Source organism: Chrysoperla carnea, chromosome 2 (genome assembly GCF_905475395.1).
Source record: "Chrysoperla carnea chromosome 2, inChrCarn1.1, whole genome shotgun sequence".
In the NCBI taxonomy this organism is placed as follows: Eukaryota; Metazoa; Arthropoda; class Insecta; order Neuroptera; family Chrysopidae; genus Chrysoperla; species Chrysoperla carnea.
Genome location: NC_058338.1, coordinates 7,578,441 through 7,650,529, shown reverse-complemented (window position 1 = coordinate 7,650,529; position 72,089 = coordinate 7,578,441). Strand labels below are relative to the sequence as shown.

Genomic DNA, 72,089 nt, shown 5'->3' with positions numbered 1-72,089 from the left:
TATATCATCGACAATCTTATATTTTTATGGAATTATTATAAACTACAAGATTGTTTAAAAATTTTAGATAGTTTTTTATCACACTCTCTAGATTTTATGATATAGAAATATCCAATTGAAAAAGATAACCTATATGATTCATCATTTTTTCAGCCAACTTTGAACGATAAAATAATAAGAAAAAGTCCGATGAACTACGAATTTTTTGTGATTTTTGGAAACTTTGTGTAACCAAAAAATGTATTTATAAAGTTTTATTGAAATCCCAAGTATTATTCAATCCTTGCATATCTCCTTAAAATTGGCTCAAGCACGGAATCCGATCTTCAACAAAGTCTGAGCGCCAGTAAAAAAGTAATAAATTCGTGTTTTTTGTGGTATCATTTAGGTATAGTTTTGGATTGACTCGCTTGATAATATTCGTCATGTTTTGTATGGCGTGATAATTACGTGTACATAGTTATAAGTTTTCCCATTTATTACATATTAGGTATTATATTACTAAAATGAGTTGCCCATTTTGATAAAGGATACAAAATATTAATGGTAATCAAATTTCCTTAGTAATCTAAAACAAATAAAAACTGTTATTTAACATTTAAAATAAAAAGGTGTTTTTACGTCACCTATAAACCTCACCCATATCATTAAAGTATTACAACACCACGCCTTAATACCTATATCATGTATGAAGTTGGTATGATTACTATTATCAAATATATATCAAAGTTATTATAACAAAACACATTAAATTATTCTACTGGAAAACTACTTAAATTCTCTACATATTCTAATCATAATCATAACTATAATCATACAAGTATACAAAGTTTCTCCTTCTACGTCCATTTTGTTATGATATTTATACATATTAAACCGGGAGATGCAAATGAAAAATACGCCGTCCTAAACGAAGATTCAATCACGTTTAGAGATATACAGGCTGGGTCATTTTAATCTATAATGGCTAATAGCACGTTTTGTAGTTAACCAATCAAAAAAGTTCGATGGGGAATATCATGTTCTGACATCAGACTGAACCTAGTTCTTCGGGTTTCTCTAATAGTCAAGTTAGATCCTAAACGGTAAGAAATAGAAGAACACTTTAAAATAGAAAGTTGATTCTCATAAAAAAACTAACACTTTGTTGTAAATTAATTTTTCATGTAATTTTACAATTAAAAATGGTTTTTCTAAACTGTAAATTCAAATGCCAGTGACGTTAACATATCGCTTCAGTAACGCCATCGTACGAATAAATGGTAAATTAACATGCAGGATGATAAATGGTTTGTCTCTTAACTTATATTCTCTATAAAATAACATAATTTTCCATGGAAACAAGTCGAAAAATGTGAATTTAAAATGATTTTCGAACTGAAAATAATTATTTGTGTGTTTGACTGATAATATTTTTATTTCTTCATTTTCGCTAACCTAAAGTTGTTACATTTTGTACAAAATATAGTGAAATTAGATTTTTTTGAATGGTTCTAAGCTACACGTATTTAGTATATGTTGCATGTCTGATTCGTATATAAATTGCTGATATTACAAACATCTATAATAACATTTAATATTTTATTTTAACTTTAAAAATCGATATCCACTTTTATTACAAAACCTAATCTTATAACAATATTGATTTCTAGTCAAAAGCGGTTCGTTGTTGTTAATATATGCATATGATATATGCAAGTTCTTTCATACAATAGAGTCTCACTTATTTGAAAATATTAAAATCAGGGACTTTTTCTGGAGTTGTATAGAAAAATTCATACATTTATGTATTTTAATATATATCATTTTCACGTGATTGCACTGTCACTAACTTAGGGACCAATCTGGACAATGCGGTCGGTAAGTCACGGTTCACTAGACGTGTCGAACTAATGAATGTTAGGATGACTGTGACCTTTATTGTTAAAATTTGTTGAAAAACAAGCACAAAAGTTAAAACAAATTTAGCAGTTTTGTTTTTAGATTACCATGAGAAAGAATAAGTTTTCTTTGAGTGACGAAATTGATAGCTTCTAAAGTTTTGGAATGTTTTGATTAAAGCATTTTCATGTATTTTTGGCTTTATAAAATTCATAAAATTGGTCTTAGAAACAGTATGTAAGGTCGATACTCCTATCAAAGTTTTTTTCTTTGGAAAAGTGTTCATGACTATTTTTAATTAAATTAAATACTTCTGACACCAATTTCGATTAGTTAACACATCGAAAAAAATCTATCGATAGGAAAACTATGATAAGAGTGATAAAAAATCAATCAAGTTTAAAAAATATTTATCAAGATATGTCTCATCTAGTTATCAGATGAGTGAATATCAACCTTATTTTGTCGCTTTTGTAAATTTTTTGTTCTTGAAAATTAATAAACGAACAAAAAATTCTGATCTTTTGATTTATTCTCTTGTACAGGTTCGGCAATTTTAAAAATTTGCCTGTATTTGAATTTAAAAGTTATTCGTTGTCTAAAATATTTTATTAAAAAATAAATTAAATCATTTTTCAAACATCTTATAAATATTTTATTGAATTTTAAAAACAGAAGAATACCAAAACGAACAGAATAGAATTTACATAAAACTACCAAAAAAAAAAAAAATAAAACACAAAAAAACATACCGTGAATAATTTATTTAATAAATTTGAATTTTAAAAGAATGCTGCAGACGAGACACGGCGCTATTCAAAACATCGGATGTTATAGAACCAAAATATATACGTATTTTAAAATGTAAGTATATGGTTTTTATACAGAAACGAAAATATCCATCATACCCGTATACTTTTAAAAATCATGATAGATATGCATTTAAAAAAAAAAAATACATCAGACAGATTTCTGTATTGATTTATTAAGTTGCATGTTGAATGAAAAAGATACCTATATACGCTAAATTGGAAATAGAAGTTGAAAAAATAATGCAATAATATAAATACAGAGTGGCCTTCAGAGAGGTGTGACATTTTCAAAACGCTCTAAAAAGAATTTAAGCTTTTCTTCCTATTTATCTCTTTTCCACCTTAAATTAGAGCCTTGAAAAAAATTATTAATTGAGTTTACAAGCAAAAAAGTTTTGGGTGCAGCAATATCACTTATACCAAAATTTTTGCTTTTCTTAAATGCGCAGAAAAAAAGTTGATTTCGAAGATTTTTACAATTTACTTAAAAACTATGCATTTTAGAGAAAAAAATGGTCACTTCAAAATAATAATAATATAATAATAGGGTTTAACCTCCGTTTCTCTGACATATACTCCTATAACAGAGTCCATCCACATCATTATTTGTTAATCTATATTTATTTAATTACAAACATATTTACAAATTACATTTTGATGTGGGTGGAGTCAGTTACTTCATTCTTATCCAAGCGACGACAATGTGATCAATTCTGCACACCCATTAATTATAAATTGTTGACACTGTCGCTGCCTGGATTCGAACCCGCAACCTAAGTCTAAATGGACAAACAGTCGTAGACAAACGCCTTAGACCGCTCGGCCAATTAGGCTCTTATCTTTCATATTTTCGGAATAATCTACATCAATGTACAATTTTCCGTGTTTTTGATTATATTTACAAAAAACCTTTTAAAAAAAAAGTTGTTTATTTGTATATAAAGGAAATTTTTTGTTCATCTGATCACTAATCGTTTCCAATATGGATTCTATAGACCCAAATTTTCCGTGTTTTTGCTGTTTTGTTGTTAATTTTTACTAAAAACTGATTTTAAGGAAAAAATACTTCAATAACAAAGTGGATCCTATATAGACCCAAAACCCAACACAAACTCACTTTTTACGTCCTGATTACGCTCTCAAAATCTCAAATCTTTTTGTTTTTGAGTTATTGTGCTGACAAGCAGACAGACAGATAGGCGAACAAATTGCAATACCTTAATTCGATGCTTTTATGAACACTTAACCAATCAAAAAATAAATTAAACAAAAGTTGCAGAGTTTGGTGGCGAACATCATGTTCTGAAATTCTGAAATCAGATTGAACCTGGCTTTCCGTGTTGCTTTAATAGTCAATTTGGATCCTAAAAGGTAGAAGAGATAGAATAACATTTTGAGTTTGAAAGTTTTTTTATTTAAAATTTTTTTTTCGAAAATCGTTAGCTTTCGGAGGAAATGCGACTGCTATGTCATTATTGTTGTCGAAAGAAAACACGCCTCCCACGTTCCTCCCTGTATAGCGTATAAAAACGCGACAATTTATCGATATGATCAATCGATACCAAAGGAATATAGTTTATTATTGAATTAGAATCATATTTGCTGACAGTTTCGTTCTTTTGAAAACTGAAAAAAAAAAAACATACAGGGCTGGTTCCAGGCATCATAGCTTTGATTTAAAAATAGTGACACCATACTACATTTTAGCAAAGTGCGTGCTTGATTTCAAATTTAAAGCACCCAAACGGAGCAACTTGGAATGAAGATAGTTTAACTAAATCGGCTTATTTTCAATGATTTTTAAGTAGAAGATCTTTGTGAAGACCTTTTTAGAAATGCATAGTAAAATGTATTAAATTGTCGATAAATTTTGGATACCGGCTTATTTCTATCATACATGGCTGAGCCGGTTCTGCAAATATCTATCTAAATTTTTCATCGTAAATAATCAATCATTTATAGAACCATTTGGACTATATATACGCTTAATATGTAAAAAAAAAAAAGCTTTCAAAAGCTAATATCCACCTGGTGACTGGTGTAGTTGGATATTAGTGATTTTATCTAGGTATACCTATGTCACCATACATATAAAATGTCATTTTTTCATTTAATAAATAATTTGCTTTAGGCTATTTCATATCAGAAATGGGAAGGAAGCTTTTTTCAATATTTTCATATTTTAGTTTACCATCACCATTTTCCAAAAAAAAAAAAATGACAAGGAGAAGCTGTTGTAATCGAACCCAAAAAATTAATTTAAGCCACCTTCAATGTGGAACCCGCATCCCTTTGATTCATGGCGAGCGCCTTAACCAACTCATGTGCTAGACAAAAGTTATTTTATTTTTATCTGTTAACTAAATCTTGTACACAAATATTAAACGTCAAAATCTTTCGATTATTGATGTTTATTTATGATACAATGTCGTATATTATGAAAACAAGTACCTTGTCGAGTTGTCTTAATTAAAGAGGATTGGAAAAAATTGACACGTACTAGGAGTCGAACACGGGGTTCTTGGATCCAAGCCAAACGCCTTCGAAAGACTTTGACGTTTAAAATTTGTATACAAGATTTAGTAAACAAACATGAATAATAAATATTTCTGTATTGTTTATAAATCAATTAGTATAATTTAGTGACTTTTGTAAAACATTGTAAACATAGATATTTGTTATTCGCTGGTAGTAGGCAGTTAGACAACAACTCGGTCATAGTTAACGCGCCCAACCACAAAACTCTCTAATACTATTTATTTTGTTAACGGAACATTGAACTAACAAACATGACATTTGAACAATAACCAACTGAGCAACATACATAGATCGAATAGTCTAGGAAATATTGGCGCGCATGAGTGAAACCGATTATTCGACTATAATTTTCTTTTTGGATCTAATAAAAAATTCAATGAATAGTGCAAAAATTCATATAAGTCAAGTACTAATAACTTTAATCATATTTTTAACCCTCGAACCGAAAAAAGGGATGTTATAAATTTGACCGCTATGTGTGTCTGTCTGTGACCTCGTAGCGCCTAAGCGGATGAACCGATTTGGATTTTATAACAGTCATATTGAAATTGATAAATTTTCAATGAAATTGAAGTATCGGTTGTCTGGTTAGACTCTTTGACTATCTCTGCTCTAGTAGGTATTTTTGATTGCTTAATATAAATTTGATGTCAGATTAAACGGAATATGCCATGTTTGAAAAAGAAATGTTTGGATAAAAACGGGAAAATAAGTAACTCATGTAACACAACCATAATTTAAGGTGAATATCCGTACATCCCTTCTAAAATCCAATATATACTGTCGAATTTGTAACTTGACGTCCCTTTTATTCAATTTGAATGATAGATCGACCGAGCCGGTTAAATGAAGATTTTTTCTAACTTTCGCTTTCAATCGGAAGGTACTTATTTAGATTTCTTCTCAGAACTGGTAAGAAATACAGGGGCTACGGTTTTAAATTAAATTTCTGTTTGTATTGGTTTTTGGCAAAAATGTTTCTGCGCCAAACTATCATAGATTAATATAAACTATACACATATAATTGACCTCTTTCCAAAAAATTGTTACAACGAAACAAAGTTACATCAAATCTCTGCTGAATGCAATATTTGCATCATACATATAGTTGTACATGAAAACAAAAAGTCCATTAAGCTAACTGGACACCGAATGTTAAAATTTTTATAGCATTTGCCGGACTTAATATCTTTAAGTTGCGAAACATTTATGTATAAAAAAATGCATACAATAAAAATGTGCCTAGAGTAGACGCGTTCAAAAATTGAAAAAAAAAAGATTTTCTATGTTAACTTTTCAAAAAACACTGACAATTTTGTTTGTAATACGGCTTTTGTGAACCTAAAACTAAAGACCTTTCTATAAGTTCGTTCCCGGTGGGCCGACCAACGCCAGTCCGCGCCTGGCCGTTTGTAACAACTGATTTAAGTGTCTCTAAATAGAAATAGTCTCTTGACAGCTGAGAAACATTGAATGTATTTTGTTATGGCCACCTGATAGTTTTGTCTTGGTTTCCCGTCATTGATAAAGAACTTCAAGCAAAAATCAAACTCTTAATATCAGCGTATAATTGAACATTTTTCTTAATTGTTCAGCTTTCGGTATTTCGAAAACCAATGGAAAATACATCTGTAAATGTTGGAACTAAATCACTGAATCTTTAATTGGCGTCCAGACCGGGACAAAAACAACAAACAACAATTTTCGAATATATAGCAACGAAAATACTTTAATAGCTTTAAATACATGAAAACAAGCATGTCCACTGATAGTTATGTTGGCTAACCAGAATCCATTACGATTATCATCATGTAAAACTTAATATATCCAATGATGTAGAAATAATTGCTTTAAGGATTTATCATGTAATTCCCTTTAGTGCTTGGTAAATGGTCGAATAAATTTGTTATAAATTTTATACGGGATACAGGATTTTATTGTGGACTCATATCATTAATAATGCATGCAATTTATTTCGTCAGTTTCTTAATAATCTGCAGATTAATGATAGAATACTTTTTCTTTCAGAAAACTTCAAGGAAAGAAATAATTTTATGCTTTATTATTCTGCTTTTGATTTGAATTTTTTAGAATACGTTTTGTCTTCGCTTTCAAAGTTCATCGAAAATTTTGAAACATTTTTTCGCATACTTTCTAGAGATGTTACGAAAATAAGTTTCGGACGACGTTCTTCATCGCCGATTGTACGTTTTCCCTATAGTGAATTCCCGAGCCTTGAGAAATAAAAAAGGTCGAGATTAGTTGACATGATTATATATTTTTAAGGAAACACCTCCTATATAAATGAATATAATTCTGTGTTACTCCCTTGGAATTGATACTTTTGATCTTTATCCCTTGACAAATATTTTTGTATAACTACTATGTTCTAACCTTATAATGAATCTACCATCAAACTTATAAAGAAACCATCATCAAACGAACTATTCGTTCTGATAAACAGAGAATGCATCAGTCACAAGTGTAGGAGTACCTCACTCACATGTTCGTTCGTGTTCGTACAGGATAAAACTAATTTTCCAAGAAACATATTCTATAAATATGGTGACCGAGTTTGGTAAGAATGAGTTTGTTATTGATGTGTGTATGTCTCTGAATACTGTTCATCATTAGTTTCGTTAGCCAGTTTGTTGCTCCTGCTGCCACGAATGCACCCACCTAGAAGATTTTAAGTTGCTTGATATACCAAACAACGATATTATATACAACCATACCAAGTTTTAGTAAGCAGAGACGGATTTAACTCAAGCCGCTTGGTGACTAAAGTGAACTCAAAAGGGTTGTAACCTATTTTTTTCTGGTTATGCGATATAATCCTTATTTCTTTATCAAATTTCATGATTAAGCCCTCATTTTATAGCTTATCTTGCTGGCTAATGACGAAAACTGATCTCACGATCTAATAACGTACTGCTTAGAAAAAAACCGTTTAGAAAATTGATATTAAGATTTAATTTTGACCAAATTCATCACTAACAGAATAGTGATGAATTTGGTTAATGTCAAGTAGGTGAAGATATATTGGTTGGAATGAATATGGCACATACAGACACAGGAAATCTCACATGCTTACGTGACGTTTTCTATCAGTTTGCTCACCATGGCAAGCCGTCTTAAGGAATTTCATTCCAATAAAAGCTAGCAGTCTCCCATCTATTATAATAGCGTATAACGCTTTTCAAATTGCAAACTGCCAATGTTAGATACGCAAATAAAAGTTTCAGGCATAGATCTACCAAAAAATAATAGACTACATCGAATAGCCTAATTGGTAGGGCGCTTGACATGAATCCAAGAAGTCCGGGTTCGAGTCCTGGTTCGAGTGTATTTTTTTCAATTCTCTCTTTAATTAAAAATTACTAGACAAGTATTTGTCAATAATTAGTTTACGAATGTATGTAACATATTATATATCAAAATTAGTCGAACAGACCATGATGTAAATATTGTGTGCATGATTAAATGTGAACAACAATAATAAGTAATAATAATAAATAAAGTGGATAAACAAAGTAAAAATTCATTCAGTTGAAAAAATTGCATTCGTGTCTAAAACTCGAATAGCCTAATTGGTAGGGCGCTTGACATGAATCCAAGAAGTCCGGGTTCGAGTCCTGGTTCGAGTGTATTTTTTTCAATTCTCTCTTTAATTAAAATAGACTACAACTCTGCCTATATACGTTTGTGGTTTTACTACCATTTTAACTTCAAATTTATATTACATGCCACAAATATAAACCCATAACTGTGAGGACTACAAACCAGTAACTATATGTATATAAACAACTCACTATGTTCACAATGTTCACATATAGATGTAATAAGGTGAGCCTCAAACTTGTGTGTAACTTGGTACTTGCTTGTTCTATAGTCTAATGCTACGACCAGAAACGAAGACGAACTCCAAATAACAACAAAAATATTGCAAGTACCAAATAGTATACAGAATGTTCGATTTACATCTAGGCATGTAAATATCACGAGTATGACAAAGTACCTACATACGTTACACAATGCATCTAAGTGAGAGATATTATATACATGTGTTTCAGCTTCGATATGCGTTGAGATAGTTGTAAGACGCTTGGACCCCTTGGATTTCAAGCTCAATAAAAAGCTCACTTTATTCCATTCTGGTAATTGATAGAACATCTTAAATTATAAAGTTGTTATCAATTAGAAAGGTAACATTTTTTGTTCGAAAACCGTTCTGTTTAGGCAAAAAAGGACTGAAAAGTATGACCCGAAATTGTTTTTTCATTTGTCTTCTGCGAAATCTGGGCACTCTTCGACAAAAATTTTCCAATAAAAGTGGTTTATTTTTCTACAAAGCCTATTTCTATTAAAATTGAATGAAGAAAGGCGTAAAAAGCTATGATATGTCAAAGATAACTCTACTAGTCAAAGATAACTCTATATCTAGAAACCCAGTAAAAAAAAAAATGTTAAAACTGGCCGGAACTGTAACAGTTTATTTCACTAGAATTTGACAAGAGCACTGACGTTACTAAATCTGAATTCCAATAATCATGAAGTAAAAATTATTTGACGGGATGTCTATGGCCTCATTAAGGTTCACCACCGCTGACCTAGGGGTTTCGATTCTGTGATCTAAAAGAAGTACTTGAAGTTTTCTTTGATATCTCGAACTTAACTGTGTAGTCTAGTGTCACCAGCCCACAGTAATATAGTTTAATTAGAATTCTCAAATAACATAAACTATTTGTTGAGCCATAAACATTGTATGTAATGGAAGCAGAACAGAGGTACAAAAACATATGTAATTAAAATTGTTATCATTCATTTTATTAAGATGTAAGATTTTCTCGTTGTAAATATGTCTTTCAAAATTATAAATGTACAAATTGTGTATTCGATATTTAAAAAACGTTACAAAAAAATCACGTTTTCGATGGATCATCTTTAAATCGTGTATGGGAAATGAACTTTAAATCGTAATGAGAATGGATGCATTCTCATTAATTTCCTTTATAAGTACTTAAGTTTATTTAGTGCGTGGGTTTTTTTGGAGGCGTTTTCATGGTAACGATACATTACTTTAATTATAGAATTGTATGGATACATATATAATTGTATGGATTACATTTATGACTTACATTGAAAATTTAATATTATTGTCTCACAAATTTAAATAAATAATTATGATAATTTACATTTGAAAAATAATATTTGTGTAATTTGATTTCTTATTTTCATAATTTTTAATGCATTAAGTTTAATTAATTAGTGTTTTTCAACAAATTTAATTTGACATTTACTATAACATGTAAAGAATTGCTAATTAGTCATAACAGCCACCTTTAACGCCAAAATTTTTCACTGGAAGCGCTGGCATCGATTTTATTGTCCCTACCATGACTACGCACGCAACGAATAAAGAAAAAAATACGTTTAAAGTGATGAAATGATTAGCATTTGTGTTAAGAAAGTATTAATTATATTTGTTATATAAGTAATTTTCTCTAAATCTTTAGGCATCAATATTTCAATAAACTATGGTATATATAGAAAAATTTTACTTTTAATACTCATCTAATTAAGTTGTAAGAGAATTCACCCTTAAAAATTACTACTACTAAATTTTCGTTCAGTTGATATAGATATTTAGTTGCTAACTTATTTCGGTAGATTTAGATATGTAGTTGCTAATTTATTTCATTAAATTTACTAACTTATTTATTTTTTATTTTCAGGTACGTTTTAGGATAACCAATCAAAGCTCCAATATTAATTAATGTAAGTAATATATATAATGCAAGAAAATGGAAGTCTACTACCGTTAACTAAAAGATTTGAAAAACAATTCTATTTGTGCTAAGTAATATAAAACTGAAACTCATTCTGAAGCCATTATTTTCGTAATTAAATTATCTTTCTTCGGATACCAATTTCGATTGTTTAACAAGTTACCTACATTGACTTACCTGTTCGTATGGTATGAACAGAACTACACTAATCTGTTAACAAATCAAAATAGGTATCTGAAGGAAGATAATTTACTTACGAAAATAGTGATATAGACTTGGAAGCATAAATCCGATTTATTAAAAAATAGCCATGAACCCTTTTCGGTGAAATTTTCGTAAAAAAAGATATCACACCCGACGATCAGATGGGTGAAGTTCGACTTTATCGAAGATCTCCTGTACCATTGGGATCGTTGACTCAATAAATATTGGTAGAATATCAATAGCCAAAAATTTTAACTTGGCCTTTACTCCAATCCAGTCATTTATTGTAAGTTGTAAATGTTTATAATACACAGTTAGTGACATACAATATATTAATAAACTATTTCTAAAGTAAAATTCGGTTGGATTACGAACACCAAGATATAAATGTCTTCAACTACTAACAGAAATTAAAAGCTTGTATAAGGTTAAAAGGTAGAAAACATTTATTACAATTATAAATTAATTTGTACGCTACATTTTAACAATAAAAAAGGATCAAGTCATTTAAAGGAAAGTAGAATGAACTACTAGTTAATTTTCTTATACTTTTCTTGTTCTTATAGTTTCATGTCAAAAGTCAGCAAGTTTCTGTTTTACCCGTGCTATAGTATCTAAAAAATTTATTTGAACATCTCAGGAAAAGTTCAGTCATTGGATCCTTCTAGCTGGTAAGGGAGTATGTATTTAAAAAGCACGTTTCTCCGAAGCCCAGAAAATGTTTCAAATAATAAGTAAGTTTCGAAAATGAAGTTTGATTAATTTTAACTTTGTAATTTGTGGATTCCCAAAGATTCACCTACATTGTGCGCCATTTCGTCTACAACTCTAGTCCCTTCCTTCTTATCCCAGACCTCGAAATGGAAGCTTCGATATATTATTTCAACCTCAAGGACCAGGTCTGGCTGCAGTTTTTTCAGACCCAATTATCTTTTCTTTTCCAAGCTCCAATCAATTTTGGAAATTTTTACTCAAGTTTTAGCTGAGGCTAATAAATCAAATATTTATTTTGTACGTCTCAAGTCTCAACTAACGTAATAAACCCAAACTTGTTTTTTTACTTGTATGCAAGCGTAGTAAAAAAATAGTTACTCAGGCTTGGACAAAGCTCTAATATTCAGTCTCGTTCACAAACTTCATTTATTCCACAACATTGTCTTCTCAGGTTTAAACCAATATCGCGCCACTGGTTGTGTACTTTATGGGACCTACTTCATCACCCCACTTTTCTTCCGCACGACAATTTTTCATATCTTTATTTCAAAATCTAAATCCAGATAAAATATTGATATAAGCTAGCAATAATTTTAAAAGGCTTATGGTGCATCTTAATCTGTTTGCGTCCCTGATGATCAATAACGATGAAATAGAAGTGCCTATTACATTAACACGAACTAAAATACTTAGATTATATTCAAACATGGACAATTATATCGAATCTAGGTACAACAAACACAAAGATAATCACCTGCAGCATGAGGCAATAGGGCATTCGACCATTTAATGAATGGTATATAACATAACCAGTATAATTTAGTGAATAGAGTGTAAATTGTCGATTAACCAACGAAACAATATAGTTTCTCACTATTATTTATTAGACTAGGTGATAAGAATGGTATTCCCAGATTAATTTGTACAGAAATGTTTTGCTATAGATTCAGAAGATGGTGATTACAGGACAGTAGCCACCTTAAAAAAGATCTGGGTCGGGCACGTGCGCACGGAAGTGGATTTGGTGGTCAAAACCCCTCCCATTGAGAATGTGTCCACATAAATTTGAATTAAGAATATAGTTAGGTAACTCGGCACATTCTTTGACTTTATTTTTGAGTAGAGTACTTCAAACAAAAAACCTGGTTCTTGGCGAGGCTTCCGAACTGGATGATGCTGTGAAACAGATTTTGATTGAAAGAGGAAACGCTAGATAAGAGTTAAGAAAAATTTTCTAAATCCTGAACGATATCTGTGGTAAATACGGCTTAGAATTGGGGAAGCCAAGGTTCGGGTCATAATAAACTCAACGCTCGAATATACAGGCTGATTCAGTTGAAGATTATAAATCGATTTTCGAATCATTGCAATATTTTATCAAAATTTGTTTTTCTCCTTCTCAGCAAATTGTTTTCATTTTGGTGAAGAAGTCAATTTTGGTGAAAGTGAACTGCCGGTCGGAGTGTCAAAAATTCAAAATTTTGAATTCCTCGGATAATTACTGCGCACGGGCCTGATCAGGGTAATACTTAATATTTGAGAATTGTTTTTCGTGGGAGAAATTGAAGATGACGTTTCCTTAGAACTCGTTTTCTTGGAAAATTTTTTAAATAGTGTTTATGCATTTTTATTTACGGTGTTAAATTTATAGATTTGGGCTATTAAAATTTGCGTTGAGATTTTAAAAGGCTGTTTTCTTAAAGAAAAATTGGGAAAAGTAATATACATTAGTTAAAAGCATGACAAATATTTTCCTATAAAGAAACTTATAACAAGCAGCACTCGTTTTTCCTGTAAATACATTTTTTATGAAATTGCATGCATTTGTGTATTATTTCTTCTATAAGTGATTCAATATTTCAAAAACTATGGTAGGTATATATCGAGAAAATTTTTTCTTAATTTTCGTCTAATTTTCCCAAGTTCTAAGAGAATCCATTCCCAAAATTTGAAACGTAATTTTCAAATATTTCAATTCACTTTTTTTATTGGGAACGTCCATAAGTAACTGATCCCGACACCAAAATTATTCACTTGTGAATGTTTGAGCCCTTATTACCTAGTCTAAATATTACATCTTCAACATTTATCAATAAACTGTACCCAATTAAATAGGTTGTTTGATAATAAATTTTCCCTTTGTATGGTAATATGCGTTTTGCTTGTTATCAGTGAGTACAATACTCACAATAGATTGATTCAATTGTTAATTAATTAATTAATATGTTAGGCCCCAAACTGTATTAAACAATGTTATTGTTTATTGGTAAATAGCTTTAGTGTCCAAGAAACTATTATACTGTTAATAATACTGCTATTAATTTATATTAGGTCAAACAATAAAGATAAAATTAGCGAACTAAAGCTTGAATGTTGGGCGGGGGGGAGGTAATGTTTGTACTTGCCTTGATCATATTTATGTATTCGTTGTGTGCGTAGAAACACTAATTAATTAAACTTAATGCATTAAAAATTGTGAAAATAAGAAATCAAATTGCACAAATATTATTTTTCAAATGTAAATTATCATAATTATTTATTTAAATTTGTGAGATAATAATATTAAATTTTCAATGTAAGTCATAAATTCAATCGATACAATTATATATGCATCCATACAATTCTATAATTAAAGTAGTGTATCGTTACCATGGAAACACCTCCAATAAAACTCACGCACGGTGCGAATAGAGTGATACTTTAAATAATTTGTAGAACTTCTAGCAAATAAAAGTTCAAATCCCGCTCATCGTATAATGTGTGATTTTTTTCCCATTTTTGTTTGTTTGTTTATAAAATTATTTTCTTATTTAATTATAAAATGCATAATCATAATTAAATATTAAAATAATGATCTTAAGTTAACTTCCTCGATGTGTTTTGTAAGAAGACATAATAATTTTTTTTAATTTAAATTATGATAAAGAAACTTTTACTCTAATGTAATTCTACATTTGCTACAAGTAATGACTAGTTTTTTGTATTGAATATTATTTTATAATGTTTATGCAAATTAACTGTACATTATTTTATTGTTTTTATAATATTAACCATAATTTTAAATGTAATAATAATTAACAACATTATATATGTATGCAAGGATTGAATAATACTAGAGATTTCAATAAAACTTTATAAATACTTTTTTTGATTAACAAAGTTTCAAAAAATCACAAAAAATTCCTAGGTCATCGAGGTTTTTATTATTATTTTATCGTTCATAGTTGGCTGAAAAAATAATGAATTATATAGATTATCCTTTTCAATTGGATATTTCTATATCAAAAAATCTAGAGAGTGTGATAACTATTCAAAATGGAGGAGGTTTTGTAGCTAACCAATCATAAATTCGCTATGGGCCACAACAGTTGTAAATGCGGCACTGCACTTTATGAAATAACACAAAGAGTAATTGCATCACAAATTTAATGGAAGCCAAACCTGTATTGTATATTAGTCTGTGGTTAATGGTATTTTGTATTTAAAGTATTCAAACAGTGTAATGTAATTATAATTACTTGACCACAAAAATTTATTTTTTTAAATAGTTGTAATGCAAGTATGAAGGGGAAGGTGTAGAACCTAAATCAAAATTTATGTGCTTTTTAAAGCCTAGCATTAAAGAGATATGCAAGGATTGAGTAATACTAGGGATTTCAATAAAACTTTATTTTTTTTTTATTAAGAAGTTTCCAAAAATCACAAAAAATTCCTAGGTCATCGGGATTTTTAATATTATTAACCGACTTCAAACAAAAAAGGAGGAAGTTATCAATTCGACTGTAGTTTTTTATTTTTTTATGTGTGTTACCTCAGAACTTTCGACTGGGTTAACCGATTTTGATAATTCTTGATCTGTTTGAAAGCTGGTGCTTCCCGTGTAGTCCCATTTCATTTTGGTCCAGTTCGGACAACGGCATCCATAAGAAAACCATAAAAGTCTTAAATTTGCATTAAGTATGCACGACAAGAGGACGAATAACTCGATATCATTTTTTCAATACAAATACTGTTAAGTAAGTTGCAATACCTTGTGAGAAACTGCAGAATATTCAAGTTGGATATGAGTCTAGGTACTACATATTACCCTATTATGTTTGTATGTTTTATTAAAGACGATAATAACATTTTGATAACTATTTAATAAAAAAACATATAATCTCTTTAATTCTCGTGTTGTTGTATTAACTGTTGATGTGATAATAATAATCATAATCTGCTTAATTTTTTTTCTTTAAGAATTATTCTTAAGAAAAGATATAAGCCTTTTGTAAAAATTACTTCAAAAATCAAATCATTATGGACTAGGAAAAAATCCATTATTCTTGGCAGTCTATTCTTGGTTATTGTGATGTTGTTACATTTTTGAAGCAAATCTTAGTCGCATTAATGAACGTTTTTACTCGGGAGTACTCGATAACAGTTACGATTTCTATGATTTTTTGTTCAAAATGATTCTTTTTGTATATTATTTACAATCAGAAATATTTCAGAGGGGGGAAATAATCCGGACGAGAAATGGACAATGTCGCGACTGATATATAGAAGCCCAGCCTAAATCGCTAATGATAGAAGTTTAAAATTTCGAGAAGATATTGATTTTATACTGTAGATGTCACATAAGAAAGGACTTTTAGAAATTGCTCTTTTACGAATTCCAACTCCAAGTTTTGAAATATCGTGTTCACAGACTGACGGGCGGACCGAACAACCGGAAATGGACTAATTAAGTGATTTTATGAACATCTATATCAAAGTTTTGTTCATAGTATTAATATTTTTAAGCGTTACAAACTTGGGACTAAACTTAGTATACCTTAATATATATTTCGCATATACAGGGTAAAAAACGATGATTGAAATTAACGAAGTTAAATTTTATTATTTTTCAATATACAATTAAACAGAATGACTTGCTTTTGATTGTATATTTTTAAGACATTATAATTGATACTGTGACTTATTTACGTTTTTAATAAAATCACGTTTCTACGTCTAGAATTTAAAAAAAATTCGTTATTAATACGCTTAAAATATAAACCGTGACATTATAATTATGCTTCCATTTTATGAATACCTATATCGTTGCATCAATATTGTTACGCGTACTATAAAACTTGGGACTAAGATTAGTATAATTTGATAAATATTTACTCTGTATTTCGGGGGCACTCTGTATATAGTGTTAATAAATCTTGCTTATAGTATATATTTTGTTATAACGCTTGAAATTAAGGTCTCTTGACATTTGTTGTTTGATCTTTTACCTTCGCTAAATCTACAAAGAAGCTTTAATACCTTACGTATACGGTACCTAAAAATGTTGTCATACTAAATTAATATATTTATATTCAGAGTTAAATAGAAAAAAGCTTAAAGCTTTAAAATATACACAGAAGAAAAAATCTTATACAACAAACATTTTGGATATGGTATTTAGGAGACAGACCAATAATTTCTTGACAAATTTAATTATCTTTTTTCTTTCGGAACGAATTTAGCTATCTATCATAATTCCTTACTTTTAATTAATAAGGATGATTTAATTTTTTTAAGGTATGTTTAATTGCAAATTCGTTAAAATATGACTCCGTATCATTTTCTAGTTTCGACCCTAGTGATAATTCTATCCACTTACCACTACTCTCATCGGCGGTTTAATAGTAAAACACTAGTTATAGGATCTTAGTTTCGTTCTCTACTACCTAGAAATCAATGTGTAATTTATTCTGTTCACAATATTCGCTATTATTAACGCAAATTTGACAAAATTTCGAGACCAAATTTCATTAATATTTTTTAACGCTAAACTTTTGACTCAGACAATTACAGAAATATCTTCATCAAGTATTAAAGTCTAATGTAATTAGTTCTAATAACATTATTTTCAAACCAAATAAAATTAGATAATTACCACATTAACTTTAACAAATATAATTTTAAGTAAGTAAATGTATTGTTATTTTTATACCCTGTATAAATGAAATATATAACAAGATATAATAATTTTAGTCCCAAGTTTGTACCGCTTAGAAATATTGATGATACTAACAAAATTTTGATGTACGTGATCACGATAAATGAGCAACAATGGTCAACTTGGTCTTGTAAACCACACATTCTTAAAAACCGTAAAATGAATTAGAAACATTTTTTCGTAAATATCTTTTTTTTGGTTTAAATGTAAGGGCGCAAAATAAACTATAGTAAGTTTCACTTTTCTCCAAAACTATACAAGATAGAAGGATGAATTTATATAGATAACTTCAAATAATTAGTCCATGGATTCAAATTTCATACGAAACCTGTCGGATAATATAAAAGAGACAAATAGTACATTCTTAGAAATTTCGAAAGGGCGGCCAGATGGTCACCATTTTATTTGACAATATTTTTATTTTTTTAAACTTATACAAGGTATGGTATTCGGCACTGTCTGTCTATACAGGATATTTCAATAATTAACTCAGTCAATTGTTTATTTTCACGTGTTATTTACCAACATAACAACGCAAAAAATTCTTCTACAAATGAGTTCTTTTGTTTTTACCTAAAGTATTTTTATAAAGAATACTTTAAATTCGTTTATTTTGATTTTATTTCTTTAAAAAAATACCGCCATAGTGTGTTTAGTAAAAATTCAAGATGTTCAACTGAAGTATTATGTTTAAAGGTTGAATCACATGAATTAAATTTTGCGTGTACCGATCATGTTTAATCAAAATAATTTTTCCATGCCAAAATTTGAAATATACACGTTAAGAAATTTTTTGCCAATATCACTATGTAAATGATACGTGTATGTGCAACGCAAGATTGTGAATGCAATACTGTATTTTTTTCAAGGATTTTGATTTGCTATAAAATTTTAAACTTAGATGATTTTTAACCCCCGAACTATAAAAAAGAGGTGTTATAAGTTTGACAGCTATGTTTGTGTGTGTGTCTGTCGGTCTGTCTCTGGCATGGTCTTGATATAAGAAGAATTTGATTAGTGAGTGGTAATTTAGTGTGAGCATACCTTTATAATCCATTCTTTCATGTGTCTGTGAATGAATGGTATTTAATGTTTAAGTAATATTTGAATTGCTTTTTTTTGTGCTATCAAAAAACCATTGACTTTGGTGACTTATTAAAAAATTCTACAACATCTCATTAAGAAGATATTAAACTCTAGAATCAACTAACTTTATGAGAGAAATTAATACAAATTTTATTATTTAATATAAAAAGTTAACTCATTAAACAAAGTTATAAAAAAAAAATTGGGACGTCTTTGTTTCATGGCTTTTTTTAATCTCCTTTTAAGGTGATTGTAAACCAACAGAATTGTAAAAAAGCTTTGGTTTATTGCATGGTACATACATATAAACCAAATACATGCTTTGTAGTCAAATAATGTGTTATTTTTTGCTTTACAATAATCACTTGTGCAAGTGATGCTTATAAATTTGATAATATAGATATCGATCTTCAATCATCAATTCTCTAACTATAGTTGTCTCTGTTCATCAAATTATAGATCTTCGATGAACTCATAATTAAATTAAAATTTTGTTTTTATATCATCGACAACCTTATATTTTTATGGTATTATTATAAACTACAAGATTATCTAAATATTTTAGATATTTTTTTATCACACTCTCTAGATTTCTTGATATAGAAATATCCAATTGAAAAGGAGAACCTATATGATACATCATTTTTTCAACCAACTTTGAACGATTAATAATAAAAAGCCCGATGACATAGGAATTTTTTGTGATTTTTGGAAACTTTGTTAATCAAAAAATGTATTTATAAAGTTTTATTGAAATTCATAGTATTATTTAATCCTTAATTATGTGAGTCATAAGCATTGCTCTAACTTGAACAGATTCTTTTTTCCACGGAGTGAGTTAGAGATTCATTAAAGAAATAGTGATATAAATACACTGATATAAATATATTATAAATTAGTAACTTTATAAGAATAATATTATTTTATTACTTGGATATAGATATAAAGAAAGATATAATGAGATAATTATATAAGAATAGAAATTTTGACATTCAAAGATATTTTAATATATTAAAAGGAAGTTGATGTTGTATTCTTATATTATATGTTTAGTTTATATATGTTGTTTATATTCTTTAACAAAGTAAATAATAATTTACACATACAATTGTTGGATTTAAATTAATTATATCAAACTATAATCAACTTGATACCTAATAAATTTATTTTGTTTTACAGTATGCTTCATGGAACCTTTAACTTGAACTTAAACCTTCAATTCAAACAAACTAAGTAATAAGAAATTGAAATGTTCAATAAGTTCTGTAGATAAAGGCTTTCAGTCAAACTAATATAAGAATGTTTGTTATTTGTCTATGGTACTTGAACCGATGATGGCCCGGGTCCCTATGATAGCCCATATTAAGAAATATAAGTGTTCGATAACTAATTCATTTAATATTTCGCGAGAATGTGTAAAAACTATCACAGACAAAGAGGCAATCCCACCCGAACACAAACTTGTCGCCATTTTAGACGTTGTGTGTAAGTTTTCATTGAGATAACAAAATCACTACAAAAAAGCTAAAATAGTTAAAATTATTTTATTAATTGCAGTTTATTTTCATACCGAAATCTTGGACATTGATTGAAAGATAAGTTTCTGCTTTTTATTTGGTAATTAATTTTTTACCAGGAATTTGTTACAATTGTGTAAAGGTTCCTATCATGGCCCAGTGCGTGGTTCCCTAAGAAGGCCTTTTGTCTATACCGGTCTTCTATTTTATATTGATACACTTAGTGAATACTAACTAGTAGCCATAAATTCTCTTACAGGTCGCAAGTGACCCACCATGAAGCATGTTGAAAAAGATTTTCCTATATGTAAAAGTAAGTTTAAGCACCATGGCGTCAGTGGTGTTGCTGGATACTAACTAAGAATAAGTATTCGAACCAAATAACATAAATGCCGTACAGAAAAAAACACGTAGGCCTTCGGAAATTGACGGAAAATCAAACGCTTTTTTTAACTCCCGGTACCAAAGTTAATGGATTTATTTCTGTACGTTATTTATATAATTCGTTTCAAAAACTAATTCAGAGTTAGTATCCACCAACTCCGTACATATTTGCTGATCCAGGGGTGAGATATCAAGGGGTGTAACATCCATATTCTCACCTGAACCGCCGCAAAACTTACGCCATGTAGCTTGAACATACTTTTACATCAAGAAGCATCTTTTTCAACATGATTCAGGATGCGTCACTTCATCCGAAAAATTTCAGCATGGGTTTGTGGTCTATTAGCCAACACAGGTTCTGATTTTTGAATTGTTTTTCTTTACATAGATTTGACAACATCTGTAATACACTGTAACTATAACATAATATATATAATCTACATATCCTTCATACATAATATTATGACATATTATAATAATTTTCTTGTAGCAGATTAATCTTAAACATGTTCTCTAGTACCCAACGAACAAGCAAGCATAGAGCATGTCTACTAACTATGTATTTTATAAAGCTTGTTTTTGTATAATAATAAAAATATAATATGAATATATAATCAACAATAATGCCGGAACAATTCCAGTTCTCGTAATTATTATCATTAGTAATAAAATTTGTATTATCAATATACTCATGAGTATACAACAGTCTAAACTAAATCAAATAAATGAGTAAGAAGTTGAAATAAACCTTAGATACTCATTAATAATCGTAATATAGATTTAGATAAATTTTATGCAGAACTAGCTGATGCTTGGCAAGCATTACTTCTTGTAACAACCTATTCAAATTACAATTTTTCCGAAATGCTATAAAAATATGAATTATAGCGTTCGAAAATCGTTCCGGCAAGCCGTGAAAAATTGGTGGAATAGCTCCAATTTCAAAAATTCTTGTTTGTACGTCTTTCTTAGACCTTTAGAAACATTCAGCCACACTAACTTCTGCATAGAAAAGAAAAATGAGGGTAGTTTTTCCACCCTTAAAGCACTTCAAATAGTAACAGTTAAAACTCACTCCGAAAATTGTCTCCTGAGAGATACCGAAGTTGCTGATCATGAGTTCAAGATTAAAAAGTTACTGAATATGATTGCAACCGCAATGAAACTACCCCTAGAAATGACAAAGATAAAAAATCTATTAAATTTAAAGTATTAAAAATTGAGGGGTTTTGGGATCGTTCATGAATCTGAGGTCAGAAAGCAGGTGAGTATGGTTGCAACCCCATTAAAACTACCCCTAGAAGTGTCAATGATAAAATAATTTACAAAATTCTGACCTCAGGAATTGTCTCTAAACGGTTTTCAGAATTGCTTATCTTGAATTTTGAGGTTGAAAATCAACTGCTAATCACGAATTCCAGGTCAAAAAGTACCTGAAGATTGTTGCAACAACATAAAAATTAAAATATTCCTAATTTAACCTCGAAAATCGCCTCTCGGTGGTTTTCGGGTGGTTTTTGAGGGTGGAAAAACTACCCTCAGTCTCATTTTTCGTTGCTATGCAGCAGTTAATGTGGCTAAATGTTCCTAAAAGTCTAAGGAACACGTGGAAACAAGAATTTTTGAAAAAAACGGAACTTTTCCACCACTTTTCCACATTTGATTTTATTTTCCGGCTTAGTTACTGCATTAAAAATAAGTAAAATGGATGATCATTGATCTTAATATGTTAAAGCTTTTTTGTTAAAGCGTTCAATTTATTTGCTAATGCGGCGTTGTCGAATAGATGTCAGCAAGATTGTCTATAATTAATAAGAAAAATAAATTTCTTCCTTTGCATGAAATTTTGATTTTTTTTTAAACACTTTATTAATTTATACAAAAGAAATTCAACAATACATCTAAAAATTTCTTTTATTTTCCATTTTACTGCAAATATAAATGATATTTTTTTTTAAATTCGAATAATACACAAAAAGTATTCCAGTTGGTTAATAAATAAAAATTTATTAGCTAACTTTTCAATAAATATAACAAAAATTCATGCTCTACTGATTTTATTACTAATCAATATGAAAAAAACTTCTTAGCATAGAATCTTTTTATTCATTTGGTGCTATATACATCTTTAAAAAAATTCTCTTTAATAGAAAAAAAATTACCGTTAAAAAAGACACAAAATTTTTATTTTTAATTTTATGCAATAATATTTTATTATGGTTAAATTTTATTGATTTTTTTGGATATTTTAAAATGTACAGGAAATGGAATTTTTAAATTTTTATCGATGCATTTAGAATAGATTATTGCAATGGTCGTTCCAACTGATTGATTTAATATTTAACGAAAAATCAATGATATCAAATGACTCGCAAAAAACTATATTTATTAAAATTAAATCGTCATGAAGTTGTAGAAATGTAAAATGGTAGGATTTTTTTAAGTGATTTTATTTAAACATTGAAGGAATTGTTAAAGGAATAAAGCAAAGACCATGCCCTAGTAATTTTTATTTATGAGCACTCGGGCTATGTCCAATCAAAGAGGATATAATAGTGATTAAAAATTTCCAAAAAAAAATGAGTGTATAAACATATTTGAGACCTACGTTTCAAATTTTAAGCGTGAAGTCTATTTGAACTCGGGAAACTTATATGAAAATTAAGCATAAAATTTTTCGATATATACCATAGTTTTTGAAATATCGATGCCTAAACAGAGAAAATCACTTATTCGCACCGTGTGTGAGTTTTATTGGAGGCGTTTCCATGGTAATGATACACTACTTTAATTGTATGGATGCATATATATGTAATTGTATGGATTACATTTATGACTTACATTGAAAAGTTAATATTATTGTCTCACAAATTTAAATAAATAATTATGATAATTTACATTTGAAAAATAATATTTGTGCAATTTGATTTCTTATTTTCACAATTTTTAAATGCATTAAGTGTAATTAATTAGTGTTTTTCAATAATTTTAATTTGACATTTTCTATAACATTAACATGTAAAGAATTGGAAATTAGTCATAACAGGCTTCTTTATCGCCAAAATTTTTCACTGGAAGCGCTGGTATCGATTTTATTGTCCCTACCATGACTACGCACACAACGAATAGAAGAAATATCACACAAATGCCATTCATTTCATGACTTTTAATGTATTTTATGGAAAAACGACTGCCGTTTGTATTATATTGGCATAAAATTTAAAAATATTTCTAAAATATAATTGAATTTGAATAATAATGATATCGATATACATTATAAATTTTAAAGCCAAATTTTTGTTAAATATTTTAACCACAAGTATATTTCCATTTTAATGAACCAATTATCTTCCCTTTTTTTAGACTTAAAAGAATATTGCGCGTTTTTAGACCACACAATTTAGCACGATTTAAAATAATGACCATAAGAATCATACAAAATTAAAGTACCTATATAATAGGTAATATAAATTCAATTTAATCATACTGAAATGTCATTGACTTTCAATTTCTGCCAAATAAGAAGAAGTATTCAAATCAAAAAGTCATCATTGTTCAATTCAATTTTTTTATTTTTTAAACATTTAATTTAGTCAAGTGTGTAAGTATTTGATTCGATATTAAAATCAATACCAAATGTGCATTTTAAAAATTTCCTGTTGAACTCAAAATAAAATTAAACTTAAACTTAAATTCAAATTAAATATAAAGTTAAAATTGAATATATTAAAATGAAGCATTAAGTGGATTCTAACAGTCCAACGTATGTCTAACCTAAGTTATATCATCGAGTAAAATACTTCCCAGTGAGCTAGGACATTATTTAGTCTCTGCAGGTTTTGTTCAAGAAAGCAACCAAATATGACTATATGAATTCAAACTAGAGTAACGAACGATAAGCGACAGAACTGTCAAAAAGGTGCGGTCGTGGGACCTGGTCGTTACGAATGAAAAGGGAAATCTTGTACAAAAACAAATGTAAAACATAAACCAAATACATGCTTTGTAGTCAAGTTATGAGTTATTTTTAGCTTTACAATACCAAGCAACTACAAAAATATATAATATATTTTGTGCAAGTGATGCTTATATATTCGATAAATTAGATATCTCTCATCAATCATCAATACTCTAACTATATTCGTCTCTGTTCATCAAATAATGGATCTTCGATGAACTCATTATTAAATTAGAATTTTATTTTTATAACATCGACAACCTTATATTTTTATGGTATTATTATAAACTACAAGATTGTCTAAATATTTTAAATAGTTTTTGATCACACTCTCTAGATTTCTTGATATAGAAATATCCAATTGAAAAAGATTACCTATATGATTCATCATTTTTGCAGCCAACTTTGAACGATAAAATAATTATAAAAAGCCCGATGACGTAGGAAATTTTTTTGTGAATTTTGGAAGCTTTTTTTGATCAAAAAATGTATTTATATAGTTTTATTGAAATCCCTATTATTATTCAATCCTTGCATATCTCCTTAAGTTTTAAAGGCTAGAGTGATGCAGTTAAATGCATGTTTTAGCCTACAGAACTAACCTTAACAAAGTTAATTTATTTTCAATAATGATCTGCTTACAAAAAAATTATACTTATGGGAAGTACAAGCAGATACAACAAAAATAAAAACTGAATGTCATTCACCAGTAATAAGTGTATTTTGGTATAGTATCAAATTTAAATAGTAATCAGATCAGTTATTTCTTTTCAATATAATTCGTGAATTGAAAAAAAATAAAAATAAATACAACATAATGAGAACAAATTATTTTGAATTTATTCATACAATAAGCAAAAATCAATTCGGCTTAGATGAAATAAATAATTTTTAAATTGATTTCATATATTAAATAGATTATTTTTTTATTTTAATCTTGTTTTAAATTTTATTTAATAAAAATTTTAAGTGGCCACAAAACGTAAATTTACTGGTAATTTAGGTGTAAATTATCCGGTGTGGTTTTCAATTTAGATATATAAGTATTATTATTGATTTAATAATTGCAAATTAGAAAAAAAAAAAAAAAACAAATTTTCGAATTAAAATATGTTTTAGTAAGAAAAATTTACTGTGATCTCCATACAACCTCTTATTCCATTTTTACACTTTGTACATACGAAATATATACAAGGTATACTAAGTTTAGTCCCAATTTTCTCTCAGAAGAATATCTGAACTTTTTTATCTATTTCAAAAATAAAAATATTAAAATTTAATTTTTTTTTATAGGCAACTTTTTACTTATTATTGTAATGTTTATGCATAGATACCATCAAAATTTGATTTTCTAGGTGTCAATAATTTTTTTGTTAGGCAACTTTATATTTATTATTGTAATGTTTATGCATAGCTACCATCAAAATTTGATTTTCTAGGTGTCAATAATTTTTGTATATAGGCAACTTTATACTTATTATCGTAATAATTATGCATAGATACAAACAAAATTTGTTTTACTAAGTGTTCTATAAGAAGCCTTTTCATTTATGATCATTTAGAAATTTATTTTAACTATGAATGAAACTTTTCAAATGACATTGCCATTGAGTTTTTTCATGCAACTTTTTTATAATAGCTTCTTCCATTCGCTTCGATATTATTATACAGAATTACTGTCAATATAGTTAATAACAGTGCTGAATGCATACATATCAGTTATTATATCCTATAATTACCAATAATTTATTTACTTCAAATGTAAAAATTCAATATTAAATTAATCTAATTTTTCTGTATATGCCATTATTATTTAAATCATTCATCCGTTGATGTTGCAGTTTCCTACCTTACCTTCTTTAAATTAATCTTAATATCTCTTAAGATTAATTATTATATTTATTTTATTATGTGTACACATTATAATTTAATGTTCTTGAATTATTTCATAAAAAATTACGTATAAAAAAGATGAAGACCTGAGTTCTTGATGTGGAATCACTCTTGGTTCTTATAACTTGAATAAATACGTATCAAAAGATTGTATTTTATGATAATTTAATAATAATTACATAAAATTAAAATAACTTCTTGAATTATATTGAAAATTCCATTTTAAATAAGCCAGACATTTATGGACGTTCCCAAAAAATCATGTTTTCTTAGGATCAACTTCAAACCGTGTAATGTCAAGAGTCAACAAGTGTTAGGAAATGTCCAAAATATAAAATCATATTGTTTTCAAATCAAATTTTTGACCACAACCACAAAATAATCTTGAGTTTTGTAAACAACGAATTTTCGGCAAAAACCCATACTTTTTTTTGACGCTTATAGGTATATCGAAAAAAAAAAACTGTGGAACATGTCAAAAAATTTTTCGACTAATTTTCCCAAGTTTCAAATATTTTCATACACTCATTTTTTTGGGAACGTCTTTGCGAAAAGTATCTATAAATCTATGCTCAAAATGTATAACCAATCAAAATAAAATTTTAATTTTTGTTTTTTTTTTATTCCAGAAATAATATCAACCAAAAATGGACCCAAATAACAGGATATTTAGAAACTCGTTGCTGTTATTATGTATTGCATTATTTGTTGGTGTCAACATTGTATCAGCGCGTGTAGCTTTTGAAAAATTAACCGATTATGATTATCGAGGTACCACATATTACACTGTTAAGAATCTTTCATTGTATGAATGCCAAGGATGGTGTCGGGAAGAACCGGATTGTCAAGCTTGCGCATTTAGGTAAATATTTGCTTTTACATTTCTCCAAAATTTTGCAAATGTTTTAATTTAAATATTTTGTTCGATAGTTTTGTGGTAAATCCATTAACGCCAGTTCAAGAAACGTTGTGTCAGCTGCAAAATGAAACGTCAGCTAATAATCCAACAGCATCGCCGCAGCGATCGGTGAATATGTATTATATGGTAAAGATGCAAATTCGATCGGAGAATGTGTGCATGCGTCCATGGGCATTTGAACGAGTTCCCAATAAAATGATTCGTGGGTTAGACAACGCTCTAATTTATACATCAACTAAAGAAGCTTGTTTAGCTGCATGTCTTAATGAGGTGAGTAGAGCGCGCAAGAAAATTAAGAAATATTGATATTTACTTATTTCATTTGATATTTACTATATCAATTACATGTAAACAATTGAAAATAAGTCAAATTTTATATAAAATATACTATCTCACTACCAATACATAAAAATTTCGAGGCATTTAAAATAAATCGAAAATTTAGATAATTAAACAGTAAAATATTTATTTTCTAGCACCGATTTACTTGCCGTTCAGTCGAATACAACTACATTTCACTTCAATGTCAACTAAGTGATTCAGATCGTCGCACTACCGGTCAATATGTTCAATTTGTCGATGCTCAAGGTGTAGATTACTTCGAAAATTTATGTTTAAAAGGTTCACAAGCATGTAAAGGAAATCGTGTTTATCAAACTCCACGAATCGGTGTTGCCGATGACAAAGTTGCGCAATATGCTGGCTTACATTATTACACCGACAAGGAAATGCAAGTAAGTGGAAAAGTATTTTTTACAGTTTGGAAAACAATTTCTAACTTTTTCGTAATACTTAGGTAAACAGTGAATCCGGATGTCGTTTAGCATGTGAAATCGAAAATGAATTCTTATGTCGTTCATACTTGTACAAAGGTCCACCAATTGGAACACAATACAATTGTAAATTGTTCCACTTAGACCATAAATCATTACCAGATGGTCCTAGCACATATTTGAATGCTGAACGTCCACTTATTGATAATGGAGAACGAATTGGAGTATACTATGAAAATTTCTGTGAAAGTATGTACTTGAAAACTGTAATTTCACTTTTGTAACAAAATTTTTCAATGATTCATTGGAATTTTTAGAGGCTGCAACCAGTTCTTCGTCCACTGGTCTTGGTGATAATACACTGCCTGTTGTTTTTGAATCCACTGAAGATCCCACATTGAATAACTTGACTCGTAGTGATGTAAACTGTGACAAAACTGGAACCTGTTATGATGGTAAGTTCACTTCTTTTTAAGCCAAAATTCAAGTCCAAAAAATCGTATATATTATTTCTATATCTTCCTTATTCCTTTATCAAATTCCATGATTTATCTCTCAGTTTCAAACTTATCGTATTGGCTACTGACGAAAAATAGAATCACGATCTAAAAGTGTATCGCTTAGGAAAAAAAAACAGGATAAGAGAAATAATATCAACATTTAATTTTGTTCCTTATGTAATTTTTATATCATATCTGTAAGAAAATTGCCTATAAATAAAAAAAGAGTAAAGTACTATTGTTAATATTATGTCTCTAACCCAGGGAAGACGACCCAATGGCACACGTGCCACTGATGGCACGCGGCACAATATTTTGGGCACGCCATCGATCACAAAGTTCATTATGAAGTATTATATTACGAACGAACGCGGATGATCTTACGAACGCGAGGTCTTTTGCCATGCGTAGTTACACCGTTGATTACAATTGGCATTTTGAAACAAATCGCAAAATTTTCTAATACTTATTAAGACTTATTCTTTCTTCAAATATTGTTTCAACCAGGTCCCCTCTGCTCTAATCTGTTTTTAGCCATGGGTATCGCACTGATGAATTCTGCACGAGTTGAGCTAGCCTTTAATAGTAGGTTCACTTAAATTGCTCTTCTTAGATTCAATCCCTTTTAAATTTTAGGATTAATCCATTATCTCGGTAAATAATGGAATTCTTTCACTCATTTCTTCATTCTCGTTTGAGAGTGAAAACAATTTTTTTCGCTTTCAAAAACAATTCGTTTATGTTTCCGAAAAACATCAGCACTCACATTATAATACAAAATTTATTTTTCAGTCTCCGTCAACTGCAAAGATACCAAAATTGCCGTACAAGTCCGTACAAACAAACCATTCAATGGTAGAATTTACGCTTTGGGTCGATCGGAAACTTGTAATATTGATGTAATCAATAGTGATTTATTCAGATTGGATCTTACAATGTCTGGACAAGATTGTAATACACAATCTGTGGTAAGTATTCGCAATTTGAAAATTCTTTTAAAGATATTTCAGATTTAATTCTAATTTGTAAACTTTATTTCTAGACTGGAGTTTATAGTAACACAGTTGTTTTACAACATCATAGTGTGGTCATGACAAAAGCTGATAAAATTTACAAAGTGAAATGTACGTATGACATGTCATCAAAGAACATCACATTCGGAATGATGCCAATCAGAGATCCAGAAATGATTAGCATTACATCAGCACCAGAAGCTCCACCACCAAAAATACGTATCTTGGATGCACGTAATCGTGAAGTTGAAACTGTTCGTATTGGAGATAAACTTACATTCCGTATTGAAATCCCAGAAGATAGTAAGCATATTATACATTTATTTCTTTTAAACTTTTTATACCCAGTATTGGATTTTAACACTAATTTTTAATTTTTTTTTCTAGCACCTTACGGTATCTTTGCAAGAAGTTGTGTTGCTATGGCTAAAGATTCAAAGAGCACATTCCAAATAATTGACGATGAAGGATGTCCAGTAGATCCAAGCATCTTCCCAGCATTCACCCCCGATGGTAACGCATTACAAAGTGTCTACGAAGCATTCAGATTTACAGAATCATACGGCGTTATCTTCCAATGTAATGTTAAATATTGTTTGGGACCATGTGAACCAGTAAGTTTTTACCGTTTTAATAGGTAGGGTGATTCCATATGTGACTGACACTACATTTGACCCAAAATGCGTTTTATTTTGCGTCATATCATGAGTACTATTATGTTAACGGTTTTAGTTTTGGCGATGTAAACTTAGTCCAACTTCATATTTAAAAAAATCAAGCTTTTTATTTAAAATTGCCTTGGTCCTCGTACATCCTTAACTGTGTTGGCACCCTACAAAAGTATTTTACCATCAAAAACAGAAATTTTTTTCCATTCATGGCAAAATCTTTTTCATGGAATCACCCGGTACATATTTTTGGATGCAATTTCTAACACTTTTGTTTATCTTAGGCTGTATGTGAATGGGGACGTGAATCAATTGAATCATGGGGTAGAAAGAAGAGATCCGTCAGTAATGATACAGATGATGAAAAAGAAGAAGATATGACATTGAGCCAAGAAATTCTGGTACTCGATTTCGGTGATGATAAACAAGCCGATTTCTTCAGAAATACCAACAGCGCAGAATTCAATGGTAAGAAATCTTGAATACATCAAAAACAATTGAAAATCTCTTGTTAACATCGCTTTTTTTGGTAATTTCAGATAAAACAGTTACAATCATCGAACCATGCCCTACAAAAACATCGGTACTAGCCTTAGGAGTTACCTGCGCCTTACTTATTTTATTATACATTAGTACATTATTCTGTTACTACATGAAGAAATGGATGGCTCCTAGCAAACATTTACCATAAAAAATTTTAAACACAACGAAAAATTATGAATTTTTAAAAGTGCAATAACAGAATATTTTCTTAGTAGTTGAAATTGAAACGGAAAAAAAAAATTTTAAGATAATTAGGTGCTCTTTTTTTTAAGAAATAATTTAAATTCTCAAAATTCTGTGATTGCGTTCCAAACATCAAAATTTATATGATACGTAATTTAAAAAAAAAAAAAAAATTCAACCATACTCGTAATTTTAAGATTAGTAATTATACATATCTCTAACAGCCACGTCAATAGTGGCGAAAAAATTGTGCCTAAATATTAATTTTTTTATATAAATATAAATAAATGGTACAAAAATTTTGAATCAAAGGGAACAGAATTCAGCAGAACGTTGCCATATAAATTTTTATAACTTTCAACGCTACTGATGATCAATCAAATTGGACACAGGCGTTAAATTCAAACTATGGAGGGTAGAGAAAAGAAGAATCATCTCTGTAAATAAAAAGTGTCCACCGAAAAGAAGAAAATTGGAGGCGCTACTGTAGCAAATGATTAAGTTTTAAAAGAAAGTAATAAGAGTTCGATATAGATCTGAACAAGTTGTTAGAGAAGGATAGAGAAGTTCACATCAAACACAAAGTAATAAGAGTAGGTTAGGTTAGGTTAGAGTGGCTCTCCTGGGGTGGGACACACTTAGACCATAGAGTCTAATAACGTTAATGATCTAATAATCTCCTCATGATAAAAGCTGGGCAGTGACAGAGAAGATGAGACATTGTCTCCTCCTCCTCACCACTGTGACAGCTCCTGCAGTAGTCGTGATACACTGCCAGGCCTAAGCGTTCAATAAGAGTAAGATCAAGATCTAAACAAGTTGTTAAAGAAATATTGAGAAGTTCACATCAAATACCTTTTGCTACAAAAGCGACATTCTCAATTTTAGAACTGTTATTTTCTGTTTTTAGTTGGACACTTTATTACTTGAACCCTTATTTAAGATTCCATTATTCAAACTTTATTTTGGGCAGCAATCTCATGGTATTTCTTCCTGTATTCTGTTCCTTTTGTGTTAAATCACAAAAAACAATTAGGTTATAAATTGAACCGTTTACAAACAAACAACAAAAATCGTACAAGCGCCGAAACGCCGTGTGTTTTTTTTATTAGAAAATTGTATTTATAATTTTAAAATTTTATTTGTTCTTTCTACTGAGTTTAATTCTCACAGAAAACTCTTTTTTTTTGTGAGAATGTTTTTGAATAACTCATGTAGAGATTTCAAATAATTAAATCGAAAAAAAATTGAATGTAATTTAATTATAATTTTAGTTAATAAGATATTGAGTTTGTTCCATTTGCAGTTTTACGATTCATTTAATATCCGGATTGTTTTAAAAGTTAGCAAAAATTTGCTCTATTATTATGTATTTTTCGTTCAATTTGTCCAGTATGTTCCATTGGCTTTATTATCCGCCAGTTCCTGGAATGAATTTTGTTTATGAACAAAAAAAAAACGACATCTATGTAATCATAATTGAAACTGTTTAAGTGATTCTGGTCTTTGGATACTTCTTATTACTGTTCAAAGATGGCCTTTGATAAATGATTTTATGATTTCTTTATATTTTTAAGATAATAATCAATAAAAAAATGTCTATTAAATACAATATTATTACCATTCCTTTATTGATAACGATAGGAACATAGTTTCACCGGGTGTCCCACGATACCTGTCGATACTCGGTTCAATCAATTTGTTCAATCAATCAAGTCGATCAATCACTCTCCACCATTTTACCAGTGAGTGAAACTCTGCGGTTGAATGCCATACATTTCCCAACAGAAATACATATTTAATTAGGGCTTTTATCAGCTTTTTGTTAAATTACCATCGTTCTTATTGAAAAACTTAAGCTGAGTAAATGAAACTGATACAGTTCGGATCTTCGGACATTGATTGCAAACGGAAAAAACTCACTTTATACTACATTTAAAAAAAAAAATAAGACTTATAAAAAATGCTTTTCTAATATTTTTTAAGTATTCTTATTTTAGGGTATTATTTAGTTGGTAACGGGATTGGTTTTAGGCAAATGTGTGTGATTCAGTTCAAAATGTTTGATTTCTATTGCAATTTTTTAATAAAATATATTAATTTTAATAGTTTTTTTTATTATTATCTTGCCCAATTTGTAGAAACATGAGACATCTTAAAATTTTGCAATAATTTCAAAATATTTTTCCTGGATCACATATAATTTTTTTATATCATTTTTTTATTTATTCTTCACATTTAAAATTTAAAACAAATTGTAAATAGTAGACTCATTTTAATTTATAAACAAAAATTTTGTCATTCATTATATACAACGTTGTATGATAAATTTCTCACTAAAATATACCAATTTCAAAATAAATTTTGTTTGTTTTCTTCTTACTGCCTTTATTGTGTGTTGTGTGTTGTTTCAGCTGTGATATCAATTTTTCGCTAGCTATCACTTATGTACTTCATTCCGGGACCAGAATTCCACATTCTTGAAACCTATTAGAGCTAGGTTAATTTTGAAAGTATGACCCAAATTTAGTAGGATTACATACTTGGTTTATCCAAATTGGATAAAATTTAGATGTGATAGAGGAAAATTAAATTTTTTGGATTTTGATGACGTCATCAAGTTAAAAAATTCGATTTTTTTGATAACACAGGCAAATTTGATCCGATATTATTAGAATTTTTTTTGAAACCCACTAATTTTTGGTCATTCTTTTCAGCTGTGAAATCAGTTTTTCGCTAACTTTCTCTTATGCGCTTCATTCCGAGACCAGCACTCCACATACTTGAAACCTATTAGAGCTAGGTAAATTTTAATTACAAATTTGAAAAGTATGACCCAAATTTAGTAGGATTACATACTTGGATTATCAAAATTGGATAAAAATTGGATGTGATAGAGCAAAATTAATTTTTTTGGATTCTGATGACGTCATCAAGTTAAAAAATTTGATTTTTTTGATAACACAGGCAAATTTTATCCGATCTTTTTGGAAATTTCTTTGAAACCCACTAATTTTGGACCATTCTTTTCAGCTGTGATGTCAGTTTTTCTCTAGCTATCACTTATGTGCTTAATTCCGGGATCAGGACTCCACATGCTTGAAACCTATTAGAGTTAGGTAAATTTTGATAACAAATTTGAAAAGTATGACCCAAATTAAGTAGGATTACATACTTGGTTTATCAAAATTGGATAAAATTTAGATGTGATAGAGCAAAATTAAATTTTTGGATTTTGATGACGTCATCAAGTTCAAAAATTTGATTTTTTTGATAACACAGGCAAATTTGAGCCGATCTTATTGGAATTTTTATTGAAACCCACTATTTTTGGGTCATTCTTTCCAGCTGTGATGTCAGTTTTTCTCTAGCTATCACTAAGATGCTTCATTCCAGGACCAGGACTCCACATTCTTGAAAGCTATTAGAGCTAGGTCTATTTTGATCACAAATTTGAAAATTATGACCCAAATTTAGTAGGATTACATACTTGGTTTATCAAAATTGGATAAAATTTAGATGTGATACAGCAAAATTAAATTTTTTGAATTTTGATGACGTCATCAAGTTAAAAAATTTGATTTTTTTGATAACACAGGCAAATTTATCCGATCTTTTTGGAAATTTCTTTGAAACCCACTAATTTTGGACCATTCTTTTCAGCTGTGATGTCAGTTTTTCTCTAGCTATCACTTATGTGCTTAATTCCGGGACCAGGACTCCACATTCTTGAAAGCTATTAGAGCTAGGTCTATTTTGATCACAAATTTGAAAATTATGACCCAAATTTAGTAGGATTACATACTTGGTTTATCAAAATTGGATAAAATTTAGATGTGATACAGCAAAATTAAATTTTTTGGATTTTGATGACGTCATCAAGTTCAAAAATTTGATTTTTTTGATAACACAGGCAAATTTGATGCGATCTTATTGGAATTTTTTTTGTAACCCACTAATTTTGGGTCATTCTTTTTAGCTGTGAAGTCAGTTTTTCGCTAGCTATCTCTTATGTCCTTCATTCCGAGACCAGGACTCCACATTCTTGAAAACTATTAGAGGTTCGTTTCCATAATACCACAAGTCACAAGTGCACTTGTTGAAAGTGAACTAGTGGCCATTTAAAAGTTGGTTTTATACTTGTACTTAGAACACATTTAAAAACTAGTGTAGCGCCACTTTCTCATAAATTGATTGTGAGCCATTCAGGCTTCCGTACATATCGTGTATTAGACAACATAACATGAGTTGATTAAATCGCTGATTTAATTTTAAAAATAAAAATAAACAAACCAGTTATTATTATTCAAGCATTCATTGTGTTCACACTACATTATAACAAGTTTTAATTTTATTATTGTTAACTGGTTGATAGTACAAAGTTTAGTTTTAATTATAAACAAATAAGTAGTTTTATTTTATTACAATGGAATACAACAAAGAAACGAAAGTTATTTATGGTGGACCATCAAAGTTTATCATTCCAGACGTTTCATTTGGTGAAATGTTATTTCATAAAATTTTACAAGGTGGTGAAAAAATTGCACTTGTAAGTGACATTGTTTATTCTTTTTATATTTGAATAAAACTAAATTTAAAAAGTTTACAAGTCGTAATACCTTAGTAGCTTAGGTGCCCGGCTAGCAGTGTCCGATCTAAAAGATGGCAAGCCGGGCAAATAAAAAAAGATATTTCTTTTAAAAAATGATTCCTCTGCAGGTGTAGATTAGACAGACCAATATATGTATTTTAAAGTGATATTTTATCTTATAATTTTTTACTGCTGTCTCTTAAGAATGTTATAAGACAGCACTTAAGCAAGCTAAGCCGAAAGAAAGAGAAAATCAATTCTTCAGAAGAGTCATGTTCTACGGGGGTCTTGGTTGTTCCTCTCATAAATCTCTGCTTTATATATAGGAAATAAAGCAGAGACAGCATATTTTAAAAATTTTTTAGTTTACGGATCATCGTTAAAAAAGGGACGTATGTAAAATTTGTCAAAATATATTTTTCCTTTAGTATTAACACAATGCTATAATTTTTATCTATAAATAGCTCATTAATCTTTGACTTCAAATTTTTTTTTTCAAAATATTAAATAAGATAAATCAGACAATTAATTCTTTATTAATTATTTGTTTTGCAATTGTTTTTCTTATTATTTGATATATTATTTTTATTAATTTATATTAAGCTCTGATAATTGAACCCCTCCCCTCCTCTTCAATCGCAAATGATATAAAAATTTTTTTTACAATGCTTTTGACAGAAGGGAGGAATATATCCACATTCTAACTTCGGAATCGTGATCATCGATTGCAAAAACCCCAGAGTATACTTTTTTGGTCCATTTTGTTAAATATTTACATAATATTTGCTATTTTTTACTAGCAGAGCGAATTACTCCAGGAGGTAGGAGAATATATCGAAATTCTAAATTCAGAATTGTGATCAGCGACCCCAAAAACCCCCCGAAACATCTCTGGCCGAATGTCTTGCATATTTTGAAAGTTGTGAGCTTTCAAAAATCATAGCAATGGCCAAACTTTCTAGCGGCACCAAATTAGATGTAGATTTTGATGTTTTAGTGTACAAGGAACAAGGTCAAGGTCCACCTCAAATTTTTACAAACTATCACAGTAGTATTTTTAACTATAAATTATGCTTATCATGAAAAAAATATGAACTTTCATCTTTCCTAACCATTCACAACTGCTTACAAAAAGAATATTTTATCTATTAAAAAACAACTGATTATATAAAAAAAAAAAAGCTAAATCATTTTCACACCCATAACCAAGTATAATATTTATAGATTTGTGTAAAGTCCAAAAGTAATTACTCTTCTAACTTCCAATCAACAAAACTATATTATGTTATCTTCTGCTCAGTTATTTATACCGTCAGCACTCACGTCAACCGTTTGGTAATCTTTAGTCGCGAGATGAGAGATTTACTCACTTTAACTCAAACTTAATATCAAAGGACCAAGAAATGTTTTTAAAAAAATTATATTTCTTTTTATAGGTTGATGGACGTACTGAAGAAACACTTAGTTATAATGAATTACTTCGAAAATCTATTATTATGGCAAAAACATACCAAAGTTTTGGTTTACGAAAAGGAGATTTTCTTTCATTATTTAGTGAAAATCGTATTGAATTTACAATTAGTATATTAGGAGCATTATTTGTAGGAATTGTACCTGTACCAATCAATTTTCAATATATGAAAGGTAATTGTATAATTAAAACTGAGCGAAAATTGAGAACGCAGATTGGTGATGTGACAGATAGCCACAGCTATTTGTTAATTAATAATAAATTGTTAATTCAATAAAACGATCAATATTAAAGTTGACTTGAAAAATTAAAATAGGCAACTTGCAAAACGTAAACGTTATACTTGTATAATAGTTTTTCGATTATTTGACAAACACTTGCATTTACGTCATACAAGTTGCCTACTTACTAATTTATTTAAACCAACTTTAACATTAACCGTTTCATTGAATTACCATTCTATTGTTTATTAACAAATAGGAACAATTGCAAAACTAGCTCATTCCACTAGATTTAAGCAGTAAGCGAGCGATTTATTTCCTTGTACATTAATTTTTTGTAACTTCTTTTGCTATACTATAAAAACTCACGGCGTACAAACTGCATTACTTCAATATACAGAAAACTACCTGCTTTGAAAGGTAATTGTATCGTTAAGACTGAGCGCAAATTGAGAACGCAGATTGGTGATGTGACGGGTAGCCACAGCTATTTGTTAATTAACAATAAATTGTTAATTCAATAAAACGATCAATGTTAAAGTTGACTTGAAAAATTAAAAATAGGCAACTTGTAATACGTAGACGTTATACTTGTATAATAGTTTTTCGATTATTTGACAAACACTCGCATTTACGTCATACAAGTTGCCTACTTACTAATTTTTTTAAATCAACCTTAACATTAATTAATTTGTTTAAATCAGCTTTAATTTTTTTTTAGATGAACTATTTCATTGTTTGTCATTAACAAAACCGCGAGTGATAGTTTGTACCGCTGATACATTAAAAAAACTGTTAACAGTTTACAATAAATGTCGTTTTATTGAGAAAGTGATTGTATTAGATGAAAAATTTGAAAAACCATCAACCAAATCGATTGTAATATACACTTTCAAATATATTATGGATCAGTATAAAAATAAACATATTGATATTAATAAATTTCAATGTGCTAAAGTTAATTCCAAAGAGGATACAGCGGTTATATTTAGCTCATCTGGTACAACTGGTTTGCCGAAAGGAGTCATGTTAACACATCATAATTTGAAGACATGCTATAATATTACAATGTAAATACAAATTATTTTAAATAGCAGTGGTTGTTTTACTAAAATTTTAATCGTAATAATATTTTCATTTATTTGTTTTCTAGATCTAGTAACATGTACGTTCTATTATCGAACAATAATCAATTAATATTTTTACCATTATTCCATGCATACGGTTGTCTACTATCATTATTTGGTTTAGGCTTAACTGCCACAATAGTAATATTAAATCGTTTTGAAGAGGAATTATATTTAAAATTACTTGATAAATATCACGTAGCAATTAGTTTTGTGGTACCACCGATATGTGTTATGCTATCAAAAAGCACAATTGTTGATCAATATAATTTCACACATTTACGAACAGTATTCTGTGGAGCAGCACCCTTGAAAAGTGAAACTGAAGCTGAAGTTTTAAAGAAGTAAGTATTACTTTCTTTTTCTATTTATAAGTATGGGGGTTTATTCCATCGCTTTATGGAGAAAGTGTGCAAATTATTAACGATGCACAAGTAAAATAAATGACAAAACAGTTAATTTGGTCATTTATCTCGACAATTCACACTTAAAGATAGTGAACCTGATTTGTTATAAGCCTTGAATATCTTATTTTATTCTAGAATGAAAGTTCCAAACATTCGCCAAGGATATGGTCTAACTGAATCTACATTAGCTGTAACTATAACACCAGATGCAACCGTCAATAAACCTGGAACTGCTGGACTTGTGGTTGAAGGAATGTCTTTAAAAGTAATAAATTACAACTAATAATTGGGTTATACAAGGTGTTCCGTAATTAACTGCAGAACTCTTCTTTTCCTGAATAAGCTTTTACAGCCGAACGAAAATGCTCTTTAACAAAATTCAATCTGAAGTTTAATTTTCGAGATTTAATATTCGTTTAAATTTATCCAATTGCAGAGCACTTAGAAATAGTAAGATGTCTTTATCGTTGCATTTAATTATCAAATAATCGATCCCTTTTTCTCTCTTTTTTAAATTTTTATTAAACCCATCCCAGTAATTACCATGATATAACACATAGGCTACTGGGTGAAGTAAGAGTTCTGCAGTCAATTATTAAATACCTTGTATATGTGTTTTTAAAATTATCCTTCAAAACTCTTGATGAAAAAGTAAGCTCTATTAATTTTAATTAACTTCTTTATTTATAAATTTAGGTTGTTGATATTGAAACAGGCAAATCATTAGGATTTCATGAAACAGGTGAAATATGTGTAAAAGGGGATTTATTGATGAAAGGCTATTATAATAATATTGAAGCTACACGAAACTGCATTGATTCAGAAGGTTGGTTGCATACTGGTGATGTTGGATATTATGATGAAGATTTATACTTTTTTATTGTGGATCGCATAAAGGAGCTTATCAAATATAAAGGATTTCAGGTAATTTATCAATAGGCAGACTTTGATTTTAAAAAAAAATTCGCGCTTCTAATTGGCTGCCTATTTTAATTAATAGCTACTTATCCGTGCATCGGATAAAAAAGTGGAAGAGGACTTTTTGTCTTAGAATTTTATTTTCTACAAGGCGTCTGTTACTCTTGGGACACCCTATATGCTCTGTTTTTTTTCCTGAATTAAATACTATTTTTTCTGCGAGCTTATTTTTCGTAATAGCAATCGAATTTCACTATAGACTCATTTTTTAGGTGGCACCTGCTGAATTGGAAGGTTTGTTATTAGCTAACGAACACGTTAAGGATGTAGGCGTAATTGGTATACCTGACGATATCTCAGGTGAATTACCGTTAGCGTATATAGTAAGACAACCTTGGTCCAATATTACAGCTGAAGAAATTATAAATTATGTAAAAGGTATGGAAACTTTTATTTTCAATTTCTCAAGCTAGTCGATTTGAAATTTTTCTTCATTTTCTTTTAGATCGAGTTTCTCCACAAAAAAGGCTTCATGGTGGAGTCATATTTATCAATGAAATACCAAAAACACCAAGTGGGAAAATTTTAAGAAGAAAGCTACGGGAGTTAGCAAAGCAAAAATCATCGCTATGATATTTAAATATTTGTTTTTTTTAAAAGTTTATTAAAATGTATTATTTTATTAACATAACTTTTTTGTGTGTAATCGACATTTGTCTTTAAATTTCTTATTAGTAAATCTGCCAAGGTTAGTCGATTGGACATTTTTTCAGCTTCGGTCTGACCGGAAGTTGGTTATTCGAACGGGTTCTCTTCTCGTCACTTGAAAAGGTTCGATAACAGTGTCTCAAAGGTTAAAAGTATGATTAAACTATTCTTTACTTCTTAATTTTTTAAAGAACTTCAGAAGGGTACAGGTAATGCAAAAGTATGTTTGCGATTTTGTTCATTCCTATCCGAGCGAAATTATTGGAGAGAGCTATTGGATCCAGGTCGGGGACCTGAAAATAAAATACCTGTCATATAAAAAAATTCCTTATTTTACTTATTTTTCCATATAATCATTCGGAGATTGACCAACAGGCGAATTTTTCAAACGGGTTACCTTATAGTATTTTCCATCGATACCTCATTTGTCAAATTATGATAAGTAATTTAGAAGCTGTGAAGGGTAAGATGAACATATGTACATACATAAGAGTATAAAAACAAGAAACTTCGTTGCCGTATTAAAAATTTATTAAAAAATATATAAGTTATAATTTTGATTTATCATTTAACAAGTCTTTCAGTTTATTTCGTAATATTTTTCCACTTGGATTCTTAGGTATTTCATTTACAAAACGGATACCACCTTTAAGATGTTTGTACGGACTTAAACGATCTAAAAATTTTAAAATATTATATTATTAATCATATATTTACTAAACACATCGTATATTTTCTTACCTTCAACGAATTTAGCAACTTCCAATTCGGTAATATTTGAATTAGGTTGTCGAACAACAAATGCTAACGGTAGTTCTCCACTTCGTTCATCGGGTACTCCAATAACACCAGCATCTTTAATTTTTGGATTTTGTAACAGTACAGCTTCAATTTCTGCTGGTGCCACCTAACATAGGAAAACAATTTTTGTAAATACATTATAGATCTTGAAGTTACAGACACACGCCTAAAAAGTTAGGGGCGTCAATAACACGCAAGATAATCAAATTTTAATTCAATGCTTTTTCCTTAATTTGAAAGGAGCATAGTTCCAACCGAATGTCCCACGACCCGGTTTTTATTCCTAGTTATGTGAGTGTGATTGGTTTTGTCTATAGTTTCAGATGTCTGAAACTCTGAATGACCTTTTTTAGATCAAAAAAATCAATTCCGTTCACCAGATAATAGATTATATTCAAACTCAAATTCTCAAGGTGTTGAGTTTTTTTTTCCATCTCGGCTAAAGACAAATCTCGTACAGAAATCCTACTAAAGACTTACAACTGAATTTTGCGTACCTGAAGCCCTTTAACTTTGATTAGTTGTTTTATTCTATCCACAATATAGAAACAATAATCAGAATCATAATAGCCAACGTCACCCGTATGCAACCACCCATCAGAATCGATAATTTCTGCAGTTGCTTCAGGATTATTATAATAGCCTTTCGTGCAAGTATCACTCTTAAAACATAGTTCTCCTTTTTCATAAGGGCCCAAAGCTTTGCCCGTAGTTACATCAACAACCTAAGATTAAAAAAGAACATTATTAAAGGTCGAAAATATTCGATATAATTTCATATTTTAATATTTACCTTAGCTTTTACACCGATAAGTGGTGGACCAACTGATCCCGATTTCAATGTCATGCCTTTTGGATACATGGTTACAACTAACGTAGTTTCTGTTAGTCCATATCCTTGACGAATAAAATCAAGATTTAATCTATTTAACAAAAAAACAAATTGTCAAGAATTTACAGTGGCGGCAAAAAATTTAAATGCTTCAAACGCGGTTTAAGATAAATGTCTAAAATTTTTATGTGTTCAAGAGGAATATAATACGAATTTTATACGGAAGCAGGACTTTCTCAAGAGTATAACAATTTTCATTAAGAACGTTCCCAAAAAATCACGTAAGTTACAGGCATTAAGCCCCTTTCTTTTTTAGGCATTATATCTTAGATTTTACTTTATCTTTGAAGTAAGGACCGATGGAGTCAAAATGATCAAGGCTAACAAAATACATGAACAATAAACATGTAAAAATATTGTATGTTAGTTTTTACCTGGCAGTAACTTGTTTTTCTAATGACTGGCTTAAAGGTGCTGCACCACATCGAATTTTTTTAATACTGGATAAATCGTAACGATTTAATAATGGCGATTTCGCAAACAATACACATATTGGTGGAACAACTGCACACAACGTTGCTTGATACTTTTCATTTAATTGGAAATAACGTTCTGGATCAAACTTTTTTAATTGTACCATTGTTATTTGTTTCGTGAACGCATTTAAATGACCTATACATCCAAACGAATGATACATTGGTAATATCGATATTGTTACATCGGTTGAATCATCGAGGTAATATTGTGGTAAGCTAAAATTAAATAAATGAAAATTTAGATAGAATTTAAAAATTACCTGTCAATTGGATAATATTATAAATCGAGCTTTAAGCTTACTACAACTCATTCCACCGACTTTTGTTCGAAAGGTATAGGACGATAGCATGGGAAATAAGGCAATAATTTTTGCTTGCGGTGCTGGAAAAGAACTACCTTAATTCATTTGAAAGGTAATTTAACGGAGGGTAACGAAGAGCTATGTTTCATGCGCGAGCTTAGAGTTTTGTACCCGAAAAAAATAAAAAATTGACGATGATCTTCAAAATCGATTCAGTTTGGAAAAGGCATGGCATATAATAGGGCTTTTCATTTACAAAATGATTCTTTTTTTTTCGGACTGTTTTCAAACAAGTATCAAGACATATCTTATATCTTCTATCCTTGTCAAAAAGCGCTGCTTGAAAAAGTTAAAATATATTTAACTTTCTTTGGTTGAATAGTTTTTTGACAACTGTCCGAAACAAAAGCAAATCGATGAAAAGGTATATTTTAACATATAAATAATTACTATGGAATTGAATCTGGCTCAACTCATTTCGAAAAGTGAAATGGTGAAATAATTAGGTAATTCAAAACAATAATTCAAAAGAACAAAATCAACTCAAATATTTCAATTTCAATTAAAATATTTCCAAAAATTTGTCCCAAAAAATGATAGCTCTCTAAGTATCCTTTTTATCTCATCTGATGTCCTTGACCATCACTTTTATAATGATTTAAGAAGGAGTGTTATAAGTTTAAAGTGTTTATCTGTACGTTCGTGTGTTTCTCAGTGACATCGCAGCCCTTAAACGATCGAACCGACTTGATCGGGAACATTTTATAGCTAAGTTTCCGAAAATCGGTTTACGAAAAATAAATCGCATTTGTCGGGGGTTTTTTAAATTTTGTAAATTTTACTTGGTATTTTTTTCATACTTACTTTAATGTTTTATGTAAATACATTAAATTATGTAAAGTTAACATAACACCTTTCGGTAGACCAGTAGTTCCTGATGAATACATAATTAAAGCTATTGTCTCTTTTAAATTAAATTGTTGGAATGGAAATTTTCGTATATTTAACATTGAATTTTTGGTTTGTTCCATTAATTTTTTATATGAATAATATTGAACTGGTACATTATTCGTTGGTATTGATATGTTATCAAAACATACGATTGATTGAATGTATGAACATTTATTTAATATTGATAATAAATTTTTTAAACTGTATGCTGAACTAAAAACTACTTTTGGTTTACTAACATCCATACAGTGTAATAACTCACCTACAAAAAAAATCGTTAATCTAATTTAGTATTATTATTCCAGAGCTTTTATTCTCTACAAGTTTTTTATCCTCATTTTGTATGGTCTTTATTGGTTGTATTTACCCAAGCCGATCGTTTGGCAAGTCTCAGTTAGTACCGACATCCTTAAAGTGAACTGTGCTTGAGTGAAGCGAGAAAAAGTGAAGAGAGAGAATGTAGATATGAGTGCACATACATATACATCAAACACTCTCTCTTGCTCGGTGCGACTTCGGTTTGAACGAACTCTAGCCAGAAACTTCGACTCTCGACCAACTGTACCAGAAATATTTTGCTCAGAACTTTGACCCAACAACGATCGGCGCTAATAAAACATTATCAACATTGATGGTTTACGACAACCTGACTTCAAACCTCAAAAATTTTGCAAGTATCCTTTGCTCGGAAATTATAAAACATATAGGAGGATGCAAATTTTGGCAGCATTTCGGAGGGGCTTTTTCCCCGTTACGATCGGACAATTTTTGGAAAAATTGTGTTTTAATTTTATCATATGCGTTGATATGCAATTAGGCAATACTAACAACTGGAAATCATATCTATGAATTTGCAACCGTTTTTCTTGTATAATATCGAAGAAAACCTCTGTAAACATTTTTCTTTAAATAGAAAACTTCAAATTTTGATATGGGTTTTGAGGGGGGAGGTCTTTTTTTACAAAAATGAGATTAAAAACTAAAACACTCCAATACGTTTCCTTTTGAATTCAATCGAAAATAATAACTTACTATCAGTTAAAGATGGATTAATTGTAGCTATTGTAATACCCAAACATAATGAGGCTATTAAAGGTACAAAATATTCTAAACGATTTTCACTTAAAATGCAAATTATATCTCCTGCTTTTAAATTTAATTTTTGTAATACATAAATATTTTGTAATACATTTTGTACTAATTTTTGATTCGTTAAAACTTCTTCCGTTTCGCTATCAATCTGAAATAATAGAATCATTTACAATAATTTTTAAATCATTACTTCTGAAATATGTAAAAAAGTTAATCACACAAATATGCACAATGAGTACTCGCAGTAGTCAAATGGCAGTGATTTACTGTACTGGCAGTCTATAACGGAACGAATTTCTCTCCAGTAAGAGCACTGTACGTGTTCGCAGTATATAACGGAACGCACACTACGTTTTTAAAAAAGTTAGCCGTAAACTTTTTATACCATGCATATATGTAATATGCAAGGTATACTATAAATTTCGATTTTTGCCCCAATTCCTAGATCAGTTTTTTGTATTTTTAAAATACGTATTTTCGACTACCAAGTAGTCATCATCAGTAAGAATTAGCTAGTGAATGTTACTCTTTGCTAATTTGGTGGCGGACTGCACCAATTTGGCGTGCAGTCCGCCACCAAATTAGCAAAGAGTAACATTCACTAGCTAATTCTTACTGATGATGACTACTTGGTAGTCGAAAATACGTATTTTAAAAATACAAAAAACTGATCTAGGAATTGGGGCAAAAATCGAAATTTATTTCGACATATCCTAGAGTTCTCATTTATTATCTTCGATAATATTTATAAGGTATACTATGTTTAGTCCCAAGTTTGTAACGCTTAAAAATATTGATGCTACGAACAAAATTTTGGTATAGGTGTTCATAAAATCACCTAATTAGTCCATTTCCGGTTTTCCATCTGTGGGCAGGATAACTCAAAAACGAAAAAAGATATCAAGCTGAAATATTTATAGCGTGCTCAGGGCGTAAAGAGTGAGGTCAAGTTCGTATTGAGCAACATAGGTTTCTATTTGTTAATAAACAGTAAGTAGGCAACTTGTATGACGTAAATGCGAGTGTTTATTGCAAGTATAACGTTTACGTTTTGCAAGTTGCCTATTTAAATTTTTCAAGTCAACTTTAACATTGACCGTTTCATCAAATAAATTAGGAAATAACATAGATCTATAAGTCAACTAATAAACAAAAAATAAACAACTTTTGTTTGAAACATTTTCTCGTAAACATCACTGTTTATCCGTTAGAGCTCAAATTAGGCGTAAATTGTAAAGCATGTATTATATAAATTGTATATGTATGTGCAATGTGATATAGTAATCAACACTATTTATGCATGGTATTTCAACAATTAACTCAGTCAATTGTTTGTTTTCACTTATTTTAAAATCACATTTATTACAAGTTTATATTGAATCACTGTTATTTGGATAAATTGTGTTTTTTTTAAATACAATATGATAGCATATTATTAAATATATTAAATAATTAACATATAGAATAATTAAAAAATTAATTTACTTACCATTAAAACTTGTATACCATTTTTGATTGTTTCTTTCAAAATATATTCACCATACGATCCAAATTTCGGCATTTCAAAATTAACATCTCCCGTACAAATAATATTCTCTTCAGCATTCATTTTGCAACAAAAACTTCCCAAAAATGAATTATAAAGTTCAATAAGACAATAATATAAATTTATCCAAAAGGTAAAATTTTTATCGCGATATGTTCTTATCTCACAGTAAAATAATTTTTTTAAATTATTGTTATTATAAGATAATAATAATAAAATTTTGATTACAACATCTATGAAAGTGGCCCCATGCTTGTGGCTTGGGTATACTGAACAGTACAGTTAATAGTCAAACATGCACGCTATAAACTAATAGCCTTCACAAAAGTATGTAATATGTAAATGAATTTAATGTTTACAAATCTCTCGTTGTGCCATAACTTACCAGTGGCAGAAATAAAAAAAAATTTAGTAGGATTAATGTATTATTCTTATTGCTAATTGCGATGTAGTGCTTTTTTTATAATTAATTACAAGATATACTTAGAATAATGAGTATATCCTATTTACTGATAAGATTACTCTAAGTAGATAATTACTATTTAAATATGTATGATTGAGGTCAATTCAATTTTTTAAAGTTTAATGACTTATAAATTTTTTTACGACAAGTACGGGGTGCAGTCCGCCACCAAATTAGCAAAGAGTAACATTCATAATAAGAGTAATCACTAGCTAATTCTTACTGATAATGACTACTTGATAGTCGAAAATACGTATTTTAAAATACAAAAAACTGATCTAGGAAATTGGGGCAAAAATCGAAATTTATTTAGAACAAGTCTAGCAAACTCTATGATTATAATTCGGTTTAATATTCTACTAAACTTGTTTCCTGTTTAAGTGTCCTGTTTAAGTTAAGTACAGAGGCGGTTTAAGAAATGCAATTGTAGGTAGTTTCAAAAATTAGCGCCTCGATAATAAAGATCGTTTTCAGTTCTTTAGTTTCAAGTTCTTTATTTCTTAATACCTGTAAAATCGCGTTGGATATTTGGGGCTGTTTCCGGCTCGATCTATCGTTGTTAAATAAGGACATGAATACATTCATTCCTTCATACATTCTTCAAAAAGTACTTTTCCTAATCATCAGAATACATCGTTACTTGGTTACAATTAAATTAGAAAGTGGTATTATACATGAAAGTATATTTGTGGATTCATTTTTATACTAATAAGTGAGAGAGGAAGCTTATTTGTTGAGAAAGGCGATGTTTATGGAAAAAAAAACCCTACGAAAGCATACGAAACCCCCTCAACGCCTACACTAACATTTTTGGGAGAAAATATTCTTTTAAATCCACCTTAGAGAATCCAAGCTTTAAAATGAGTATTAAAATTTTGAAATACGATAGGTTTTCCCAAAGTTACGATTATTAACAGTTGAAATTATGTTGAAAAATTTGGTTGTATATTATTTTTGGCGAGGCGTCAATTTGATATTTCGGTTGTGTGTAGGTAAGCGTATAAAATATAACAAATAAATTGTTTATTAAAGTTATTTTATTGATAATGTCAAATATATAATATAGAGAATTAATAATTACAATAAATTAACAATTTGTCGAATATAATTACTTAAATATTTAATGATTAATCACATTACTCAAATATAAGCGTTAATATATCTATATTTACATACAAAAGACAAAAAAAGGACTTTGGTGTAAGATCATTTTAATAAAAAATAATTTTTTTTGTTATATAAGTAAAACAAATAAATAATCATTGCCATTGTCATTGTTTATTTTGGAATGAAATTTTATACTTTTTAAAATATTGATATATCGTTTAATTCGAGACGGTATAGCTGGCTGTAACTTATAAAATATAATTTAAATCTTTCATGTAGCCAGTCTAGTTTAGTTTACAATAACAGAATACGTACACAATTTTTTTGTTAAGAAAATAAACTCCAGAAAAATGGCTAATTAAAAAAAAAATGCAAATCATCAAAAAGTAACAATTCTACAATCTCTTATTTCTTGAAAACATGATACTGTCCAACACAATCTCTATTTGATATTATCGCATACAAATCGTTGATCAGACTACAAAATTGAAAGTTCAATAACAAAAACTTTTAACAAAAAGAAAACCGACTTCAACAGAAAAATTTAAAATCGTTAAATACAAATTTGAAATTTTACATTTGTTAAAAATCTGTAGGTATATAAGGAAATAGAGCAAATATGCAAGTAATCAGGGTTTATTTTAAGTTTGCCAGATTTGCTCCTTACGAATTTCCTGTAAAACTGTAAATAATGGTACTTCTCTTTTTAATATTTTTTTGTTAATTTCTTAACATCGAACATTTTGATGATCAAACAATTTTCATGTGGTAATGTTCTAAAGGAACATATATTTCAGCAATTTTCGCTTATTCGAGAATAATTTTAAGATCTCTGCTGAATCTTTCAAATAAATCTTTTATCAGGTCATCCAGCTGATAATTTCCATTGAATAAATTAAGAACTATCTCCGTTTTCAGTATTCATAAAGGGAAAACTGTATACTGCAAATATTTCTGTTAAAATTGCCTAATCTAAAATGAAAATTCGTATTCCATGAATGTAAACTGGACTTTAGTATAATCAATTTTGTGCGAATTAATAAATGCAATTGAATTTTTTGTAGCAATACCACACACAAAATTGATACAATTTTTTTTCAAGGTTAACAGCATTTTCACAAGTCATCTTGCATTATGATTGATTTGTCAGTGGCGTTATTATGTCTTTTCTTTGTATTCAAAGAAAATTTTAAGAATCAATAGTTTAAGTGCCCTCCTATACATTTTTTTTAAAATTATTATTATTATGCAAATAAGGAAAATAAATATTTCTTAAAAATTCATAAAAGTGGAAAGTTTTACAGTTCAAGTTTAATACTTCGATAATAAAATGTGAAAATTTCATTGTTCAAGGTTCGAATTGATTCAAGAAAACAGTCACAAGTAGAAAAAGAAAAATAATTATACAGGGTATCCCATAAAAACGGCTTGATTTATAAAAATTTCAGCTCGATATCTCTTTTCGTTTTTGGGTTATCGTACTGACGGACGGACAAACAAAAATGGGCTAATGCGGTGATTTTATTTAATATCTATAATAAAATTTGGTTTGTTGCATCAATATTTCTAAGCGTTACAAACTTAGGACCAAAGTTAATATACTCTGATATATTTCACACACAGGGTATATATAATATGTTGAATAGTGATCGGATTTAGCCAAAGACTTCTTTTTATTGCATTCCATAGCCGTTCTTTTTGATACTATAATGATTATCAGCCATTTTAGATGGTCATACTGTGCAATATATAAAAATAAATTTATTGAAATCAAATGTTAATAACTTATAATGCAAATATCATTACGCCATTAAAATAAATAAAAAAAACTTTATAATAATAATTAATTAGTTAATTATTAATTGCAATTTATAAAAATATTCTATAACTCCCCCTAGAGTGATTACAAAAATTTAAAAACGTTTGCATTGATTCAATCAAACAATAAAAACGTGATTCGATAATATTTATAAATATTACGTATATATATATATATATATATATATATTAATGATTTTTTCCACGACGAGGTGGCAGTGTAGGGCTTTCGGGCGGAGTATCCGATTGTATTGAGCTATCCTGTTTATTGAATGTACGACGTGGTACATTCTTAAATGTATTTGATAATTTTTTAAATGGTCGTGGTGAAATACCATGATGCAATGCTATTTCTGATGACTCTTGTTGTTGAGATTCGGAGTTGCTAAACCAAACACCTTTAGATGTATCCGAAGCTGAAATCAATTATCAAATTTATTTTTATTATTTAACAATTTTTGACATCAGTTTTTGGAATTGAAAAAAGTAAGGAATATTTCGCATTTGTCTGTGAAATGATTAATTTATTATTAAGATCCATACCTCTAGTGTGAAATTTATGCTCAGTATGTTGACGCATTGTAACTCTATGACTATGTGAATGATCTAAAAGGGCTGCGGCTAAGGTAGAACTTGGTGCTGAACTGCAAGTGGGTTGATTAGAGTTTGTACCACTACAAGAACCTTTAAAAGTAAAATTTATGTTGTAAATTACACTTATTATTAAAAAATATTCAATAGCCAAACATTAGCAGGATTGTAATTATTTTTTAAAGCCAAATATTTATTCAAATGAGTGAAAACAAAAATTCGGATTTTCAACAATCCTGCTTATGATTGTTCCAATAAATCCCATTTTTATAATATTCCTTTAAATATTGTATTCATCTATAAAAATTTTCATGAAAAACACAAAATAAAAATTTTCAATACACAAAAAAAAACATCGTCGTTTTAGATAAAGAGAAAGCAGACAAATAGTCCAATCAAATTAGATGAAATTTCTTATGATTTACTGAAATACAGCAAGTATTATCTATGCCAAGTTTTAGCTTTTTACTTGTAGAATAAAAAAACAACGTGGAAAATCATTCATTTTTCCGAAATAGCTCTGTTTTTAATCTTCGCATATGAAAATTTTTTATTCTACAGGTATAAAGCTAAAAATTGACATAATTTTCACCTAAGTTGATGGGACTAATGGGTAATAATCCCTTCTATGGTCAAATCGGTGCTAAATAATCTTATAATACTATGACTGACTTTTAAATGGAAAAATTCTATATACAATACATAATTCAAAGCATATAAAACTTCATAAAGTGTTAAAAACTTTTATTAGAGGATTTTCATAGTTTGCATTCGAAATATTTTCCATGGAACAAATGGTAATTTCTCATTGGACATTTGTGCGATAAATTATTAAGTCCATAAAATTGACTAGCCCATAAAAACTCATAACCAAGTCATTTTTGTGGAAAATAGTTCCTCTAATAAAAATTGGTAATTCTTTATGTTTGCTCCCCCCATTTAATAATTCTTAAAATGATATAAATTTTGTTATTTTGATAAGAATAAAATTGATGATGGACACACGTGATTACACCTTAACAACGCTATTAACTACATTTATACTCAAATTAATAACAGTATTTGATTACTATACCAAAATATGAAAATAAATTTTTTATACAGCCCAATGAATGATATTCAAAAACTCGTACTAGCTAATTTTTAGCACAAAGCTTTCTAAAACGTGAGACAATTTAAAAAAATCTCCATTTTTTCTACAAATTCTTCGTATTTGGTAACAAATTCGGAAAATAAACAAAAAATCATTCGTGGAATATGACTAATTTGCCTTCTTCCTCATCTGTATCCTAAAAAACTGTAATTTCGAGTTTTCCTTAGACCGAAGAATGCTTTATAGCAAAAAATCAACTTTGCAACCGTTTTGGGAATACTTGGTTTATTTAACCTTCATTCATTGAGATAATAGACTTTATAAACTAAATTTATAACAAAATCTTCTTATTGGTAACTAAGTTTTTGACATATACGGAAGCTTTTTAATAATATATGCATAATTTAAGCATCAACCCTTTAAAGCTACACAGATTATTTTATAAGACCAAGAAACTAAAAAAGAATCCTTTCATATATCGGTTGTCAACGAAATAACGAAATCATATTAGCCCACCTTTTTTCTAATTTAAATATTGACAACAACATTTTTAGAATACAAAATGATTTCATTGACACTCGGGATATTCGTGTAATTCACAAAATATCCATATGAAAATGCTTTTGTCGTAAAACGAATTCATAGAAATATTATTACAACCAGAAGTAGTAAAAATTTAAGATCAAACACAAATGTACTCATAAAATATGAGACACATTTTCAATAATGAAAATAACAGAGTTGGAGCGATAAATATAACAATGGTAGTTCGAAGTAAATTATAAGAAAATACAGCACAGGCAGTGCATTGTGATTTCAGATACTACAACGAAAGGGAGTGTATAATAAACGCTCTTGAGTAAAAAGTCTGAGTAAAATACTTTACAACCTCTAATTAAAATAATATCTTTATGAAAAATGACCCATATAATTTATTCCCATTAAGCATAGTCTATCTAAGTTCATTGTTTATTTAATTTCTATTTAACTCTAAAACTAACCGTTTCTATTTTTTTTAAATGGCTACAAACCTTATGGAAAAACACTTTTAGTAGAATTGATTGTTTTAAAAAAAATATTTTTGTCGAGAGAATATTTTAATTGGAAAGATTTATTATCTGTAAGAGAGTTTTCTGAAATATTAATACATCTCGATAATATTCGAACGTGTTTTTCCATAAGCGTAGTAGTACCCTTTAGTCTCTAAATATAAGTTAAATCTATTTCAAATTTTTTCAAAAATAAACTAGAGACACCTGTAACTTTAAAAAACGATTCATGCCCTTTTAATTATTTTTCAATTTTTAAATACAGAATAAAAAATCACTAAAAAAATTTATGTATAAAAAGGAAAATGTGAATTAAGACAAAACAAAATGAAAAACAAAAAAATAACGCCACTTTAATCACGTGAAGAACACACTTTGTTTACGCTCAATTTCAAATTGAAAATAAGACTTTAGAACGCTCATTTTGGAACTATTTTAGATCCCCTGTTTAATAGAGGTTTGAAAATACTTATTTATCGCTTCAAGTAAGAGAGAGAGAGATACATTTGTCCTTGTATCTACTATTATGAGAGTCTAATGAAATGAAAAACGAACCCTCTGACCTTCAACCTCTAGCTAGGTCAGGAATTAACTAAGAAATCATAAAAATAAATCCCCATTTTTTTTATGTTTATCGAAATAATATTCATGTCTCGAATTTTTCGACCGTTGCCATACTTCATGCACACACTGTATAAGTGTATAATGATATTGTTCAGTAGAAAATAGGCGGTTAGTTAACGGTACATCGGTTATCATTTTCGGTTTTTGACACAATCAAAATTTCTGCAAATGTTTTCGTGTTTATACAGGGTGGACCATTTTAATTTATTGTAGCTAGTAGCTGGTTTTAAAGTTAACCAATTATAAAATAACTTAAATCAAGTTGCAGAGTTTGATGAGGGATATCATGTTCTGACATCAGATTGGACCTAGTTCGCCGGGTTGCGATGCAAAGCTGCATCGTTTTAGTATGTTTGCGTAAAAAAACCAAGTCGGTTTTATACAAACTTTAACGAAGTCTTAAACATCAATTTTGAACTAAGCGTAAACAGTTATGGATAAAAAAACAAAAACATTCTAAAAATCGTTGTAACAAAAATAACATAAAGACAAAAATAAAACAAAAATCACCTTTAAAAAAAAAAAGAAAAATACCGTCTTACTATTGAGTTTTTTATTCGTGTGGTTTTTAGGGCTTATTTTACTTAATATGCTAAAGAACCTCTTTTTTTACCTGAAAAATAAATGATTATATGAGAATTCATAGATTTTTATTCACCTAAATTAAGTGTGACGTTGTAGGTTTAATGAAAGAGATTTATTTGAAAATATTTATTAACTAAAAAACGAATTGCTTAATTTTATCTTACCAGTGGTGTTTGCAACTGGACAACATGGACTTAATGTTGGAATGGGACTATAAACTCTCGCAGAAAATTCTTCAAAAGTTGTTGCTTCTTTATGTTTTGAAACCACAATGTCCAATGATCTTGCTCTTTCTTCATAACTAAACATTTTCATTTTATTAATATGAAACTTCGATAAAAACAAACAAACGACAAATTTTAAGCGGAGATAAATCTTTAACTTTTATTCGCTAATATTTCAATTAAAAACCTCTAAAAGTACAATAGCCAGCTCTGAATTCAGGACCATCTCTGTATATAAAAGTGTCCACCGAAAAGCAGCAAAAGGATAGCGCTGCTGTAGCAAAATTGTAAATTTTAAATGTCTGTTTTAAAAGAAATGCTTAAAGTAATAAGAGTAAAATAAAGATCTAAACAAGTTATTAGAGAAGGATAGTGAAGTTCACAACAAACACAAAGTAATAAGAGTAAGATAAAGGTCTAAAAATTTGCTGCATACCGCTGGATACTTTTTATATTTGTCCCACATACAAGATAATTCTACTTGTCTCTACCTTCCATAATAGGAAGAATAACGATTAATATCCTATTAATCGTTTAATGAAAAAAAAAAAGATCTTACTATTGTTGGTAAAATGGAAGAATTGTTCGTTTAGCTCGGCTAGCAGCAATTGCTGTAGCACGTACTAAACCCGCAAGTATTGATGTTTCCACTATTGATTCATCAAATAATGGTCCAAAATAAGGTACCTGTAAAAATATTTTAAAACAATTAATCACAATGATATGCGTTTTTAACAAATCTAACCCGTTAAAAATGTGGCGAATTTAGAAAAAATTTAAATATTTCATTGAATTTGAAGGCATTGACACAAAATTTCGTGTAATTTTGTAAAAGAAAAACCCTTATTTATAATTCAAATTACTCGGGGCTTAATAGCTGAATTTAAATGGACTCAAAGTTCAGGTTGCCATGGAATGACTTCCTGCCCAAGAGCATATTGATACAACTTATTTAAGCTTACTTTTTTAAAATCAGCCCTGTTAAAAAGATCAAGAGTCTTAAAGGATCAAGAATGACAAAGTTACATACATACAAAAATTGTGTATTTTTAACGAAAATAAAGTCGTGCTTTTTTTTTGTCAAGCCTTGTCTCAAGGGTAGTGTATTTTATACTTACATCTGGTTTTCGATTGATTGTCACGCGACATAGGCCACTTTCTAATGGATAAATAACTATTAAAACATCACAAAATTCTGTTGGAATAATTCCACGACGATATTCACGATTATGTTCAGACCATACAATATGTACTTCGTCATTTCCTAAATGCCGTGTCTAAAAAAAAATCGCTCGATTAATAACTTTTAAGATGGTTTTTATTTTATTTTAGATTTACCTTATTTAAAATTCCTTCCTGACTATCTGAAGGCATTCTAGTTGCTACATGGAAAATAACTTCGAGAAATGATGTTGCAAAATAAGGAGCAGTTTCACCATTTGTACCTTGTCTTTGTAGGCCTCCCATAAAACCTGTATGAGATTCTAATTCCACCTAAAAACAAATTTTTATTTGTAACAATTTTATAAATACATCATCAGGGTTTAAAATCATACAAAAGTTTCTCTGTCAAATTTTAACAATTATTACAACGGGGCGAAAGTTGATACTTTCCACCGGAGGGGAGAAAAAGCATATTATGTTTTATCTTAATTTGCAATAAGTACTCACCTCCCACGCTAAACTCGACACAAACTGTTCATAAGCTTGACTACCACAAGAATTAGATAATATTGAATTTTTATCTTCTTGACCGGCAGCCACGTACATCACGGCTACTTTGTGTGTTTCACGACATCTATTTGAATTAAATTATAAGTTTTAGATTATGATAGCGAGTTGGAAACGAACCGTGATCCGCTAGTTGAGGACCACTGTTTTATTATTTATACAACTTACCTCTGAATATCGAGATTTCGTAATTCTCTCAATAATTTTTCATTACGAGACAATAAATAACATTGTTTTCTACGTTCCCAACATGTAAATCCTAATTGGGAGAATAATAAACGACAGTGTTGGAATGGTGTATGCTTAAATGTAGGGTATGGACGGGTACTGACTTCTGGTTGCATTCTAAAACCAAAATTTAATTATACATTTCAACACTAAACTTGGAACAGTCAGGGTACTTACGTTTGTGTATTTTTCATTTGTGCTAAATAATCAAGTTCAACATTGCGTTGACTCAACACCGCCGATATAACTTCTTGCTCTTGTTGCGTATGGAATGGTGCTGGAGCTGATTCATTTAATTTAGCATCAGTACGTTGCAAACATTCAGGACTTGTATGCCCTAAATATTGTAATAGATCATCCAATTGATCTAAATCTGGTGCTGCATTCGTATAATCAGGTAGAACATCTGGCGGACGATGTCGCAACGCTAGTTGTGGTTGTATCAAATGTGAATTGGTTATAATTAAACTATCGACTTGTGATTGTAGTCCGTTCGAAATTAATGATGTGTACGACATGTTATGATGCATCATTAACATTGGACGAGGTTTTACTGTAGATGTTGGTAACGATGCTGTTATATGATCTGGTGATCGATACAATATTGATGTATCCCAACTGGATTTACCGGATAAGTCTCTTAAAAGTACTCGAACCTGTTTAATCAAAACAAATTAAAAAAACTACGTTAAATTTAACAATTGGCTTGATGATGTAGGTGCTACGCCTGTAGCCTAGGATGTATCTCTAAAAGGTTTTTATTCTATTTTAGACATAGAATAAAAAACTTTTTTAGAGAGGCAGCCTTTTATCAACATACGGTAGAGTAGTTCTTAACCTTTTCGATCTTCAGCTAAAGAACTACTTTATTTTCTACCTGATGCAATAAGGGTTTCCGTTTCTCCTGGGATACCCAGTATAATATTGGAAAGCCATAGAAATATTGCAAGTGGCAAAAAATTTGAAATAAAAACTTGATTTTATAAGATAACATTGTAATTTTCCAATTGAGGGCACGAAAAGTGGCAAACGAATTTTTCGTCAATAAACTTTACTGTCATTTTAGTTAAGAACCAAATACTTTTCCGCCCCTGCCGAAGCATAAAGGAGGAAATGAGGCACTCAACTGTGTCACTATCTTACCGTCTGCAACTTCTTCATCAAAATAACATTATCGCTTATTATTTTATTAGAAATAACAAAACTGTTTCTGATAAATAAAAAAAGTCAAAAGATGAAAATAATTTAATTAGAAACTAACCTGTTTTTCGGCAGTAACTAAACCAGCAGTTATTCCACCCCCAGGTAATTCCAATGCAGGTAACTCAATTAAACTTGCCAATGTATTCGAATTGAACATAAATAACTATAAATAAATAAATTATATTATTATAAACAAAGTATTAAAATTTTTAAAACTTTTTGAGCGTGATCTTGTTAAGTATATTTATAAGAAGGGCTCCACAATGAAGACGAAATTTCGAGAAAGTTTTGTTAATAAACAATTGTCTAACTTGTTGAAAAATTATCTTTAAGATAAATTTCCAACGATTACAAATTCTTTTAATTCTTTTTATTGAAAAATTCCTCCTCTTTAAGAATCTTTTTTTTTAAATTTCTTAATTATTAATATTTTAGTGAAATATCGTCGAGAAATGAAATATTTATTCATTTTTAATTGTTTATAACTTTTGCAATTATTTATGTGCAGAAAAACAATTCTAGCTCATTTTTCTAGACATCATGCCGAATCCAACGAGCTATCAAATGTATTTTTAAGGCCAGTATTTCTATATTTCACCAATTTGAACTTGTTGACTAGACTATACGAATTATTTCATATTTTAAAGAATTAATAATTTTACCTGTACATTCGGTATCGTAAAAATTTGTGTCGATATTTCTTCTGAATATAAATCAGGGATGTCATCACATTCTATAACCAATGATGATAATCCTCCAGCTCCAATGGCCATCGGAAAATGGCCTAAATGTGTTACTAAATGTGTTAACACCATTTTTGCACATAATTTGACAGCATGTAAACATTGCTGACTCTTATTTGGTGACGGTAAGGGATTGGATGTTTGATTCGATGTTAAATTATCAACAAGAATATTTGGATCAAAATCTTCTTGTAGGTTTGGTTGTGTTAAACCTTTTTCATCTGAACATTCACCCGTTGTCATTTGATATAATACCTAAACAAAAAAAAAAAACCTTTTTAATGCTTTTTTAAAATCAGATAGAGCCGAAAATTATTATACAATATTCATTTGGACTTACCTGAAATACTGTTAGTAGGAGACATTTCTCTTTGGACGGATCTGCATACTCATTACGATCTAATAGTTTGGTAGGACCTAAACGCATACACCATTCACCCAAACATAATAGTAACGATGTAATTAATGATTTATCACGATCAGACATCGGTAATGCTGATTGTTCAGATGGTACTAGTTGTGCTAATGTTGCTGATAATGTTGAAATTATTTTATTTGGTAAATTTGGATAATATTGTGATAATTTATGTGTATGATCACATAATAAAAATAATATGTCACTTGCTACTTGTGCTATTGACTTATTGTTAAACTGAAAAAATAAAATGTTTGTAAGATCACCAATGAAAGATCAAGAAAAGTCACTCTCCCCAAAATTGTTTCTTAAACTCATTTTTAGCATAAAGATTCTAAAAGTATACTAGAACTTAGCCTGAATATGACGTGTTACGCTGGCTTGAGACAACTGAGAAATCTGGCTTTATTTTGGAGAAAATAAAATTTCCAGTATGAATTAAAAATATTAATTTTTACTAATAGGGAATATTCATGTATTTTTTAGTTATTAGAAAGTTATTCGAATTATTAGAAATTAGTTATTAGAAAGTAACAACAAGTACTTGGAGAGTAAGTTCGTATTCAGGATAAATTATTACATTCTCAAAGAAGCTTTGTGCCAAAAATCAGCTTTAAGCCCGAATTCAAATGTCAAATCTATACCTTCAATGCTAAAAGCATAACAGATATTGCATCTTTAACTTTCGGATGGTTTGTTCCATTTGATAATTCTCTGTACACAAATATACCTAACGATGATAATGCAATACAACGTGCTTGTGCCGTAGGTTCACGTCTTCCAAATCGTAATAATAATCCAACAACATGTTCCTGGAAAGAAAACATAGATGGCGTCAATTTAAAAATTCAAAATAAAAGTTGTCAACGTCCACTTTTTACATTAGTTGTTTTAAAAATTTTTTCGATTTATCAAAAGATAATGAAGCCTGTAGCTTATCATTCTTGACGCTAGCATCATATAAACTAACAAAAAATTGTTTGCAAGATGACGATACATCTTAAATGCGACACACTGTAATAGGGTATTATCGTTAGTCAAAAATAAATCATGAAATTTGAAGATAAATAAATCAAGAAAGCGTGTGTATTTTTCCGAAATAAATTTTTGGTGACTTTTTATTAACACCCTATTGAAATTTTTTTTAATGCATGTATAAAACTGTAAATTTTACCTTCATATCTGGACATGTCATAATATTGAAACCAGACATTGTTGGTTGTAAAACGGGTAATGTTGATACTGTTGGAGGTAAGCTTAATAAGTTTCCTAATATGGATACTGCTTCAGTTCTTGGAGCCTATATTACAAAAATTATTGTTACATTAATAACACAAAGAATATCATGTGTTGAATAATTAAGGAACCTTTTGATACTCGAGAGCAGACGTTCCCAAAAAATTCCTTAAAGCTGGAAAGATTACAAATTTAACTACAAAACAAAACTTACATTATTCGATATATCTGAGGAATTTAAAATTGCACTACACGCATGTATTAAATCAAGCAAAAGAAGTGATTGTCCAGGAAGATTTAAAGATAAAAATCGTGGCCCCAAATAACGTAGAATTACATCTAATGTTCCACGATCATTACTACATAAACCTAAAACAAAAATTACATTTTTAAAATTAAACGTTAAACAATAATCGAAAACAAACATTGGTACCTTTATGTAATTCCTTAAACCAATGTGGAAGGTGTGACCTATGGTCGGGATGACAGTTTGCTGTAATTGTAGCCAATAAACGATGTGCATTTAGTCTTCCTGCCCGATATTTATCGACAGGTAGAGTAAATGCACCTAAGCACCAAGGCACGATTAATGTTAACGGCGGTATTAATTCAGGCGGGGATGGTGTTGACAGGTTATCCATTGAAACTCCCTGATTTTGTGAAATCTATAGACAAATTAATGAAAATAATACGATTAAAAAAAAATCTCGTCGTTACAGATTCCTAGGTAAATATAAGCTACTTTAGTTTCTTACCTTGATCAAAGTGTCGGTTAATTTAACAAGATAATCAAACATCATTGCATGTAGTTTTGGATCAATCAAATGATTTGGATTACCAAGTGCAGCCAGCATACGTTTCCATAACACAACAGCCACATCTGGAAGCCAACCACGAACTGATCCACCACATACAACTCCACAACTTTCTAAACTATTATTTGCACTTCCACCGCCAACCGATGAACCTCCCGTTTCTAAACTTCCACTATCTCCACCAAGCATATCAATTTGCATCGGTGAATCTTTAATTGAATTACTTTCCACCCCACTACTAGGAGCAGGACTTGGTGATCGAGAACGATCTGGTGACTCGTCGTTATGTCCACAACTACGGGATCGTATTGATAATGAATCTAACGATGCCGCCTTTCTAACAAGCGCACGTGATTTATTCATTGAAATTTTATTTGGTTGTGTTATTAATCGATTAATTTGTTGTTCTATTGAAGCTGGTAGCGTTGGAATATTTGTAACATTTTGTGGTAATTTTTGTCGATGTCGATGCATAGAATTGTGTTTTGTACGCTGTCGATAACTTAAATTAGTTTCACTAAAACTACGAGACAATGTTCCCAATCGAATTTTTCGTGTACTCGATCCTAATCTTGCTGATAAAAACGAATCAATATTTGAGCATTCTTCTGTTTTCGATATACTAGGTGTATTCACTTCATTATTTGTGGTTGTATAATTTTCATTATTTGCTGATGATCGAGGATTACCGGATCGGCGTGTCTTCTTTGATTTTTGTTCCGATAATCGATCTAATGGTAAATCAGTTAAATCTAGACCGTACACATGTCGAGCCAATACTCTTGTTAACGTATCCATTGTTTTCGCCCATTCTTTGATCAATTCTTCCCATTGTGTAAGTGATGTCAAAACATGTAAAAATCGATCCCATAATTCTCGTGATATTACAACATTTAAATTAGCTTTTATCCATGTAACGATTAATGTTTGAAAAATCGCTGGTGCTAATTTTCCACCTAGTGTTTGTGTTTTTTTCTTTGGTGGTGTTTCAGTTAATACTAACGATGTAATTTGTAAAAGTACCACTAACAACTGTTCCCTATAAATTATTTTTAAAATATTAGAATATATAGATATATACAGGGTGGAACATTTTAATCTATAATGGGTAATAGCTCGTTTTGTAGTTAATACCCTTTATATTAAGTAATGTAAACTTACCATGTATTACTATCCATTCTCGTATGCATAACCATATATCGATAAATATTAAGTACACGTTTACATGCATCCGTCTGTTCTTCAAGTGGTGTGGGACAATGTGAAGGCACTTGAACTAAAAACACACCAGCCGCATGTGTCATAAATATCCGTAAAACATTTTGTAAACCAGCTCGTACCAAAATATTTTCACGATGTATTGCACCTAAATATGAATCATTACGTAAACGATTCTGTCGATAACTCTCAGCGATTACATGTTCATCATCAACCTTGACAACTAATGTTGACGTCGATGATGTCGAATTTGAAGATGGTGATTCATCTTTTGCACATTCCAATGGTTCCAGCATGTAATTTGGTAATTCTGGTAGATTCATTTGTATTAGATCTTTATATACAGTGATTGCTTTACGAATTGCCACCGAATGTGTGAAGTTTAAAAAGAATGCTTGTCGATAGATTTCATGAATAAAATTTACATTTTCTCTTGTGCTATACAAAACGTCACGTACAATTGACGTTAACAATTGTTCTTCGGATATATTTTCGGTATACGATATCGAAATATCTGTAGATGAAAATATCAGAATTATTAAGAAAATTAATATTGAATAAATATTATAATTTATAAAAACTGGTAACTCACTTGAATCAAGGCTTGTATGAGTATTTTCCTGTGCGTATATAACACGTTTACCATCCACGACTTCGTCATCATGTGCTGTTGAATAGTTTGTAGAATTAGCATTTAGGGATGATGGTTGACTAAGTGAATAGATTCCAGCAGCCTCTGCTTGCTTTTTAGTGATATGTGTATAGTCTGCTACCCATTTAATTAAAGCTACACGGCATGGAATTAATTCAGTCTCTGCTTCGGGTTTACGTAATACTGGTAAATCTATAATAAATTTCATTTTTATTTATTGAAGTCCGCAGTCACGATAAATCAAAAACGAAAAGAGATATTAAGCTGAAATTTTTATAGCGTGCTCAGGTGGTAAAGTTAAGTTGAGTTCGTAAACGAGCTACATAGGTCAATTGGGTCACAGGACCCATCTTGTAAATCGTAAGAGATAGAATAAAAGTAGTATTCTTATATTTCGATAATAGGAAATGTTTATAAAATTTAAATTTGGTTCAAATATTTTTCAGCATCAGCTTTCAAACAGATAAAGAATCATCAAAATTGGTTCACCCAGTCGAAAGTTCTGAGGTAACAAACATAAAAAAAAAAAGTACAGTCGAATTGATAACCTCCTCCTTTTTTGTTTGAAGTCGGTTAAAAACACTGTGTTTTCTATTAATATTAATAAAAATCCTAGATCATATTTCTTCCAAAACATGAGAACAAAATTTATTAAAGTTGAAGTTCAAAGTAATTTTAATAAATAATAAAAAAAAAAGTGTTTACCTAGTTTTGGTTTGTATAACGATGTTTCATAATTAAAATTTGGACAAATGTATGGTAAATAATATTTTTTAAACTTCTCCAATAAAAACTGAAAACATTTATGTTGTCGATTCAAACGATCATGCCATTCAAGTCGAACAACTGTTGACACCATAAACTCTAATAATGCTTCCAAATAGAATTTACTTAAATTCTCTGGCGGTTTTTCACCACTTGATGGAGGCAACAATGGTGTAACATCAGCTGGTGATATTGGATTTTGTACATTTGTATCATGAAATATACTACAATGGGATGGTGTTTGTTGTTGAGATTTTAGATTTTGTGATTGAGATTGGGATGAGGATGTTGATGATGGAGGGAAACCTGGAACTAAGGAAGCAAACATGGAATGAATTGTTTCTGAACAGTTATCACCAAGTGATTGGTACCATAATAAAAAATACCTGAAAAAGATTAAAAATATTTTAAATATTAAGAAAAGAAGACTGTATTTTTAGTCGAAACAACGATATTTCGACGTGCCTTGTGCTAGCTTGGAAATTTTTGACATATAAATGGGTATTTTTGAATACCCGTTGAAATAAAATTATGTTAAGTAATAAAAAAAAATTAACAAACCTAATAGCTTCACGGCGCAATTTTATTGAATTTGCTGGATGTAATAATTTTTGAAGCATACGTGATAAGGAATGTAATTGCCATCTTCGATGTAACAATTCAGGCAGCAGTCTTAACACTTTATCTAGTAACCATAAACATAAATCCAATTCTTCTTTATGGGCTTTGTGAACTGAATTAGGGAAAAAAATTATATCGAATAATTATAAAACGTTTACTGTAAACGAGCATCATATTTTCGGCAATGTGGAGTGGCGAAAAATATGGTTTAACTGGATTGTATTATGTCCATATTGTTTTCGACATTGACATGCCCTTCATTATGGACGTTCCCAAAAAAACTTTACGAAAATTAGAAGTAAAATTTTTCGATAAATAATGGTTTTTGAAATATTGATACCTAAAGACTTAGGCCATAGGCCCGATTGTAATACCATATATGTATTTTACCATCTTTTTCGCTGATAATTTCATTTATCAGCTCCTCAATTATTTGGCTAAGAGGCTAAGAACACCTTCTTCAAGCATATACCATGTGTTACACCAGCCCATCACAACCATTAACTAAATTAATTTTTGTTGTGACGGCGGGAATCGAACCCGATACTCTAGGCATACCGCGGACAGAATTGGTCACGCTCTAAACAATTGAGCTACTTTTCTAATAAGAACTAATTGCTTTTTTAATTAAAAATTTTGTTTCTGAAAATATTCGACTTATTTCTTGATAAAATAATTTTTAAAATAAGTGAGTGCACATCTAGAAAGAAGAAGAAAAAACGACATAACAGTTTGCTAAATAAAAATGTAGAAATTACTAGCGTGAATATTAATTCAATAAAATTCTTCTGCGGTGTTGAAAATAGATATTTTTGTCTAACAATATTTAAATCGGCTTGTTTTCACTCAAATCAATAATCACGTGAAGTCAAGAGTTATTAAGGGTGGATACTTTTGAAATGAATAAACTATATTTACCCTAGTAAAGAATATATCAAATATCTAATTAAGGTAGTTCCTCCGCGACCGTCCAGTCAAAAAGTTTTGGACTAATACTATCATTCAGTGCATTAACTGTGCTATGACTATTATACATATACCATATATTATTTTCAAAAGACTGTAGTTCCTCACTACTGTTTCTAGTATACATATACACACACACACTATGACATATGCCTTTAACATTAGTCTTCATATCTTTTCCACAAAAATCATCGCTAAAACGAGTTATTTATTTAAGTTTTTTATCGAAACTATATGGTAAATAATTTTTATTTTTATTTATATATTTTCTAAATATAGTATTCTACATTATATTAGTTTTTCATAGAGATGGTGAACGTCATTCATTGGTAAATAAATATAATATTTGTAAATTTGTGTATTTTTATACACTTCTCCCATGTACACGTACAAATTGCGTCACTTTTAATTGCTAATATCTCATGAATGGCATGGTAAATCATCTTCTAATTTTAACAGCAAGTGTATTATGAATTAAATATTTTATATTCTGAGTTTTGAGAAATTCTTGAAATATCACTTTCGTGTAGGTACTACCTTAATGCACTAATACAAGGCATACAACCCCTAATATTCCACTCATCTTAATCCAAAAAAGAGGTCAACCTCGAAATAAGCTGAATATTTATACAAACCTTTATTTTGATAGTACAAATATTGTCTCAAAAGTCATTTATGGTCACATGACATCGTCCGAAGATCATGAAGTATAATAGACTGGGATTTATGATTGACCCTGTATGGCTGAGAGATCCATCTTCTGTGCCCTCTATTTCAAAAACGATTCAACGTATAAAAAAAGATTTCAAAGAAAATTTGTGGAGAATTTTATCCACTACAACTTTTATAATAAATGAAAATACGATTGAAGGCAAATAAAACGAGATATTCTCAAAAAAATGATTTTTGCAACCTTTGTGACATCATATGTGACTTTTGAGACAACATTTATACTATCAAAATAAACGTTAGTACATTGTATTCTGTTTATTCCGTTAGATTCCGAGGTGAAACCCTAAGATGACTGGACTATTCATGCACTAATCCCAGGCATACAACCCCCAAATAAAGCATGCAAAGTATATCCACATGCGTAGAGAATTTTATTAACTCACCTAAATGAAACGACAGCTCTGCGGGCATACAACAAGGAAAAATATTAGTAATAGTCAATTTATTTAAAAAAAAAATTGATTATAGCTTTGCAGACATAGAGGAAAAAAGATCAAGTCAGTTCATAGTACAAGAGTCGAATGATGTACAGGGTGGTACATTTAAAATTGAACAACTTAAGTTTAAGAATTTGATTTTAAACTATTAAAGGTGTAGGCCTAAGTTTAGGTTTCTTTGGTGCAAATTTAATTGTCTAATTGATTGGATCAAATCTTTAAGTCGATACAAATATCTTAGAATTAAATATTTTACGTTTAAAATTTAAAAGTAAGACCTATTACCTCTCTGTTTTAAGTTGGCTTCGGCTTGTATAAAACTATCATACAATATATGATAAACATGACTAAAATTTGCTTCAAAAAATCCTTTCGCTTCCGAAGAATCGACATTTTCTGTGGATAAATATAAAACAATATTATATTACTGTTATGTCTATTTTAAACTAGGTTAATTCTAATTAGCATAAATTACGTATCTAAGTGAGAAAATAAATGATAATAAAATAGTTATAAATGATAATTAACATTACCTAAAACTAATTTTAAATGTTTTAAACGAGTTGCCGAATCCTTTTTCGAATCTTGTATCTTCGATGTTGATTTTTTCACATCAACATTTATTTTTTTACTAAACATATTTGTAAAACTTATAAACTTATTTTTAGCATAACTTAAATTATTAATTAATAAATATTATTATTTAAATCACACAATTTTTCTTCTAATTATACGACTTTTATGTAAAACAATAAACATTTTGACATATATTTTTATGTGTTGACGTACACTTTGACTCCCATGTCAGTGTGATTTGAGTGTGATCACTGTTCGGTGATTTTTATGTCATTCACACTAGAATCAAAAAAAATTAAAAATTCCTAGATTAAATATGCCGGTGGACATGATCTTTAAGAGTCAGATTAATACCTTTCTTATGTAAGGTATTATTTGCCAAGCGAAGACATGCTTAGAAAAATTTTAACTTTTATGCACGCAAAGCCCCAAGAATAAAATATATACCAATTGGCAATATCATGTCTTGTATAGTTCTAGATAAAATCTCTGGAACCTAACTTACTTAAGTTGTACAATTTAATTCCCTGGGATTCCCCGTTCTTCTTTTCACCCCCTTTATATCATCTGGCCGAGATGGTATGAAATTATACATTAGCCGGACAGCTTGAAACTATGTACCAATTTTTAACTATCTATCTCTTTTAAAAGTTCAGAAAACTTTTACGTTTTTGAAATCTACATACTCACTGAAACGAAAAACACAAAAAATTTTGAAAATAAGCTATAATTTTAACTCTGTTAGATTACAATAATTTATTTTTTCTTGCAAAAACGGGGATGGAAGTTAAACACCATATGTTTTGCTAATGTCATCTCAAAATATCAACATCCATGAATTCCATCCATGAATAGAATTTTCCAGGTGAAAACAATAACTTTCTATTAGAAAAAAAAATCTCCATCAGTCATTTGTTTTGATTTAAAAATCTCTTTTGTTTATCACACTTTAGTACTTTAGAGGCCTTTTTGGATTACCTATCCTCCTTTTTGTTGTTAACTGAGTAAAGTAATTCAGTTAACAACATTATATTACACTCCAGTAATAGTATTGTGAATTTTAAAACATATCCAAATAAGGCTTTTTTAACTTTTCTTCTCGTTCTCCTTTCAATTATTTTCAATTAATACATACCTATTCGTTTCATGCATGAGTTTTATTTCAGGGAGTTACCATAGTAACGACACACTATTAATTAAATTGTATGGATGGGTAATAAGTCTATGGATTGGATTAACATAAGTAATTGTTAATTTACATTTAAAAAATATTACTTATTTATGCAATTTTGTCTCTTATTTTCTCAATTTCTAGTGCAGAAAGTTTAATCGTCATTTTGAATAATTTTAATTTGACATTTACTATAGCACTTGCATTTTCAATTAATACATACCTATTCGTTTCATGCATGAGTTTTATTTCAGGGAGTTACCATAGTAACGACACACTATTGATATAATTGTATGGATGGGTAATAATTCTATGGATTGGATTAACATAAGTAATTGTTAATTTAAATTTAAAAAATATTACTTATTTATGCAATTTTGTCTCTTATTTTCTCAATTTCTAGTGCAGAAAGTTTAATCGTCATTTTGAATAATTTTAATTTGACATTTACTATAGCACTTGCATGTAAACAATTGAAAATTAGACATATTTTAAATAAAACGCATGATTTATTGCAAATTTTATAAGATAACAACGCTGAGGTTGTTTTAGCTGTCCCGTTCTACTATGTTCTCTACCAATACAGTTTGTGTTGTACCTATGAACACTTAAAGAAGCAATACGACTTCTTTAATACTTCTAAATGACCAATGCTTTATTTATTCTTCTGCTTCAAGAGGGTTTAGCGTAGCTTTAACCTAGATAAAACGACACATTTTTAAATTTTTCAAGCAGCCAAGGGTTTTTTACTTCCGGAAAACGACCGGCATTAAGGTTTTTAAAATTTAGATAATTTTTGTAAATAATTTTCTTTAGAAAGAATTATAACAATTTTTAAATGTTTACAAAACTTAATTTTATTCAATGATTATGTAATATGTACAAATAGGATAATAATTATGAGAATGAATAATTAAAATAAATATTTTTGGTGACTAAAAAAATCAACTAAAATCATTAAGACAATCTCATCTGGATTTTTCAGGAATATTTTCATTATTTTCTTCAAATAACTCTTGTTCGTTATGATTTGCATCTGTAATTTCAACAGCATTTGCACTTTCCTCGTTACTTTCTAATTTTAATAAACTAGTTTCCATTGATGCCAAAAATGGACTTTCTTGATATTCAGGCATACTTGCAAATTGTCTACAAAATAAAAATATTTCTTCATGAAATTTGTTTAATCCTTAACAAGAGGACCCCATGGTCTAGGTGTTAGGAACCCACTGGCGGTACCCCTCTTGTGTTTTATTATTATTAAATAATCTTACTTAAATAATTCTAAAATTTGTTCCGGTGTTAATTCACCAAATTTCGTGAAAATTCCAATATTTTTAAATTTATCTCGTTTGTCACTGCTTCTAGTACTAGCAGCTATAAATTTTGATCCACTACCAGGAATCCAACGTCTAAAAGTAAGAATATGAATGAAATTAAAAAAAAAAGAAATAAATTCACTGGAAGGACATGACCTTTATTTTATTTTGTAAATAAATTAGTGTTTTTAAGAGAAATTTATCACTTACTCTAATTGTGGTATAACACGATTTGTACGACTTAGCATATGATGACGAACAAAGTACCAAAGTGGCTGCAGTTCATTATTTGGTACTGGAAGAACTTTTTTACCCGAAATATGTACTAAATAGAGATAATCTGGATCTATGCCTTTAAAAGGTGAGGTGCTACGTTTCTAGATAAAAAAAAATATTTCTAAAATATAATAAATTTTCAAGATAATTTAAGAACTTCTAGGTCATTTAATAAAATTTAATTAAAGATATTAATACCGAAATATCTGGTACTGAAATTTATCTTATGGGACACTTTAAGTATTTGATGAAGAGAAGATTCAAAATTGCCGCCACTCTTAATTTAGTGAATCATAAAAATTTTTAAATGCTAGAAAAGTTCTAAAATATGCAAAATACAGAATGAACCAAAAGTCTAGGAAGTAAAATAACTTTTTACAATTAATTAATTTTAAATTTTTGACTACAGATTCTTAAAGCGTTGATTTAGGAGATTTTTTTGGACCTATAATAGTTTAAATTTGGTTTTGGCCTGGCCACAAACGAAAAGTTTTATTTTACTCGTATTTATGTCTTCAAAAATTTTCATTATATGACTCTAGAAATATATTCTAAAATGAATTCTTACCTTGGATCGTAAATATTGCCACGGCAAGTACGATTCTCTCGGTAGTTTTTCAACAATTTCACTGTTAAATAATAATTGAAATAGAACGCTTGATGACCGATAACTCATAAAACCATCGTCGGGTTGAGCTGTTAATTGCTAAAATAAAATAAAAAATAATACATTCATATAAAAAATTTCCCACTAAACTACACTCTCTCTTATTTGCGAACTACAAGTTACTCCTGAAAGAGGATATCCTGAAAAAGGCCAATCTTAGATGGATCGGGAAGAACGTACTTGTGGTACTATAAGACAGATATGGTCTGAGTACAATCGCAGGTGTTCCGAAGTTCTCATATCACTTCCAAGGACCTCTGTTTGCAAAGTTGTTGCGGCTACCACAAGACACTGGCTGGGCGGCAAGCATTCTGAACGCTTAGGCCTGGCAGTGTATCACGACTACTGCAGGAGCTGTCACAGTGGTGACGAGGAGGAGACAATGTCTCATCTTCTCTGTCACTGCCTAGCTCTTGTCATGAGGAGATGGACTAACTTGAGCCAGTCTCTCTTTAACGACCTCTCCGACCTAAAGTCAGTCGACGTCAAAGCCTTCCTGCTGTTCTTAAACAGCTCCAAATGGTTCATGGAGTAGTGACCGGGGATTGGTCAACCCATTAACGGTATCACAACGGACCCTATAGTCTAAGTGTGTCCCACCCCAGGACAGCCACTCTAACCTAACCTAGCCTACACTCTCTCTTTCTATTTTTTCAGTTATTTTCAGGATAAAAATACAAAATATTTATGCTTTTTTTAAGGAAATATGTAGGGATATATGGTAAAAAAACACCCTTTACATTAAAATGAGGTTTTTTTTATGAATACATACCAGATAAACGGAAGGCTGCATAACCAAAAACATTTCCGGTCGACCATACATGACCAGACCAATCTGTAAGATAACCGAGTAAATCATATGTTTTATAAAGGTTGTATTTGGAATTGATCCTATAATCTTCATTCCAGAACTTCCTAAATCAGAAAATTTAATTAGATACTTCATTATCAATATTAAGAACACAAAAATTTACCACTAGTCCAAGATGTAAGCTTAAAATTTTCAAGCAAATCAGCCACACGAGTTCCATTATCAAATCGATCTTGATATGCTAACTTCCAAATTGAAAAGAAATCATCACAATTGATATACATATTTCGATTCTCATACTTATCAATTAAATAATTAAAAAAATGTACTTTCGATTCGAACAGACTTATATTCTGAAATCCTTTTTTAATTAATTCATCCGTTAATAAACCTAATCCTGGATTTGCTTCTAATATTTGTATATTTTTTGTGTTTTTAATCGGTATGTTTTTTCGTATGGCACAAGCGATTAATGTGGCAACTTTTTTATCAATTAAATAAATTGCTGATGGATCGTAAGTACGATTCAGTAAAATCGTTGGTATATGTTGTTTAATCGATTTTATATCGTTGTCATTATTTAAGAATTCTTGAAGTTCTTTTTCATGTTGTTTTTTTGACGTGATCTTTGAAGTTTTAACATAATTAACTTCTCTTGATTGTTCATGTGGTACTATAGTGGATAATAAACGATTCTGTATAAAAGTTTTATTTCGAATAATTCTCGAAAACATTTCTTTAACATCTTTTAAAATGTTTTATTTATAATATTTTGACATTTAAATAGCCATGTGCACGGAAAAGTACTTCTGACCTCTATATAACAATAGAGGAAACAGTGAAACACAAGATAAAAGCATGCTACAGAGTGTGAAAACAAACAGTTGACTGAGTTAATTGTTGAAATACCATGTATAGATAGTGTTGATTACACATACATACATGTAACACATATATGACTGACTAGAGTGATACCCACCCGCTTCGCTGGGCTTAAAAGTAAAGGTTGATAAAGATTACTCTCGCTTATCCTCTTTCTATAACACTCGAAATAATGGTAAGGATTGTTTAACACAAGTAAAATATATGTACGGTTTT

The 72,089-nt window shown here is 29.5% G+C and overlaps 5 protein-coding genes across 5 annotated transcripts; 2 read left to right on the top strand and 3 right to left on the bottom strand.

The window, feature by feature from the left end:
- The first annotated feature begins 27,490 nt into the window (after window positions 1-27,490).
- LOC123293238 lies at window positions 27,491-31,329 on the top strand. Its single transcript, XM_044873987.1, has 10 exons — window positions 27,491-27,615; window positions 27,684-27,942; window positions 28,149-28,406; window positions 28,469-28,694; window positions 28,763-28,900; window positions 29,738-29,913; window positions 29,988-30,261; window positions 30,346-30,572; window positions 30,911-31,094; window positions 31,166-31,329. The coding sequence occupies exons 2-10, from the start codon at window positions 27,787-27,789 to the stop codon at window positions 31,315-31,317; spliced, it is 1,791 nt and encodes a 596-aa protein (XP_044729922.1). The 5' UTR covers window positions 27,491-27,615; window positions 27,684-27,786; the 3' UTR covers window positions 31,318-31,329.
- A 4,403-nt stretch (window positions 31,330-35,732) lies between these two features.
- Window positions 35,733-40,858, top strand: LOC123291963 (4-coumarate--CoA ligase 1-like). Its single transcript, XM_044872444.1, has 8 exons — window positions 35,733-35,901; window positions 37,380-37,587; window positions 38,357-38,705; window positions 38,789-39,106; window positions 39,305-39,434; window positions 39,866-40,093; window positions 40,360-40,525; window positions 40,593-40,858. Exons 1-8 carry the CDS (start codon window positions 35,779-35,781, stop codon window positions 40,718-40,720), a joined length of 1,650 nt encoding a protein of 549 aa, XP_044728379.1. The 5' UTR covers window positions 35,733-35,778; the 3' UTR covers window positions 40,721-40,858.
- Window positions 40,859-41,314: 456 nt separating this feature from the next.
- Window positions 41,315-47,135, bottom strand: LOC123291702 (4-coumarate--CoA ligase 1-like). The gene is made up of 8 exons (XM_044872083.1): window positions 46,799-47,135; window positions 45,250-45,457; window positions 44,131-44,479; window positions 42,863-43,180; window positions 42,390-42,519; window positions 42,094-42,321; window positions 41,537-41,702; window positions 41,315-41,471 (listed from the first exon to the last, which is right to left on the bottom strand). Exons 1-8 carry the CDS (start codon window positions 46,916-46,918, stop codon window positions 41,344-41,346), a joined length of 1,647 nt encoding a protein of 548 aa, XP_044728018.1. The 5' UTR covers window positions 46,919-47,135; the 3' UTR covers window positions 41,315-41,343.
- A 3,152-nt stretch (window positions 47,136-50,287) lies between these two features.
- LOC123291362 (ral GTPase-activating protein subunit alpha-1) lies at window positions 50,288-66,825 on the bottom strand. Its single transcript, XM_044871621.1, has 24 exons — window positions 66,705-66,825; window positions 66,457-66,567; window positions 66,118-66,135; window positions 63,977-64,148; window positions 63,356-63,801; window positions 62,591-62,842; window positions 61,942-62,512; window positions 60,721-61,819; window positions 60,399-60,630; window positions 60,180-60,334; window positions 59,904-60,029; window positions 59,374-59,541; window positions 58,655-58,966; window positions 58,234-58,569; window positions 57,630-57,734; window positions 56,546-57,024; window positions 56,309-56,485; window positions 56,081-56,207; window positions 55,748-55,903; window positions 55,528-55,686; window positions 54,969-55,096; window positions 54,350-54,486; window positions 50,787-50,927; window positions 50,288-50,659 (listed from the first exon to the last, which is right to left on the bottom strand). Exons 1-24 carry the CDS (start codon window positions 66,808-66,810, stop codon window positions 50,433-50,435), a joined length of 5,940 nt encoding a protein of 1,979 aa, XP_044727556.1. The 5' UTR covers window positions 66,811-66,825; the 3' UTR covers window positions 50,288-50,432.
- Window positions 66,826-68,807: 1,982 nt separating this feature from the next.
- Window positions 68,808-71,760, bottom strand: LOC123293215 (dimethyladenosine transferase 2, mitochondrial). Its single transcript, XM_044873958.1, has 6 exons — window positions 71,155-71,760; window positions 70,953-71,095; window positions 70,082-70,219; window positions 69,448-69,614; window positions 69,193-69,330; window positions 68,808-69,067 (listed from the first exon to the last, which is right to left on the bottom strand). Exons 1-6 carry the CDS (start codon window positions 71,723-71,725, stop codon window positions 68,887-68,889), a joined length of 1,338 nt encoding a protein of 445 aa, XP_044729893.1. The 5' UTR covers window positions 71,726-71,760; the 3' UTR covers window positions 68,808-68,886.
- Between the last annotated feature and the right edge of the window lie 329 nt (window positions 71,761-72,089).

Bases quoted from the DNA above. Each gene is read 5' to 3' on its own strand.
- LOC123293238 (XM_044873987.1), top strand. From the start codon at position 27,787: ATGTATTATATGGTAAAGATGCAAATTCGATCGGAGAATGTGTGCATG. The intron at 28,695-28,762 runs GTATGTACTTGA...TGGAATTTTTAG, and splicing joins CTATGAAAATTTCTGTGAAA to AGGCTGCAACCAGTTCTTCG. The intron at 29,914-29,987 runs GTAAGTATTCGC...CTTTATTTCTAG, and splicing joins ATTGTAATACACAATCTGTG to ACTGGAGTTTATAGTAACAC.
- LOC123291963 (XM_044872444.1), top strand. From the start codon at position 35,779: ATGGAATACAACAAAGAAACGAAAGTTATTTATGGTGGACCATCAAAG. The intron at 37,588-38,356 runs GTAATTGTATAA...ATTTTTTTTTAG, and splicing joins CAATTTTCAATATATGAAAG to ATGAACTATTTCATTGTTTG. The intron at 39,107-39,304 runs GTAAGTATTACT...ATTTTATTCTAG, and splicing joins GAAGCTGAAGTTTTAAAGAA to AATGAAAGTTCCAAACATTC.
- LOC123291702 (XM_044872083.1), bottom strand. From the start codon at position 46,918: ATGAATGCTGAAGAGAATATTATTTGTACGGGAGATGTTAATTTTGAA. The intron at 43,181-44,130 runs GTAAGTATGAAA...ATTTAATTTTAG, and splicing joins TATTTACATAAAACATTAAA to CTTACCACAATATTACCTCG. The intron at 41,703-42,093 runs GTACGCAAAATT...TTCCTATGTTAG, and splicing joins TCAAAGTTAAAGGGCTTCAG to GTGGCACCAGCAGAAATTGA.
- LOC123291362 (XM_044871621.1), bottom strand. From the start codon at position 66,810: ATGTTTAGTAAAAAAATAAATGTTGATGTGAAAAAATCAACATCGAAG. The intron at 54,487-54,968 runs GTAAGATCTTTT...GAAAATGTTTAG, and splicing joins CTTCCATTTTACCAACAATA to TTATGAAGAAAGAGCAAGAT. The intron at 50,660-50,786 runs GTATGGATCTTA...AATTGATTTCAG, and splicing joins GCATAAATTTCACACTAGAG to CTTCGGATACATCTAAAGGT.
- LOC123293215 (XM_044873958.1), bottom strand. From the start codon at position 71,725: ATGTTTTCGAGAATTATTCGAAATAAAACTTTTATACAGAATCGTTTA. The intron at 69,615-70,081 runs GTAAGAATTCAT...TTTTTTATCTAG, and splicing joins GGCAATATTTACGATCCAAG to AAACGTAGCACCTCACCTTT. The intron at 69,068-69,192 runs GTAAGATTATTT...TTTATTTTGTAG, and splicing joins CAAATTTTAGAATTATTTAA to ACAATTTGCAAGTATGCCTG.